The sequence below is a fragment of the Trichosurus vulpecula genome, chromosome 1 (assembly GCF_011100635.1).
Source record: "Trichosurus vulpecula isolate mTriVul1 chromosome 1, mTriVul1.pri, whole genome shotgun sequence".
NCBI classification, from domain to species: Eukaryota; Metazoa; Chordata; class Mammalia; order Diprotodontia; family Phalangeridae; genus Trichosurus; species Trichosurus vulpecula.
Genome location: NC_050573.1, coordinates 565,163,036 through 565,235,124, shown reverse-complemented (window position 1 = coordinate 565,235,124; position 72,089 = coordinate 565,163,036). Strand labels below are relative to the sequence as shown.

Genomic DNA, 72,089 nt, shown 5'->3' with positions numbered 1-72,089 from the left:
AACCTAAAATTAGCTACTGGTTCTGCTAAACCACTGTGAACCAGCTGAATCCCCCCACTGCACAGGAGTCACTATATCCTGATAACTTAGTGACCATTCACCTTTCCAGATGAAAATGAAGGGATGCACTTCAGAGAAGCTGTGTCACTAAATTTTTGTTGCATAATTTTGCTGCATTAAGGTTGAGTAAATCTCTTTTGTTAAATATTCAATTACTCATGAGTACTTCATTTTGTCTCAGCATTGAACCTGAACCTGAAATATGGGCATTAGAACTGAGCCTTCAAAACCCTCTTTTCCCCCTACCTATTATTTTTGAGAGGCTAGAAGGTAAATGGGCCAGGAAGACCCTAGAAACATGGCCACAATAGGAAAATCATGTCAGAAAACAACACAACAGAAATGCAGTCCATAGCCAAAATAGAAATAAAATAGAATATCAAAGTAATGGACTTGAAATTACAACACAAAGAATTTAAATTCTGACTATGATACAGAATTTCTTTGTCATGATTATTGTTCATCACTGTCAGGTTATCAAAGGAGGTGGTGGATTGTCCTGTGGAAAATGAATGTTCCAAACTTTCTCTTCTTTTCTCGAGACCCTACAGAACTCAGTTCCCCAAGTCTCTCAGATGGCCTTACACTTTACTCAACGTGGAAGCCATTCCCTGAGAGCCCATTCATCTCCATTTCTTCATCATTTCACAGCCTCTTAATATAGTACCCCACTATTTTCTTCTTTATTCTAGTCTCTGAAGAGGACGCTGCCTTTTTCCTGGTCCAGGGGTGGAAAATCTGTGGACCTTGAAGTCCTCAAGTGCAGCTTTTTCACTGAATCCAAACTTCACAGAACAACTCTCCATAATAAAAGGATTTGTTCTGTAAAACTTGGACTCAGTCAAAAGGTTGCACCCAAGGACCTAGAGAGTCACATGTGGCCTCGAGGCCGTAGGTTCCCCACCCCTGTCCTGGTCAAGCCAACTTGTCAATGTGTACCCTTGATCCTATCTCTTCCTATATTTTCCAGAAGATTATCCTCACTTGTTATTCTCTGACCTCCATTTTCAGTCTCTGCCTACCTACTAGCTCCTCCCTTACTGTCTAAAAACACGTAGAAATCTCCCACATCCTTAAAAAAAAAAAACCAAGAAACAAAGTTCTTAGCAGCTCCTTTCCATCCGGTCTAGGTATCGTCCTTTACTCATATATTTCTTGCCTTTCTTAGCCAAATTACTTTAAAACAACAATGTATACTTGGTGCTTTCACTTCGTCCTCCTTCTATTTTTTAAAATTTATTTTATTTTTAATTTGTGGAATAAAATAAGAATTTCCATAACATAGTATAATAAAAATATGATTGCATATGAAACTGCAAACCTACTATGCACAACTTGCTATTCCTCTTAAATATATGACAGTTACCATGTAATTTTCTCTCCCCTCATGGCCACTATTAGACACAAATAAACAAACAAACAAATAAATAAACACACACACAAAATCATTCTACACATACTTCTATTTATAGGTTCTTCTTCTGGATGCAGATAACATCTTCGTAGATCCTTTGTAGTTAATTTGGGTATTTATGGTGGTCAAAATAACTTATTCATCCAAAGTCATTCTTAGATATGATTGCTGTTACCGTATCCAGCATTCACTTGGTTCTGCTCACTTCTCTCCTTCTAACTTTGTATAAAGTTTTTCACTCCTTTTAAACCCACTGCAAACTATTGCTCATAGTAGGCATTTAATAAATGCTTTTTGACTTGATACTACTCTCTCCAAAGTTATTAATCATCTTTTTTTAAAAAATTAAGAATTTAGCAAACATCAATAGCCATGAACATTTTTCCAGGAATATTTTATTTTTGTTTCTCAATTATATATAAAAAGCAATTTTTAACATTCATTTTTTAAAATTTTGAGTTCCAAATTCTCTCCCTTCTTCCCTCCCTTCCCCCTCCCCGAGACAGTGGACAATTTGATATAGGCTATACATATGCAATAATGCAAAATATATTTCCATATTAGTCATGATGTGAAAGAAAACACAAACCAAAAAGAAAAAAACAAAAAAAGTAAAAAAACAGTGTGCTTTGATCTTCATCAGTTCTTGAAGTACATTCCCTCAATTTCCAATTCTTTGTCACCACAAAAAGAACTACCATAAATATTTTTGTACAAATGGGAGCTTTTCTCTTTTTAAAAAAATCTTTTTTGCATAACAATCATGACTATTTAAATTTACAAAGATCAGAAAAAAAAGATTGTATATGTAACTGTGGAATTCTATCGTATACAAGGTTTTTTTTTTAAAAAAAATACTAAAATTAATATGATAGTAATAAAACTTCTCTGTTGTCTGTGCTTCCTCTTGAACTTCTGCTCTTTTCTGTGTATTTTTGTGATATTTTATTAATGCTCTTTTCTCCTTTTTACTTTTTGAAAGGGGAAGTAGTTTACTATCATTTCCTCCACCCTCTACCTCCTGTCTAAAAAGCATTCTCCCTTATCATTATGTGTGTGTGTGTTTATATATACATATATATATATTTTTTTCCATTACTCTTCTGGAATCGTGATTGCTCATTGCCTTGATCAGAATTCTTGAGTCTTTCAAATATACTTCTATGTCATTGTAGGCAATGTTTCTTCTTCTAGTTCTGCTAACTTCACTGGGCATCAGTTCACACAAATCATCCCAGGGTTCTTGGAATCCTTCCCAATTCATGGATCTATTCTTTCTCTCTTTTGTTGATTAAAGTATTTACAGACATCAATTTCCCCCTAACAACCGCTTTGGCTGCATCCCCAAAATTTTCTTTCATGAAATTATCTTATGTTTCCATGGTTTGTTCATTGACACACAAATTCTTTCAGATTAAATTATTTACTCTCTAAGTTTGAATCTTTTAAAAAATGTTCTTTGTTTTTTCTTAGAGTGTTCTGTGTATTTGTTGTTTTATAACAGAATTCCCAACACAGTGACTGCCAAATACTCCGCTTTGCAGTATGTGTGTGTATATGTATATACACACACTTATATATACATATACACATACATACATATATGTACATACACATACATACTTTATATATGTATAGTGCTTTAAATATGCTAAATTTTAAAAAAAAACACCCTAAAAACAAATTTTTTGGTCCTATAATAACAATTAATCTAAATGATGTGAGTTGATCTACTTCCTTGCATCCTGTTATTTTCCAGAATCAACTGCAGAATCATTAGTTCCATTGTGTGAATAATGGATCAAAATAAATGAATCCTCTTTTCTCAGAGCTTTTCCTGTTTCTTCTACAAATGTGATCTGGCCTGGATGAAAAAGGAAACAGGAATTTCTTGGACATCAGCGGGCCAAAGTGCTAAGGATGGTGGTATGGTGGTTTTTTTTTTTTACATGATCTTTATTCAATTTCTTTTTTCAGTTAGGATATATTTAGATAAATTTCCTTAATACATAGTACTAAACAAGCATGAAAACTTGACCCATGTTACTAACAGCATTGAACCAGGGACCCTGGAAGAAAGCTTTTCATCTTTGTATTTACCAGTCTTTCTCTAGGAGTCAAATGTCCCAGTGTACAGGACATCAGCCCGTTTTCACCCAGACTGTAAGATCATTCAGCACTTTCCTGTGTCAAAAGTATTTAGGTATTGAATAGGATACAGGGTCTGGAATCAGGAAGACCAATTTAAATCCAGGCTCGGACACTTACTAGCTATATGACCATGAGTAAGTCATTTTACCTGTATCTGCTTTAGTGTCCTCACCTGTAAGATAAGAATAAATAATACCTCCCAGGGTTGTCATGAGAATCAAATGATATACAATTGTTAAAGCACTTTGTCCAGTGCCTAGCAAACAGTTCAGTTTTCAGTCATGTCTGACTCTTTGTGACCCCATTTTGGATTATCTTGGCAGAGATACCAGAGTTGGTTGCTATTTCCTTTTTCAGCTCATTTTACAGATGAGGGAACTGAGTTAAAGTGATTTGTCAAGGGTCACATAGCTAGGAAATGTCTGAGGCAGGATTTGAACTCAGAAAGATGAGTCTTCCCGACTCCACGGCCTGTGCTCTATCCACGGTGGCATTTAGCTGTCCCTGGCAAATAGGAGGTTCTGGATAAATGCTAATGCCTTTCCCCCTTCCCCTTCAAAAGGACGGCCTACTACATCTGCTACGACAATCACTGATCGTACGATCATCCCACGTAATATATATGTGTTCTCAGAATAGGAGTGAATTATCTATTGCTGTGTCATAGATTCCAAATTGGGCTGCTCTATAGACAATAACATCCTGAACTGATGTATTCAAACCTTGAGAGACACCATGAATCCTGTCAGACTCAGTGATGTTTGCAAGGCAGCTTTTCAGGCCTTTGAATTTCCTCTTGGTACCATACAACATTAGCTGCCAAACAAGTTATCTCCAAATCCACAAAGCAGAAAGAAGTGAATCCAGCTGCATCACCAGAGGCCAATTGATCATCAAAATACCTCTAGTACCTGTGCCAGCCCACTCTTCCGCAAAATATCTGCTTTTACTCATCTTTAAAGGCAAAGTTAATGTCCAGGGGCAGCGAGGTGGTGCAGTGAGTGGAGCGCCAGCCCTGGAGTCAGGAGGACCTGAGTTCAAATCCGACCTCAGACACTTGCTATCTTGGGCAAGTCACTTAAACCCAATTGCCCTGCCTTCCCCCCCTCAAAAAATAAATCTTTAAAAAAAAGTTAATGTCCAGAGTGGGGAAATATCTGCTGACACCCCACCGGAAGGAAAGCACCCCTTGTTCCTTTGGAATTCGACTTCAGAATCCATCAAGGCCTTCTTTTGCTTCCCAGGCATATTTGATTGACTTGCAGCTGCACTTGCAGCAGTAGATTGTTTCAATGGAGGTCACCCAAGTCTTAGAGATTCCAATGATGATGCCACCTGCCAGGAAGAAGTTGGCAAAAGAGTTATTCCACAATATCTTTTTAAAGACTGCGCAGGTGGTCAAGCGGGAGGTAGAGAGCTGGAGTAGAAGATAAAACCTGGGGACATGTCGTGGGCTATACAATCCACTGTTGCAGCTCTGACCAAAAGGCAAATACCCTTTACTGATTATAACTTTATTTTGCAGTGGTCAGCGAAGGATGTGTTAGATATTTCTGCCTTTCTGTATTTGTTTATTAGGCTTTTTTATGCCCTAGTACCTGGTCTATTTTTGTAAACACGTCAGCAACATCTGTTAAATGTGTATATCTATTTCTATTCTCATTCAATAGTCAATGGAGAGCTATCATATCCAACTTTGTTAGGTTTGACTAGGTCTGAAAGGGGGCACGTTGGAGTCTCAAACTGTCATAGCAATGTTGTCTCCTTCTTCTTGGAATTCAAAGAATATTTCATTTAGGAACTTAGATGTTATTCCATTAAGTGTATATAGGTTAATTATTGATATTATTTCATGATTTATGTCTAAGAGTAATGCCATTTCCCTTTCTCTGAGTTTCTTTTTTAACCAAGTAGTTTTAATGTTGTCTTACTTGAGATCAGGATCATTACCCTTGCTTTTCTGAATTTGCCTAGCTAATAACTTGTGTATTGCCCTCTCATTTTAATTACATAGGAATCTTTAAGTGTTCTTCTTGTGAAGAATATATTATGGATTGTGCTTTCCAATTCATTCTACTATCTACAGAGACGGACATTTCCTTCCGACGACTGAGTGCCACAAGCTTTGGTACATTGTTTCAATATTATCATTATCTTTAATATACTTATTGCTTCCATGACTTTTTTTCTTTGATTCACTTTTTTGATTCACTATTCAGGGTATCATTATCTGGTTTCCATTTATTTCCTTACCCTTTTGGTTTATTTTCTTTCTTTGTTGCTGTTTTATTGAATTTTGGTCTTTAAAGGACATGTTAATGTCTCTGACCTTTTACACGTCTTGATGATTTCTTTTTTTCTTTTGAGTTTGCCAGAGCCTGAGCCTGAAGTCAGGAATACCTGAGTTCCAATTTTCTCTCAAACATTTACTATCTGTGTGCCCTTGGGCAAGTCATTTAACCTGCTACCTCTGTTTTTTCAACTATATAATGGAGATAATAAACAGCACTTCCCTTCCAGGATTGTCATGAGGACCAAATGAGATAATATTTGCATAGTGGCTGGCACACAATAAGTGCTTAGTAACTGCTTGCTCCTTTCCCCCTCATATTATTTTTTTTATAAAAGAGTAGCAGTTTTTAGTCCATCAAAGCTCTCTTTGCTTTTTCAATATCTCTTGATCAGTGGGTAAACTTTATTTTTAAGTAATTCAAACAATGAAGAAAAGGTCCCTCCCTCCTCCCATTTTTGGCATTTTCTGATCCTAGCCACATGTAAATAAGCATTTTATTTCAGTCTTTTTTATGTTACATGAAAATACTGAACTTTTTTTTTCTGTTTGGTCAGTTTGTGTATTAAATACCCTGTTCACCTCTGGGTTTTCCTGAGGGATTAATTAAAAGTGGTCCTTTTTTCTTTCTTCTTCTTTTTTTTTTTTACTGGAGTCCAATCTCTTCTTTGATACTTAGGATCAGCTTCAATTATTTTAGGGACCAAATGATCTTTGCTTTTCAGAATATCAGTTTGTTTTTCATTTTATTTCTTGTACACACAGAATATTCATATATTATTTTAATTGGTTATCTTTGGAATGTGAAGGGTTTTTTTTCCTCTCCTTATCTGGCTAATTTGTTCTTGTTTTTGTAGTTCTGAATATTACTTGTAATTTTTTTTTTTGGTAAACTGACCTGGGGTTTTCTTGCTTATTTGTTTTCAAACTAAAATGTTCTATTAATTTGCTTTTGCTTCTGCATCTTAACATCTTAATTCTATTTTTGTCTTTTGTAGAGACCCTACAATTATGGAGAGAGTCTCTGTCTTTTGTTCTAAATTCTTTAGTTCCTTGTCAGACTAGCTTATTTCTTCTGCAGGAACTCTAATTTGTCTTTTAAAAATACTTTATACTAAATCTCAGATTGCTTTTCCTAACCACTGAGGAGGTGGGCAGAAGGCTGGATCTGGGGTCCGGAAGACTAGAGTTAAACTCAGTCCCAGAAATTTGTTCTTTTTTTTGGGTGGGGCAATTGGGGTTAAGTGACTTGCCCAAGGTCACACAGCTAGTAAGTGTGTCAAGTGTCTGAGGCCGAATTTGAACTCAGGTCCTCCTGACTCCAGGGCTGGTGCTCTACTCACTGTGCCACCTAGCTGTCCCGATTTGTTTGCTTTGTGACCATGAGGAACTGACTTAACCTCTCTTGTCCTTAGTTCCCTCATCCATAAATGCCGAAAACAACAGCACCTAGCTCCTATGGCTGTTTGTGAGGATGAGATTAGATAATATTTGTGAAGTGCTTTGTAAACCTTAAAACGGTCTATACATGCTAGCTACTATTCACCATTTGTGATGGTCTTTTGTGTAAATAGCATTGGTAGAAAGTAAGCTTTCAGATATAAGCTGTGCTCTTTCCTGTTCAATGGACAATGACTAGGGAAGCAGCAAGAAAATATAAATTATTTCTCTGAGACAAGGAACATTTAGGGGGGCTGGATACACCCAATTCTATTCCTATACCCCCAATTTTAGAACAGCAGAGCATCAGCCTAGCATCCAGCTCCCCGTCAGGAAGGAATCCTAGTTTCCCCTAGGACGGGTGAAGAAAATTTCAGAGATATCTCTTCTTGCTTCCCTTTGAGCTGTATTTATGCAAAACCATGTGACTATACATACATACATCATAACCTAGATGGGTAATATATACCTTACATTATTTCTACCAATCACTTTGCTGATCTTTTTTTTTGGATTGTTCATTTCCTTATGAGGGCCCAGGATTGTTTTCTTTTCCCCGGCCAACCTGTACTATTTATTCTTTGTTTTCTCAGACTACAAAGAGATTAATTTTAAGAGTATTCATTTTACCCACAATTTAATTTTTACCAAGAGACTTTTTAAAAAATCAAACAAATAAACAAATAACCTCTACAATGTAATACAAGTCTTGCAAAAGCTCCACTTTGTACACAATGGGCTTTTTTTTTGACTGGTTTCTTTAGCTGATAGTGTTGCTGAAGGAGCTGGAAAGCTAGAGAGGAAAACTTATTAAACACCTGCTGAAGTACAGCTTTGTACAATTAGAGCACCTGCTGAGCCAGCTGTCTCTCTCCCTGTGTGCAAAGCAACAAAAAACAGGTATTATCAAGTTCCCTCTTTTGCTTTGGGTGAAAAAAAGAAAAAGTTATTTACTTGGCCTTGGAAGAGAATATCGAAGGAAAATTGTATAGTCTGTTGCTTTTTTTATGAGAATATCCTAATGGAATTTTCACAAGTTTTGTTCATAATGGATTATACATATCACGGCTGCTTTATGGCCTTGGAAGGTGGGTGCCACTGAATACTACCAGAGACAATTTTTGGCTTTCTACTTCACAGATATTTTGTCTCCTGTTAGGTAGCTGGTATTTGCCAGGCAGTGTGATGTTGTGAAATGGCTGAAGTTGTAGAAGGATCTGGATTTGAGTTCTTGACTTTACTGTTTGCTAGCTGTGTGCCAGCGATTTAGTCACCCAACTTTTCTGAGCTCCATTCTCCTCATCTGTCATATAGGCCCAGTAATTATTGGCATTTACTGAGCACATCTGTCTTTGTGAAATATTTTATATATGGGAAAGGAAGATTTAGCTTTTTCACTTTTAAGAAGGTGGAGGGTGGTGTATACCTCACATGTATGGAAGAACAATGCCCCAAGGGCTACCCTACTCCTCATATTTGATTATGGGAATTATTTGAGGATAGATTTTAGGTAAACGGCTGCTGCTATAGCTCCAGTTAGTTTACCAAACAAATCATATTACAATAAAGATGTGATTTTTCCCATTTGAGCTCACATAAATCCCGAAATCTATCTGTAGACTTCTCTAAAATCCCCTGGTTTAGAGTTTAAAAAGGGGAAAAAATTCATCATCATATATTTCATATATTCAACACAATTTTGGCTCATTACTTTGTTCCCCACCCAGAAAAAGGAAAATCTTGAAAAATAGAGCTCTCATTCGTTTTCCACTTAGATTTTCATTTCCTTACACACTTTACATGATCCAAAAGGAAACACATTCCTATTAAAAGTTAAAATATCTTTACTGTAGGAAATCTCAATTTAAAAGGATACAGTAGCAAAACTTCCAGTGGTAGCTGCTCAAGTAAAGATTGTGTTCTCAACTTTACTTTTGCCAAAGGAACTCCCAAGGTGGTGTAATCTAGACTCTCCTTGATCCCAATCCATGTTGCCGACAGCCATAATCAGGCAACTCCTAATGCTTTTTTATTAGAGACATACCCCCATGCTCTACATTCAAAGTCTTTGGCAGAAAGGAAGGGGGGTGTCTTATCAATACCCCCTTTAGTTCCTTCACTCAGGATATCAGGAACTCTCACAATCCCTGTTGGGCCTCAAAAAGAGTTAGAAAAAGGCAAGGGTTAGTTGGAGAAAGATGGAAAGCTTTGTCCTCAGCCCCAGCATTCCATTCAGTTCCCATGCCAAAAAGCTAATTTCTTTTTTTTTGGAGGGGGGGGTAGGCAAGGCAATTGGGGTTAAGTGTGACTTGCCCAAGGTCACACAGCAAGTGTGTCAAGTGTCTGAGGCTGGATTTGAACTCAGGTCCTCCTGACCCCAGGGCCAGTAGTCTACTGTACCACCTAGTTGCCCTCCAAAGCTGTATTCTTAAGACCTGACTAGGGTTTTAGTGATCGTCTGATGCCCATATAGCGAAGGTCAGGATTCACTGGAGCTCTGGTGAATTGCCCACAGCTTTGGCAGCTAGGTGGTACAGTTTGTAGAGTGTTGGACTTGGAGTCAGGAAATTCTGAGTTCAAATCCTGCCTCAGAGATTTCCTAGCTGCGTGGCCTTGAGCAAGTCACTTACCTTCTTTTAATCTCAATTTCCCCATCTGTAAAGTGAAAAAAAAACAATAGTACCAATCTCACAGATTATAAGGAATAAACGTGATAACATACATGCTTGCAGACTTCAAAGTCCTATGTGAGTTCTAGGCATTATTATCGGTTGTGATAGTAGCTAGTGTTACATAATGCTTTAAAGTCCGCAAAGCGCTTTACAAATATCTCCTCAAACTCACAGCTATCCTGGGACAAAACGGCTCTCATAATAACCCCCATTTCACAGACTGAGGTTGAGTGTCACGCTCAGGATCACGCAGCCAGCCAGTGTCTGCGGCTGGACTGGAGATCAGCTCTTCCTGAATCCAGAACCAGTGTCCTATCTGCTGTGCCACGTAGCTGCATTAGTGATAATAAAGAGAAAAGAAGAGACGGATGTTCATAAAGGGATACAGGATATTAGAATAGTACTGGACCACCGTGGTCAATCTGAGATCTACCAAAGAAAGCTGCAGGTGTTTCACATGAAGCCCCCTTTTCTCTTCCTGTTTGTGTAGGGAAATGGTCGTGCTTCCTGATGTTTGTAAGTTACACAATAATCTAGGGTTTGTGGGTTACCCTTGTAGATTATTATTATCTTTTTTTAGACTTTAGAGTTTTAGTTTCAAGCCACTTTCTGGTTCTTGATTCCCTTCCCATGTGTTACTGGTCATATGAAAACCATCACTGTAACGAATATCCGATAAGCTCATTTAACTGAGCTAAAAGAGAACAGAATCATTGAAGTTATACAGATTAGGATATACCGGATAATAAACAGAGTGAATGAGCTCTCCCAAGAGTTTAGCTCAACCAAGAGAGTCCCCAGTTGTATCCAAGAAGGAAATTCCCTAAAGTCTTTATTGCAGCAAGCTGGAAGTTAAGATCATGTTGAAGTACAAGGTCCTCTACATGCTGACATTTTCCCAAAGTCTTTCTTTTTAAAATTTTTTTTAATTTTCTTTTTTTTGGCTGGGCAATTGGGGTTAAGTGACTTGCCCAAGGTCACACAGCTAGTACATGTGTCAAGTGTCTGAGGCTGGATTTGAACTCAGGTCCTCCTGACTCTAGGGCCAGTGCTCTACTCACTGCACCACCTAGCTGCCCCTTCCCAAAGTCTTTCTTTCCATCCAGAGGTATCTCACCAAAGAGACTCTGGAACAGCATCCTCTCTCAAAGTAGAAGAAAAAGAACTCTTTTTTTTCAAGTACTCATCAATTTCTCTCATAAAGGCAAAAGGCATTAGGCAATCTTCTCCATCAATGAGGAGAGAATTATGCAAATACCTAAGGTTGAACCCCAAGTTACAATAATTTATAAAAGGAAACTTCAAAAAATAATTTAATAATTTAATTTATTATTTTAAATTTAATTTTAATTTAAATTATTGAGGCTTGATAAACCCAATTTGGATATTACGAATTGCAAACTGGAGGTGCGGTTCAGAATCACACATTTAATAGAGATGCTGTTTCATTAATTTGTCTTAATAGTGGTCCAGAAAGAGAGAAAACAATCCTCCTGAGGGCATCTCTAGTAGATTTGATTTGGCATAGCCCCCTTATTGTGTATTGGTGAGTTAAAATGGTCAGGCATCTCCCTGGCCCTGCTCCCTAGAAAGCAGCCCACGCTGGGTTAGAAAGGAAAGTCATGTCCTCATGCCTGGGATACCCTGCCCATAAGAAGGGCGGACAGTGTATTCCTCAGGTAAGAGCAGACAGAATCCCAGGCTGTTCGATTAAGCTAAATTCGGTTCGGATTTGCACTGGCAATAAGACACGCTCCCAACAGAACAAAGTTTTTATTGAAAGACAGGGAAGATACTCTATCAAACCCACAACCACATTAATCACAACAATTCCTAACAAACACAGTTAACACAACGACCAAAGCAGAGACACAGACACACAGAGGCATCTACAAAGGCAGAGATACCGACAAAAAGACACACATATAACATACAGCACACATACGTTCACCACCTACACCAAAGCTTTTCTTAAGCTGGAGAACCCCGTCTTTTACGGCCACTTTGGTGGGTTTCTCCTGGATGTAGCCCCGGGCAAAGCGTCCTCCCCATGGGTGAGGTTCCAAAGTGCCTGTCCCAGGTGGTGACTTTTATAGGGTCCTGAACAAAGAAAGTTCTTCCTGCCCCAGAGAGGGGAGACTCACTGCTAACAGTCCCAGATGTTCTCTGCCAGAGAGGGTAGCCACTCCCCTCGGGAGGGGAAGGTCCTGTCAGTCATTTTGTTTTTGAGAACTGGCTAGGTCCTCAAATAGCAGCTTCAGAAATATTTCCCCTTCTTTGTTCAGGACCTATCTGTCTCCTAGTGGAAGTGTATTCTATCCTTTGTTTGGGCCTATCAGTCAGAGAGGCATGTCTGAGAGGTGCATTCTTTATTCTAAGCTGGAGAGTCAGGAGCTGGGGGGTGAGGGGAAGGGAGAGCCGGGCTAACACTATAATATGGAGGATCTTCTCTAATGATTTATCATTCACAGGCTCATGTGATTGACAGTGCAGCTTGACAGAGCCACCTGCTCTCTCTCTTTCAATTTCTCTCTTTCTATAATTCTATATTGATAGAGATATAGAACTATATATAGATATAAATATATTTTAGATTAAAATATCAATAAAATATGACTATATTTAGAAAGACATCTATGTATACTATATTATTTTCCATATATACAAATATAATTTTCTTTTTCTCGCTTTAAGATTCTTTTAAAAAAAACTTTCCCAACATCAACAAACACATTTCAATAGACAAAGAACGGTAAGAGAGAATTGCACATGAAATCACAAGCCTGTATTATCTTTATATAATTCATTTAAATGTGTATTAAATTTAACATGATAGCACCAACGTCGCTTTGCTTATCTCTGTCCCCATCTGAACTTTTCTCTGTGTGTAATATGCCCCATGTCATATACGATCTGTAATAGTCATCATTATCATTGCAGTAGGTTAGGCTTGACTCAGGTTGGTTCTATGATTCAGATTTCAGACTGGAATGAGGTGAGCCCCTAGTAAACCATCTCTGGTTAACAACAGGATGCTTGCTTAGCCAGGGAATGGAAAGAAGAGTCTACAGCAATGCCAAACTAGCTCAGGCAGACGCAGTTCCCCTATACTACAGAGGAATGCCTGACCATTTAATTCTATAGGGAAATGCCTTAGCTCCTTGGAACAGTTGAAGATAGCTTCCCTTCCTTTTAGGGAAACACACATGCACATGCACACCCGCACCCCCATACACCAGAAAACAAAAACAAATTTAAAAAGCTGACGTAGCTTACATGTCATATATTGCTCCTACCACCATCATTATTATTTACATAAACTGACACCGTGTCATGATTTCAAAATGTTTTGTTTATTCCTCCCCCTCCCCCACCAACATCACTAGAGCCTTCACCCCAACTACAGAACCACTTTTTTGTAATTAAAAAAGACAGTTAAAGTGACATAGCATCTATAACTGTAAGCAAATGTAACATTTGATATCTCTTGTCCTCCCTACCTCCCATCAACATTACCACTAAAAAAAAGGGCATCATGTTTTGTTTCCTGTCATTTGGAGCCAAGATTGAGTTCACTCGACTTTTTAGTGTCATTTTCAGTTACATTATTACATTCATTGTGTACATTGTTATCCTATTTTCGTTCTCTTTTCTCTACATCAATACATACCAGTCTCCCTTGTTTTTTTAATTCTTCATATCTGTAGTTTCTTATGGTCCAATAATATTCTATTACATTCATATACCACAATTAAAAAGCAAAACAAAACAGAACAAACTATTCCCCAATTGATAGGCTCATGTTGTATGTCTCTGTGTGTGTATTACGAAACATTCTGCTGTGACTATTTTGATAAATGAGCCAGGGAAACATGGGATTCTAGGTCAAGTTGATTAATGATTTAGTAAATTTACCTGCATAATTCCAAATATTTTTTTTCAGAAGGAATATTCCAATCCAGTGTTCTAACGGTGCATCATGTGCCTGTCTTCCCACAACTCCCCCGGTGTTGACTATTTCAGTTTTTTTTAAAATTATCTTTGCTGTCGTGATGGGCATTAATTAGTACATGATTCATTTCATTCAGTTTGAACATACTATTTTTCATGTACCCTTCTCCCTTGTGCACACATAGGGGAACTACAAATTCCTCTCTATTTCATCTTCTATACACATAACTCTCATCCCCTCATCTTGGATTTGAATCTCAGAAAGTTTATTTTTTCACCCTTAAGACTTAAACAAAAGGTACAAACTTTTAAATTTGCTTTGATTGGTTGAGGGTTTTAAGGGAAATTTAGCAAATTTCTCAGGCTCAGTGAGCTATTTATTATCTGTCTTTAATGCTTGTACCTAACGCGGAGTCTCAGTTGTTTTTTTTATTTCTATTAAGACTTTATCGACAGCCTGTCATGCTGTAGTCCACTATACGTTGGTTTATATTGGCAAGTAACAAGGAATAGCATGAAGTAATTAGGAATAATTTTTAGACTGCAGATTGGGTGATTGAGTAAAGCTGCTCTCCAAGCTAGGAAATAGTTGACAGCAGAGAGAAAGTGAAGAGGTTTTTACACAATCCCCTTTGTAATGTGGGTGGATGGGAATGCCCTACCTTGCCCCATCCGTTGGTCAGGACACTTCCCACAGAGCTAAGAAGTGAGCCACACATTCTGTCATATTGCTAAATTATCTGCATAAACAATCTGTTCACGTCCCCCAAATTGGTGAAAGAATAAACCATGAAGAGCTACCCCATCGTCCTACCCCCAATACCTTGGCAGGCAATAAGAGTTATAGAAAAGCCCTATCTTCCTTTCTTTTTTTGGGTTCTGCCTCATTTGGATTGCAAGTCTCCCTTAGATTCCCAATGAAGATTTTACATGTATACGACAATGAGAACATATGAGTGTTTAGGTCAGAGGTGTCAAACATGAGGCCTACATGGAGCCAAATTAAAATGTAATTGGGAAATATTTGACAAAATACATTTTAAAAAATACAATAGAACAAAGATAATGTTAATATGTGGTTTTCTAATCAATATTTGACCCCCATAGAAAACCTTCTATACACAATTTAGTGGCTCCCATTTCTATCTGAGTTTGACACCTGTGGTGCAGGCGATCTTGAGACTAGACCTTAAATCCCTGGCTCTTGTATGTCTGTTTCTTTATCTGAACCTGGGTCATCAGAGATCCTGAGAGATAGGATGGTTCCAGCCCTGTAAGCAACCTCATCAATTTGAAAAGTCAAGGGTTTCTGAGTTAGGTGCTGATGTCTAGCAGGTGATTTCTGCTGCAATATGACCAATACCCAGAGGATACTATAGGCAAACGGACCAAACTGTGTCCTGGTTAGCCAGAAGATCTGGGTTTGTGAATCATTCGTACCATAGGGATCTGAGATAAATGAGAAAAAACTGTGGAGCCATCCTACAAAGATGTTTATATTTCTCATCTGCCTCTCAGCAGTGCTCTTTGGTGATCTCAGCTCAGAGAGAGATACACACACAAAAAGAAGGGATATCTAGGGACTTGTGATATGGCTGTAAGCTCACACAGGCAGGCAAATGTTCTTGGAATCATGTATATAGCCACAGGGTCGGGGCAGGGTGGGGGGAAGGAGGAGGGGACAGGGCTCATAGGAGAAACCCTTTCATTGAAAATCTAAGGGAGAATTATATACCAGAATAGTCAGCATACCAAAAGAGAGGGGGGCAGAGCTTTATATCCCTCACAGCCTCCTGAGGGAGTGAATCAGCCACCTATCATCTTTGCCGCAACTCTACATTGCAGGGACAAATGAAGTGACCAACCAGAAGCTGCTGTTTGGACATGTCCTTTAGTAAGAGGCCAGAGCATGCCCAGAGCACATGTATAACTCTATGGGAAATGTCCTACTCAGAGGCTCAGGGAGGGCTTCCTTGTTTACCACTATACCACTGATCACCCTGACTCTTGCTGTCTGAAGGCCAGGAATGTTCCATTTCACCCCCTCCTCCAGGATTTTCTGATACCCCTAAGGTTATTTAAGGTGTCTAGGCACTCTTCCAGTAGATACGGGTTCCATTGACTATATTCATTTAAGTGTAGAAGATGGACCCCTACACCTCAGATCCATTTAACCACTAATTTACAATTCACAAATATATAAACTTAGTGCCCCCAACATGAGGGTCTTAATCCCTTTCCTAACTTGTATCACCTCAATTTCTGGGTGAGGCAGAGATGAAGTTCATAGTTTACTTCTTTTCCTGTGGAGCACAGTCTCAAGTTCCAAGTCCAAAACCTACCTTGTGCTCAGGTCTCAGGCACCCTGGCTTCTCCAGGCTTCCCTGCCAGGCCAGCTGTTTGCAGCAACATACCTGTGTATCTGGCTTCAAGGTCATAGAGGCTTGAAAGGATCCAAGCCAACATGTAATATGATATAACATGACATAACATGATATAACGTAATATAATATAGATATAAATATGATATGACATAATATGGTATAATGTAATACAATTACATATGTACGTATATAATACAATATATTCAACCAAGAATGGTTCCAGTGAGGATCACTCCAGCAAGCGAAGGGACAAACAAAATAGAAGAGAAACAGAAATATCCCAATCCGCAGGATCTGAAATGAGAGAGAGGGGAAGCCATCACCCTCCTCCTGTCAGTTCGTAGCACCTATGATATTGGTGAACTTTGTGTGATTTTTCACCCAACGGATACTTCAGAAAAGAGCTCAAAGAAGAGAGACTCTGTCCTGTCTGAACATCCTACTCACTTGATAGGGGAATAGGGCACCTCCATGTCAGTCAATCTGGGTGTGCACAAACAAGCCTCTTTGGCCTCCATTATGCTCTTTGTCATGAGGCTGACTGTCCCCTTACATGTGCCATGGCAGTGTCATTGTGTGGCTCACAAGGATGCGGAATAGACATCTCTAGCCTCTTCTCCCTTACCCTTTTCCAAGGAAGGATTTAATTCCTACCAGGAGGGGAAGCAGGAAGTTGAGGCTTTTCAAAAGCTTGCCCATTAGACCCTACTCAGAGAGAGGTGGGACTGGGCTAGAATTATATTTATCTGCTTCTTAAATATTATTGGTCTAGGGGATGTGGTTTTCCGATTCAGGCTAAACCCCTAATTGCTATTCATTAATGGAGGAAGAAAGACCCAGAATGAAGGACCTTACAGAGTGAAAGAACTCTCACACTGGGAATGAGGTAACTCAGCTAAACCTAGAGAGTGTCCCAGATCTCACTCAGAGGGAAATTCCTGGAAGTCTCTAGTATAGCAAACTAGGGATGGGGCATAAAGGAGATTGCCAGCTCCTCTCATGTTGACTTCTTCCCAGAGTCTTATTTTCCCTTCAGCAACCTGAAGTGGGGTTAGTGTTGTCCATCTTCTCTCTTGAAGTTGGAAGCCAGAAGTTCCTGAATCCCAGAGAGACTGAAGAGACTCAAAGAGCCTGGTGCTGTCTTTGCTGCTCTCACCAACTCTGCCCTGCCTCTTATGCAGGTGCAGGGCATTGAATTCCACCAACGAGGAAAGAGTTCTATACCAATGGGCTCTAGGACAGGGGTTACATCTACTTTTTAGGAACAAAAGGGGGAAAAAAGGAAATAAATCCTGTTTTCAAAGTACAGTAGAACCTCAGTTTACAAGTAATCTGGTTTACATATGCTTCACTGTACGAAGAAAAATTCTTTGCAAAATTTGTCTTGCAGGACGAACAAAAATTTGCAGTACGAGCATCACATGTGGACTTGAATGGCTTGTGAAGGGGTGACACTCAACTAGGGCAATGCTTTTTATTTTTGCTTTAATATGTCAAACAAAGGAATTTCAGGTCACCCAAATAAGGCTGTAGCAATGAGAACTACGAATATTTTTTAATGATAATACAATGTCACATTTCCATGACATTCTGAAAAAACATCAAAAACAGGTATTGTTAGATTCCTAATCAGAAGCTAACGTAAAGAAAAAAAAGTCAGTGAGTCAAAACATGAAAGTGATTCTAAAACATGAAAAAATAAGTGAAGGCAGTAGAGTTAGTCTTACTTTTAGTGAGAGTAGCATGAGAGAACACTCCTGACGTTGAAATCCCCCATATGCTCATGGAAAGAGCTTCTCCTTCCAAGCAATAACCCTTCCTCCTCCTCGTCCTTCTCATCTCCCTCGCGCCAGCCACGACTCTTCTCAAAGGTAAAGCGCGGGTTAATCTGTTTTATTTTCGGTTTATATTGTGTACTAATCATTGCTATTGTATTTCAGGTGCATTAGGGACAAAAAACCTTAAGATTAGAAATGATTATTTTTATATGAATATTTTTGGGGATGTAAAGTCATCCGACTTTATATTTCCTATGGGAAAATTTGCTTTGTAATACGAACAAATCACGCGACGAACAGAATCTCAGAACGAATTAAATTCGTAAACCGAGGTTCCACTGAACTTTAATCCTGAGATCTTTGAATGAATTGGCGTCACATTTCTATGCCAAATTGTTTGTCTGAAAGGGGAGGAATCAAAAGGGGGCAACCCGGCTATATTATTCTTTAGCATATAATTTAAAGCATACCAGCCACTGTGTTCAATTATTCCTTGAAAAGGCATGGAGAAATATTTATCGTTTTAAAACTTCTGTGAAATTTCTGAGAACTCTATCTCTGGAGCACCCTTCCTCCACCTAGGTTCATTGACAACGATGAACACTGACAGCGTTCCAATTGGGTCCCACTCTGTGTGACCCCTTCGGAGATTTCTTGGCAAAGATAATAGAGTGGTTTGCTATTTTCTTCTCCAGCTCTTTTACAGATGAGGAAACTGAGGCAAACAGGGTGAAGTGACTTGCCCAGGGTGACACAGGTAGCAAGCGTCTGAAGCTAGTTTAACTCAGGTCTTCCTGACTCCAGGCCCAGCGCTCTATTCGCTCTGTCACCTGGTTGCCTTTTTAGGTTCACTATGCTTAAAACACGTAAATCACCCCTGGAGATCCCATCCAGTACAAAGTTCTCTTACTAGACCATAAAAGAGACACATATTGAGTATTAAAGCTATGTAAATTATAAGGCTGGAGTCATTTCCAGACCCACACATAAGCGTGTCATGATTAAGTCATGTTTATGATTGGGCCTCAAGAGGCAAAGCACTCTATCTTTGTATGTCTGGATCTTTGTATCTTTGTGCTTCTGTAGCTGTCTGTCTTTCCTTCCTTCTCTCTCTCTGTCTCTTTCTCTCTTTCTCCTTTATTTCTCCCTCCCCTATCTCTGTACCTGCCTCTGTCTTTTTCTGTTTCTGTCTTTAATATCTCTGTCTATCTGTATCTTGCTGTCTTTCTCTGTCTCTGTCTCTCTGTCTCTGTCTTTTTCTTAGCCCTTTCTGGAGGTGGAAGTAGGACTCATACTATCATAAATTCTCTTATGCTCCAGACAATATCTGGTGTGACACTTGGAAAACCTTTGAGGCCACGAGAAAAATTTCAATGAGTTCCTCATCACTCCTTAGCTACTCTTTCTCACTTAGAGACCTATGGAACCTCATATGGGCTCCTGGATCATCAAGATTCTGATGGTCATCTTGGGTTCAGGGCATACCACATCTCCAAGTACTCCCTCTTCTCTCCATTAGGATCACAGATTGCAGCTTCCCTCTACTTCCAACTCACAGCACCTCTATAACACTCCAGAATACCCCAGACCCTAAGTAGAATTGTCTCTTCGTATTGCTCCACCTGTATTTTCTTACTTTCTCCTGATCATATCCCTCATTCTGGTATGTTCTCTGATATCCTGGACTTTTTCCAATGAACAGCATATCCACTGACTTTTTAGTTATAGATCCGAAGTTCTGGAGATTTTCCAATAACAGTAGGGTAATCTCTGTCTACACATCATAGATGTATCACAATTTAAGTAAAATTTCCATATTAAAATACAGATTCATAAAGTGCATTATTTACAGGGTGACTATTTTACTAAAGCATTCAACACAAGATTCTATTGAATGTAAAGCTCCCTTGGTGTATTTGGAAGAATCTATAGAAATTCAGCTTATGTGAAAATTACCTAGAATAGTCAGATTGTAAACTCTTCTAAGTCAAGAATCTACAGAATTTAATTCAGGGTTGAGGATACAGTAGATACTTAAAAAAGACTTGTTGGATTAAACATATTTATTCTATAAAGAGTAAGATGACAACTTCTAGGTCTAGCCTTGCTGTTTCCTGATCTGTGACCGTAAGCAAGTCATTTGCCTCTCTACTGTCCTCAGTTTTCTTCTCTCTAAAGTAAACACGTTGGACTAAATGATTTCCAAGGTCCTTTCCAACTCTTAGTCCATCATAATTCAATTTCTTCTCTGGCAACATTGTCATTGAATCTTAGGACTCAAGGAGTGGCTATGAGCATCTGAGCAGACCTTTTCACCTAGAGTTCCCAAATGTCTATGTCACTGAACTCAGCATCAGAGGAGGATGCTGGAAGATAGGGTTATGGGATGTGGGTGAGGGGCAATGTGTTAAAGAAGAAGCTGCAGCAGCTATTCAGGTAGTCTGGTTGGAACCAGAGCTATATGCTAGGCTCTTTGAGCAGACAGTTGGAAATGTTGGCTGGGTCAGCATCTCACCTATTAATGTGAGGAGATCATTGCACCTGAGGAACATTGTGAGTAGAACTAGGGGTGATGTGAGCAGAGTTGATCAAACGCCATTGGAAATTGCAGATAATGGAGTGGAAAGGTGAACCATCTACATTAGGTCTCCTTTCCCTCTTCCATCCATAGCACCCTTAATTAACTCTCCAAATATCTGTTTCTTGGTTCCCTTCCCACCCGTGGAGATGGGAGGAATTAGAGGTCAAAGAGAGAAAGCTAGTCTGTTCTCTATTGCTGGTAGTCTAGGTAGCCAGCATTCTTAATGATTTATTCCTCAATTAATTTGTTCCCTTGCTTATAAATTGATTCCAATGGATACAAAATGCTCATGTATAACAACTTTGACTGGCGTGGTTAATGATAAGAGTGGAGAAATTTGAAGAGGGACAAGATTTTTTCTCTCTTAAAAAACCAGGAACTGTCTTCCCCAACCCCCACCTCCCAACATCTCAGTAGAAGCCAGGGTTGAAGGGTAGATTCTAGGACTAACAGGACACAGAGAGAAAGTATATGGAGCTGCTTTATATTTTAGACCCTTTGATATAATTATAGAGCTCCAAAAGGAAAAGCAAGCTAAGGAGAAATCCTAAGAGTGAAGGAACTGGCCCCGAGGTTACTTGGCTTTGAGGCTATGCCTATCATTGCCTGTTTTTTGAGGGGAATTTTAGAATCAAACCCAGACTGCATAAAACTCCAGAAATGAGACTAACCCATGGGATGGAGATGGCATAGGTACCCTGTGTATTGTGTTAGACATGTGGTACTCTTACTACACACTGGAATTCTGTTATATGACAATTTTTTTTTGTTGCTAGAAGAGTTTCAGTTCATTTCAAGAAAGATTAAACTATGGCTTCATCTATAAACAGCATACCTTTCTTCCACAAAACTATTTTGCTAATCCAAACATTGACTCATTCATGCATTCCACAAATAATAATGATGAGATGACTATATCCATTCCATCTAGTCTGGATATACCTTACATGTAGCTATGTCTGGTTGACCATAAGTAATAACTCAGTTATCATCTGGGAACTTTGTAGATAACTACTTGGCTGATTTTAGCTTTCCATGTTACCTCTTGGCCACTTTGGATATGATAAAATAATCCTTTTATTGGCTTCTGAGAGTGAAGGGCTAAAGACTCCAAGGACCTTTAAAAAGGGACTGATTCTGTCCCTCTCTCTCTTGTATTTTAAGCCACCAGAAAGCATTCTGAAAAACTAGGACTTCCTGTGAATGGGTGGGGAATATACAGTTAACCTTTTCTCCCACCCTGGCTGCCATGTGGATGTGAACGCATGGTAACTGAAGGATGGGAGCCGCCTGAGTGCTACAGAGACTGGGTCAAAGAGGTCCAACAGCCAGGTGTTACAGTGGATAGAGCACCTGGCCCGGAGTCAGGAAGACCCAAGTTCACATTTAACTTCACTAGCTGTGTGATCCTGTGCAAGTCAATTAACTTTTGTCTGTCTCAGTTTCCTCAACTGCAAAGTGGTTATAATGATAGCACCTATCTCCCAGGGTTGTTGTGAGGATTAAATGACATAATATTTTTGAAATGTTGAGCATAAAGCCTGGCACATAGTAGGTGCTTATTCCATTCCTTTGTTCCCTCATCTGCTTTGTGCTTCCTCATCATAGGTGACCAAATACTGACATTGAGATGGACGTGTCCCAGCTTAGAGGCAACCTTGTGAGTCCATGAGATCTGGATGTCCTGGGTCTTTTTGTTAGGAACTGACTGGTGATAGGACTGAAGGAATTTTTGCATCGGACAAGATGATCACCAGCAAGTAGAGGAGCCCAACTCGTGGCTTGGCTGGCCAGGAGGCAAGGACTCCAGGGAACAGTGCAAAACTAAGGCTATGTATAACTAGGCTGGTTCAGCAGTCCTACAGAATGTTCCATTTTCTGAGGAGTCTCAAATTCCTAGGAACACGCAATAGTCAATATAAACTAAGTTATTGAATCCTATTTTAAGCCTTTCTGTCAATACCTTCTTGTTAGCATTTTGCATTTCTTTTGTGTATAGGAAATGAATACCTGTCAGCACTCTTTGGACTTCTCCATCATGCTGACAGGAACCTCATTATCCCATGAGGTCACATCAGTCTTGGTTGGTCATCATACCTCCTCAGGATCCTCTGGCCTGGGACCTCTTTGACTGGAAAGAAGAGTAGAAAGCTTCTCCTCAAATTTCCATTTAACAAGGGCCCCTAGGCCAGCCATCACTTAATTTCTCACCCGGGGCACCCCTTTAGACTTTTCCATTATGCCCCCTTTCCCATGCCTGCCCTAACCCCCCTTTTTCTTTTTTGTATTTGTATCCACTGAGGTCAGTTAGCACAGTGCCTGACACAGAAGAGGTGTTTAATAGATGTTTATTGACTGACTGATTCATTTTTATATTGAATACCTTTATATTTCTCCCTTTGGGAGGATTTCGGACATGAGCCAAAGCCTAGACATTAAGCATTTCACCCCCAGGACTCTAGAGTGGAAGTTTAATGAACTTGAAAAGAGTTAGAAAAGGGAGCCCAACTGCTCCTAAAGAGGCCAGGTTCCCCCGGCTGAACCCTTTATGGGTCCAAAAGAAATAGTCCCTCAGTGGAGATGGCAAGGATGCAGCACTGACAGCCCCTGGGCCCAGCAGTGGTTTTAATTGTTAGAAGAGTATTGTAAAATATGAATTATCTAGAAACCTGACTTTTTGGAATATCTTTGGCCTTGTAAGCAGTGCGCGGTAGATTTGCAGTCTTTTTTTAATTGTACTATGTTATGGAAATGTTTGTTTTATTCCATAAATTAAAAATAAAAAAAAGTAGCTAGAAAAGCAAAAGAAAGAAATATTCTCATTCTCTCTTTCTCTTTCTCAAACACACACATGCACACACTCACAACACCTTTGGAAGCAAAGTTGCATAATCCCATGGTTCACCAGGCAAGATTGAGCCAAGAGGAGACATTGGCATGGGCTGGAAGGGTTGCAAATAAGGACAATGACCATAATAGGATTGAGATTTTGGAAAAGGATGTATGGAAAGAGCCATAAAAATCACTAGAAAGCATTTTTTGTTTCACCTCCTGATTTACCTGTCTAGCCTGAATCACTGTTCGGATAATCATTTTTTTTTCTATTTATATCAAAAACTTGGATGTTTTCTGTCCTCAGACTCCCTGGTACCAATGTGGTCTGGTTTTTCAGTTTATGCTTGCACTCTTCCTGATTGAGACTCTGTACCCTTTACTCCCAGAGAGGCATTGCCCTTCCGCACTCAGATGTTTGCCTAGTCACCCTCATATAACACCCTAGCCTCTAGTGGTTTAATGAAAAAGCAACATGTAAGTAGACACACATGTATGCATTAATGCGCGTATGCGTACATATATACACATTTACACGTATGTATTCAAAATGATTCAGACACTTGAAGATTACATTCACTGTAAAGCAATTGCTCAATTTCCCTCACAGAAGGAAAGTAGCTCTCTGATGAACTGGAACCATCCACAAAATAACTTTTCCTCAAAAAACCCCAAAGTCCTAGAATGACAGGAGAATCAAGAAAGAAGAAAAGTAGAGAGAAAATGGAAGACAGAGGTGAAAAGCAGGGTAGGTGGCAGCTATGGAAACTGGGAGCACAAAGGATTCTGGGCAGCAGGCATTGATGGCAGAATGAAAAGGTTAACTATGAGAAGGCGGGAATTAGAACAGAGGCATCACAGCACTGCTCTTAAGTGCAGCAAGAACCAGACTAAAATATACTTGAGAAATGTTTAACAAAATAAATAAAAATACAATAAAACTAAAATCATGTTAATTTGGAGTTTCTAAATCAATATGCAGCTGCAAGGACCCAGTTCTACTTGAGTTTTACGCTGCTGATCTAGAACAACTCTATAGTAGCAGGTGAAGATGAAAAATAAATGGATAATTGAGTCTGTAGGAATATTTTCTATGTGCAATAATATAGTTGGGGTGGGGGGAGAAACACCCTACCCAAAGTAAACAGAAAAATTGAAAATATAGTACGGTAACAAGATAACCCATAATTTAATATTTTAATGGACATATGATTTCATCAGTGTAGGATATTGCATTCTCCATAAAGCTGACTATGGGTGTGGATGCTGGAGAGTCGCCTGACACTGAGCTAAAATAGGGGAGCTCAGTACTGTTAGGCCAACCCTCCTTCCATACCCACCCTCCACTTGTGTCCTTGCTAACTTTTTCTCCATGTTCCAAAGCATTTTGGTGAGTATACTTTGGAATATGTTCAGTAATTACCACCCCACCCTATCCCACCAAATACAAAACTTTCTCTTACTGACTTGAATATCCATTTCCCTTGATGTACTCTGTTCTCAATCTCAAACCTGTGAATTCATAGGATTAGATCTATTCCTCTATGAATGGCCATGCAATTTATTAGTAGCATTGAGTAGCATAGAAATGCAAATAAATATTAAGCCAATGCACAGCATGCATCAGTAGGAATTGTACAAACGTTTTAGCCAGTCTGGGTGGGTACGGAAGAAAAATGATAGATATATAAACACTTTTCCAAGTCTATATACCAGATAAAAAAATAATTACAAGAAGGAAGGCAATAGAATTAAGAGGCTTGAGATGGACTTCCACCAAGATCTGAGGAGTCATGTGGCAATGTAAAAATGTAACAGAAAAGAGAAAGAAAGAGAGGCTTTTCCAGAATCTGGTTCTCTAGCTCTGTGGTAATGCATGGAGGAGGGGCAGCGTCCATCTGGTGGGTATAAGCTGTAGAAAGAGGGAATGAGCTCTACCAAGCTCATACCAAAAGGGGATGAGATAGAGCATCCCCTTAATAAAGGGGATGGAGATCCCTTAATAAAAGGATTTGTTCTGTAATACTTGGACTGAACTTCAAAATAAAATTAAAATTTCACATTTCTATGTAAAATGTCTCTTCTTGACTCAGAAATGCTTTCTAGTTACTTTTATGGCTCTCCCCATCTTTCCAAAACCTCAATCCTGTTATGGTAATTGTCTTTATTTACAACCCTTCCTTCCCATGCCAATGGACTTGACTCAATCATGCCTGATTATACATATAGAGATTTAAATATTTAATTTGGAAATTTCCCCATGGCTGTGTTCTGGTGAAGAAAGAAGGGAAAAGAGCAGTGGATTTGGTTTTGTTCAGTCTCACCAATCGCGTCCTGTCATCTGGAGCTGGACTTAGGCTGATCGCCTCCTCTGGCTACCTCCAGCTTTCTGTCTATCCCAGGGGTGGGGAATCTGTGGCCTTGTAGGTCCTTGGGTGTGGCTTTTGGACTGAGTCCCAGTTTTACAGAACAAATCCTTTTATTAAGGGATCTCTATCCCCTTTATTAAGGGATTGCTCTATCCCTTCCCCATTTGGTATGAGCTTGGTAGAGCCCATTTCTTCTTTCTGTTGCTTGTACCCACCAGATGCATCAGTGTTGTCACTCTTCCATGCATTACCACAGAACTAGAGAACCAGATTCTGGAAAAGCCTCTCTTTCTTTCTCTTTTCTGTTTCATTTTTACATTGCCACATGACTCCTCAGATCCTGGCGGAAGCCCATCTCAAGCCTCTTAATTCTGTTGTCTTCCTTCTCTTAATTGTTTTCCTTTTTGTCTTGTATATAGCTTGTTTGCACACATTTGTGTGTTGTCTGCCCCTTTAGATTGTGAGATCTTTGGGGGCAGAGCCTGGTTTTTGCCTCTTTTTGTATGCCTGGTGCTTAGCATAGTGCCTGACAAATAATAAGCACTTAGTAAATGTTCATTGACTGACTTACTGACTTTGGAAACAGAAAACCAGGGTATTCCTGTACACTTGTACATCTTCAACCCAAAAGTTAATTCTCTATCCCCTGTGGACTTCCATTTATTATATGATAATCTGTCTGGGAAGGAATGTGATCTTAATACCTAGATTTAGAGTCAGAATACCTGGGTTCATATCCTAGTTTTGCCAATGACCACTTTTATGACCTTAGGCAAGTCACTTAACCTCTGTAGTCCTCAGGGTCTTCATTTATAAAATTTTACTCCTGGACAGCATAAGATCTTTAAGGCCCTCTTGTTCTAATATTTTTGTCAATCGACAGATAATGTTTTTTTTCAACAAAATAATTTTATAATACTGGTCTATCTTTGTGATATGACAAAGAATCAAATACCCTCTTCAAAATAAAATTAAAATTTTACATTTCTAGAATTTTCAAGTGACAGATTTATCATCTCTTGCTTATGCTACATGTTAAAATTAGAGTAAAAATAATTTTTTACTAGTTTTATAATTTTTAACTATTATTGAAAGAATTTCAGAGCTATAAGTTTAACTGAACATATTAAAACTTTTTAACTAGATTATGGACCCAATTCTGAGGAAGAAGAGAGAGGGTATATGGAAGTATTTTTTTCTGTCCCAATATTTTCTCAGTGATTCAATCTACAGATGTGGATTTAAGATATAAAGTGTTACTTCACAAATAATTTTATGACAAAGTTAACTGATTCTATAGTCTTCTGTATCTAAGGGAGCTGGTGGCATAGTGCATAGAGCACCGGACCTAGGGTCAGGAAGATTTGAGTTTAAATCCAACCTCAGATATTTTCTTAGCTATGTGTGTGACTCTGGCCAAGTCACTTAATGTCTGTTTGCCTTAGTTTCCTCATGTGTAAAATAATAGCTCTTACTTTAGTGGGTCATTGAGAGAGATCAAATGAGATAGTATTTAGCACAGTGGCTGGCACATAATAGGCACTATATACATGTTAGCTATTATTGGAATTATCCAGCAGGTCAATATAAAATATCAAATGTCAAAGGTGCTTTGATTTTTAGACAAATCTATTTTTATGCTGCATTGCAAGTTTGTGTTAATATTCTAATATTTAATTCAATAAGCTTGTATTAGCAATTAACAGGTGCAAAACACTTAGTCACTGTCATTGGACAATTTGAATTATTGCCCTTACGTCTAACGCTTGACTCCATAGTCTTGTGGTAGAAGCCTCCTCTATCCCCTCTAAGACGGGGGACAATAAAATTTTCACCATGACCTCAATGGGTTATTGTGGGAAAAAAATCTTTGGAAACCTCAAAGTTCTACATATACAGCCCGACATCTGTTCTGTATGTGTCACAGTCACAGTTATGGAAGACCCACAAAAAAAAGTTCTTGCCACCAAAATTCGTGATATTGTCCAATGTTTCAGCGTCAGAAACTTCCATTTTATCAGTGGAGATGACGTTAAGGAAGACCATATATAAACCACATAGTTATTACTACCTCTAATTGCTCAGTAAGCTCCATCTGCTTTCCTGTTGTATCCTAGGGACTTTTCACCTGACTTACAGCTGAGCCTTCCTTATGTGTCGTCTCTCCCTTTGGAAAGTGAGCTCCTTGAGAGTAGGGGCTACTTTACAATTTCATTTGTATCCCCAGTACTTAGCACAGCGCTTTGCACATAGTAAACATTTAGTATATGCTTTATTATTATTATTGCTATTATTATTCACATTAGGGAGAGAACTCTTGGAGAAAGCAAGGAGGTGGGAGCACTGAAATCATAACCATGATCAAATTTTATGGGTTTTTTTTCTATCATTTAAAAAAACTTGTCTGTTCCTAAGAAAAACAAAACAATTCCTCCTCCCACTCCCAGCAAAATTTTGTTGTCTAGGTCTGTGAGTTATTTGAAGTGTGCATCTTGAATTCTTGTTTTCAGTTCACAATGAGATCTTTCCAATGACTAAGTCCCAGAAAAATGCCAGTTGAAAAACTGGTCTAAATATCCCAGGGCAACAAAACAATGTGAGTGACTTGGGGAATCAGTACCTGAGACAGTTCCGATGGCCCACACAACTCAAATAACTATCGATCCTATGATAGTTCCATACTGTGAAAGTCACCAACCCAATGACAAAGCCATAAACTTGCTGGGATAAGGATACAGGTCAGTGATTCAGGAAATTAATTGTGCACTTAGCTTGATATTTGGCATGAGCTCCTGCTGTGTGGCTCAGGCATAGAACTGACCCTTCCCTTTTCATTCCCTCGCTATAACTATGCTCTTTTCAAACCTATCTATTTACCTACGTGAACACACTACCATGCCCTACTGCCCTAAAACATTCCAGGATCCTTATCAGACATGGCTAAAGTTCCACAATTCTATCTTAAAAACTGGATGGTAGGCTATAATATTTAAAAAAAGAAAAAAAGGAAAATAAAAACTTGGCACTTGAATTAAGATGATCTAGAGTCCAGCACAGAGCACTGGTTGTTCAAATGAATTTACAATCACACAATGGCATAAAATACGTGGAGAATATAAGATTCCACCATGCTTACCGTTTGCTGATGCCCAGTGTGATATATTGCAAAGGGTTCTGCGTTTGGAATTAGATTGTATTCCAACAATACCACTTACTAACTTGATTTGGAGCAATGATTTAACCTCTCTGGGTTAAAAACCCCCAGTTTTTTCATCTAGAAAATGAATGGATTGGACTCTAGGCTTCCTTTCAGCTCTGAATCTACCATCTTATTATCCATTCTCTTGTTAGTGACTGTGAAAAGGATAAAAAAAAAAAAGCAGAGGCTGGAGTTATAGACCCTGTTTCCCTAGAACATGGTGACCAGTTTTTTTTTTTACTTATTCTAAAGTCAATATCATTTCCTTCTCTTTTGGTTTTTAGTTTTGAAAAGCAGATGCTGCTCCAAAATTACCAGTGACTTTTGTATTACAATACCATCATGAGTTACTTGAAGAGACAGCAAGAGGCATTACTACAGGTGTAAAATCCTGAAATGGCCAATGAAATCAGACCAGAAGATTGGAGTAGCTGCCAGGTGGGAGGTTGTCTCAAAAGATTTAGAAAATTATAGTAAATTGCTCAAGCCGATAATTTTGAAACATGTGCCCTCAAACTTTAGAGAAGATAAAATCTTTTTTTGTAAGCACTTTTCTTGCAGGGAATTGTTGAAGACAGTCTCCGTATAGCTCTCATTAATTCTAATTCCACTTGTGATCTACAGGCTAGTGGCCTATATTATCATCACTCTTTTCTCCTTGGGGAAAGGAGAAATGGTATCCTCATTCTCATTCTGACAAGGATTTGTTTGGATTTGTTTTTAGACTGCTTATCAGTGTATTTGCCTTCCTGAAATGGTACAAAGATTGAGCAGGGACTGCTCTATTTCTTTGTCTTAGTTGCTCTGTTACTCAGAGCAATGCCTTGTATATAATACTTGATAAATGTTCATTATATTAAATTTCCTAGCCATTGTGCTAAAGACACATATGTCCTTGTTTGTCTGGAGACCAACTGAATCCAGGGCCATTTGTGCCTGCCTGCCCATTGGTGTCAGCTGGTCACTGATTAGTGTTAGCGGCAGTAAGACGAGCCTTTTCTCTACAAGGATTGCTCCTCCCAGTGAAGGCTGTGGGGGCCAGGCTTGAAACATGACTGATAGTCAGCTGTTCTCAGGGGCTTGGGGTTCAATGTCCTGGGCTGTTTCCATCAGAGTCTTAGGAGAAGTGATGGTTGAAGTATTGGTAGTAGTTTGACTCACTTGCACACATTTGCCTCCTGCCTCTCCATCAAGGTTCTCTGCCCTGGCCTTTGCTGTGCCCTTCAGACAACTATAGAATTTATTTTAAAAATTCCTCCTAACTTCTGTTTAGCCCCGAGTTTGGATGAAATTATGTTGGGTATCTGTAACGACAATGTTGCTAGCAGCTCCTGTGCAGGTGAAAGACCAACAGCAGGAGCACGCAGGAGGGGCTGCTAGCACAGTTTGATCTGCTTTTCTAAGGAAAGCAACTTTAAGGGGTTAACAATCTTACTTTAATTAAACATACATATTCCATTCACTTAGCTCAGGGGGAAAAGCCAGCACCCTGAACTTCAGAGCAAATACAAACAGAAATTACAAAGAGATCAGCAGACATTTATCTGTCTGACCAAATCACAATATATACATAGTTACCAGAGAGAAGGACCAACATCTGGGTTTTCAAAGCCGGGGGTGGGGGAGCTGCTTCAACGACTACCCAGAGTCTTGTCACCAACAGTCTTTCAGTGAACGTGCCCCCCAAACAAAATGCCAGCCTCAAATCTTATATGTGTCTCAGGGCCCTGGGGCACTCGATTACCTCAGTGCTGAGAGGCACTCAAACAAGAAACAGAAAAAAGTCCTACTTTGCTCGCCATTACATTTGAAAGGCAAGACTCATCAAAGGTACTTGATTACCTCAGCACTGCAAAAGAGAAAACAGTAAAAAAGTCTCACCCTAATTTCCCCTAAAGCCCCCACAGAAGTTGTATGGAGGTTGGGTTGCAAAGCCCACTTCCTCTGCCAAATCCTTTTTTATTGGTACATAGATATAACTGAGCAAGAATAAAAGCTAAGTGAATAAAAAACAAGGCCATCAGCCTCCACCTTTCCTACCTCCCTTCGCCCTTTTACTATTTCTAACTATCACTAACAAAACTCCCTGTCTTTTCATCTTACTGTGGTCAGAGCAAATCCTCAATGTCTCCTTAGACACAGATGAGGAAACTGAGACCCAGAAAGATTAAATGGCCTGCCTGGGATTACAAAGCATGATGCAGAAGAAAGAATACTGGTTTTAGATTAAGAGGACATACGTTCCAATCCTGGTTTTACTATTTTTTTTTAATGAAAGTCACTTAACCTTTCTTGGGTTTATTTTCTTAATTTGCAAAATAAAAAAGTTTGTATTAGAACACCAATTCTCTAAGTGTGGTCTGAGATTCCTGAGACTGGCCAAGGAATCTACATGGTCAAAACTATTTTCTTAGTAATACTAAACTATTAAAAAATTAATACGGCAAATATTAGTAAATATAATCATAGAAGTCTCTTTGGGGGTTTTAAAATAAATGTTAAGAATGTAAAGACATCTTGCAACCAGAAAATTTGAGGACCACTGGATCAGATGAGCTCTTAGGTCCCTTCTAGCTCTAAACCTGTTATTCTTAATAGCAAAACCGAGATCTGAGCTCAAGTCCTCCAGGCCTAAATCTAAAGCTCTTTCCATTATACTGTTTAGAACATGTAACCTGGCTATGCTGATTCTAAGCCTGCCATTCTTTTCATTAATCCGCACTATTTCTTTCATCCTGGCTCAGTCATTAACTAGCTGTATGACTTTGAACAAGATGTTTCAACTCTTTGTGTTCAAGGTGAACCTCAGAATCAGGTGATTGGATTAGATTTTCTTTAAAGTCCATTCTTGTTCCCAAATTGCATATTGAGAAGTGCATTAGCTAACTGCATTCAATATCATTTACTAAAATAGGCTTATTGCAATAAAGCTTATCCTATCAGAGTTCGTTTTTGACAAAGACAGATTCGGAGACAATTTCCAATACCATTAGTCCACTTAGATCTTGTTAAAATTTGAACTAGATGTAAATCTCATCAAAATGAACTATATGGAACATCTATATTTCTTTCTTATGATGTCATTTTGTTATGATTTCTACATTAGTAGGCGTATATTTCAAGTTTGTGGGAGCTAGTGATGAATTAGATCCTTTATAAACTGGAAAGTGAAAAAAAAATGACGGGGACTAAGGAAAAATTACTGTACAATTGGTTGACAAAGTGATTTCCATTTTCCTGCCTAGGGCTGACAGTCTTTCCCATGAGAACACATTTCTTCATAGTTTATTCATGTTAGTAATGGCTAGTTTACCCGTGGACCTTCTCAGTGATGTCGATATCTCTATAGGCACAACTAATTGGACAGGCCTAGAGTCCTACTTCCGCATTCCCCATCCTGAGTGAGGAAACAAGAGAAACTATTCTGGATATCAAGGCCTTCTTTATAGTACAGAGGCGTGAGATAGTTAATAGCTATAGCTATAGACAAGTGATTCTTACAAAGGACGAATATCATGAGATGAACTTCCTTTTGCTGTGGAGGGAATAAAGAGGTGGTTACTTGGTGGAGGAGATTGGAGAGATAGCAATAAAAAGTGTAACACCAAGAACTAGGACAATGGCACAGGCAGGGGACATAGAGACGCCCCAGGGCTCATCATCCAAGTTTACTGAGGCCTATTTAATTAACCACTGGACAGATCCTCTCCATTTTTGGTGTTGCCATACAACCTATTAATCATGTTTGTATACAACTAACAGCTGTCAAGGTAGAAGGGGAGTTGGGAGATGATAAATAGATAAATGATAGGTAAAATTTAAATAAAAAGCTTTCCTATTAAGGTATAAAATTCCCTTGATGACTAATAAATAATCTTTCTGATTTGTGTGGTGTTCAGGACTATGGAACTACATGAGTTTCTCCCTCACACCTTCCCTAGGCAAGAGTCCATGTTTAATAGACCCTGTAGTTGGTCGTATTAACTTTTTGTCAACTTGTCCAGTGTAAAAGATGTTATCAATCCAAGGTCCCAAAGTTCTTTCCATGCTGGACTAGTCTTTTGGTGCTTTGGATCTGAGGAGTCAATAGACACAAGTGGGGGGTAGGGTAAGGCTGTTATATCCCCAGGAATGTGACAAGATTGCAGTGTGATATGCGAATTCAAGACCTTGGAACTTCATTCTGTAGCTGATGAGAAGGAGAATCTGGTATAGGCCCTTACAGCATGATTGTACTTAAGTCTTATGTTGACAGCCTTTAACTTGGACCCAATCACTGGTTTAGATAGGTTGGTAGGGTCCTCGGATTCTTTGTACCAGACATTATGAAAACTTCTGTGAAGTCTTGGTCTGAAAGTCATAGACTGACTTTTCTGAGGCATATAATGACAAGACTCCTTCAAATCTGTTTGATTCTGGGTAAAGGTCAGAAATATTTTTTTTGAGAATATTCACCATGAATTGGTTGAGGGATATGCCATTTGGCATTTCCTAGGATTTTTATCCTTGCTTGGTGAATTGATGATTTGATAACAGATCCTTTTAACAGGATTAAAAGATATGTCAAGTTTTTGATCCAAGAGATTCCACTTGATCCATTAAGTTCTAGTGCTTATAATTAAAGCCAGATGTAATTATCTTTTACAGTTAATATTAATATCACAAGATGCTGTGACTTGTTTACAATTGTACCCTGTGGTCCTCAGGAATTATGCTTGGTCTTGAATTGATCAGAGTTTTTAAGTCTCTAAAAGTTGTTTCTTTTTGCAAAATTGTTTTACTATGTAAATTGTTCTCTTGGTTCTGCTAAAATTATACTACATCAGTTTATAGCAATCTTCCCAGGTTTCTCTGAAGTTGTCCCTTTCATTATTTGTTATGGCACAATATTATTCCATTACATATGCCATAATTTGTTAAGCCATACCTCAATTGGTGGGCACCTGTTTTGTCTCTGATTCTTTGCCATCGCAAAAGGTGCTATCATAAAGATTTTTGTGCAAATGGGTGCTTTTCACCTTTCTTTGTTTTCATTTGGGGTATAAGCTTAGTAATAGTATCGCTGAATCAAAGGGTATGTACATTTTAGTAACTTTTGGGGCAAAGTTCCAAATTGCTTTCCACAATAAAACAATTTACAACTCTACCCACAGTGCATTAATGTGTCTACAATGATCTCTTCCACATTGTGGGGATTAAGGGCACAATGCCCCACATGATCTGGAAAATCACTCTAAAATTTTTTTGCCCTCCCTTTGAAGCAGAGAAAAAGTCTGAATTAGTATGCTATTAAAAGATAAAAATATGTCAATGTTATACAGTACTATACATACATTTTATGCATTTCTGAGTTTCTAAACTTTTTCTGTTTGCTGCTGGTCTTTGTGTGTCATTTGCAGCTTCTGCAAAACTCCCCCCCCATTCCCATTTAATTTCTTATGCTGACCCATGATATATCAAAATCATGATGGGGACAGTCACACTGGGGAAGTGATAACTGTATTTTCCCCTAATGTTTCTTTGTCATCCTTTTTGTCAACTATTCTAATTTTATGGGATATGAGGTAGAACCTTGGAGTAGCTTTAATTTGCATTTCTTCATATTGCTAGTGTTTGGAACATTTTTTGTCTGGCTATTGTTAGCTTGGATTTCGTCCCTTGAGAACTGCCTGTTCATATCCTTTGACCATTTATCAATTAGGGAATGGCTCCTATTCTTATAATTCCGAATCAGGAATTTTGGAAAGGAGACTTGTTAGGGAAATTTGCTGCAAAGATTTTCCCCAGAGTTAACTATTTCCCTTCTGATCTTAGTTGCATTTGTTGTGTTTGCATAAAACCTTTTTAATTTTATGTAATCAAAATGGCACATTTTGTCTTCTATGATCCTTTCTATCCCTTGTTTGGTCATGAAATCTTCCTCTATAGATTTGAAAACTAATTTCTTTTTTTGCTTCTTTGTTTGTGATGTGGCCTTTTATATCTGTCACGTATTCATTTTGAAATTTATTTTGCTGTTATAATATAAAGTGGTCTGAATCAAATTTCTTCCAGGCTCCTTTCAGGCTTTCCCAGCAGTTTTTGTTGAATAGTGAGTCCCTACCGCAGTAGCTAGGTTTGTTTGTTTCTCTATTCTTTGCTTTCTTAAAAGAGCATTTCCTATTCACAATATCAAACTCCTTAATAAATTGCATTTAAAAGTATCACCTTTTAGTATGATAGGAAGTGAGGGAGAGGAATCATTTCTCTCTCTCTCTCTCTCTGTATTTTGCATGGATAAGTTAATGTCTAGATACAGAAATTTTATAAAACATACATAATCATTTTTCCTATAGTTAGTCTGAATTTTTAAAGTCCAAATTAAATTCTTTAATTGTCCTGTTCCGAGGACCTCCAAATGTCCATTCGTTTCTGATTTCAATTATAGGTAGGTTTAAAATTCATGATTTAAATTTATTTTTATGTGAAAATTCATGAAAGTGTCTCAGCTACCTGAGTTGTCTTTTAACTAGTTTATACGCAATAAACTATCAAATTTGTTCTTTTTACTCTTAAGAGACTGAAGCCACTAATTTGAGATCATAGTTAATGCCTTTTGAAACTTAATTACATCTTTATTTATTTTTATGATCTCTTGATGTTTGCCAAGATAAAATTAACTATTGATATATCAGAATATAGTCATTTTAAGTATATGGTCAATCATTAGCACTATGTCCCAAATGTTTTGATTACGTGAGCATATAGCTCAAAGAGAATCCAACCCCTTCAAGTTATGTTCTTATTCTACCCTAAGTATCATTCTTAAGTATTAATTGTACCACTTTATAATACTTTTCATAATTTTATCTAAAACTCTAAACATAGCATTGACAATAAAATAATTTTATGAACCACTAAAACTTAAAACATAACTTTTCCCATCAACCTAATAAAATTAATCCAGTTGGCTATAGCCCTATATTATTATGGACACAGAAGAACAAAACGAGACAAAACAAAACAAAAAGTTCCATAGCCATGTCTCCAAATTTGGTCATTCCATGCTACCTGCTTTAAAAAACCCAGCACAGAGGATTTCATACCTGAATTATTCACTATCGTTTATCACTTACTATCTATAGCCTAGGTCACCATGAAATAAATAATAATTAATCCCAACTAAACTATCAAATCCACTGCAAAGCTTGACTTAAGTTGTTCCATCTTAATTCCATGATTCCTTCTCCCTTTTCCAACTCTGCAGTAGAAGTATAATATCTGTGAAATTAAACTTGATAACCATTTGAAATTTTACATTGCCACCTTCCCCCACCCCAACTCACTGGAGAGAAAATGAGTGTTCTTCTCCCCACACCCCCTGCTTTGGATTACTGAATGCGTTTAATAGTTTGCAAATGTCTTGCAAATCAGAAATCTCTCTTGTAAGTTACTGCATTTCTCATGTCCTGCCAATAGTATTTCCTTTTATCACAGTACTATTAATTTTTCAACCTTAAACTTTTCTGCTTCCAAATCTTTTATATTTCAATTGTAATGTTAATCATTCTTTTCCTACTGTTTTTCTCTCCAATTAGGAAGTTCCTATGTAGTGGACTATTTTGGTTATTGCATTCCTCCCATCCCCTTGACTTAATTCTCTTTAGGTGCTAATACAAATACCTTTAAATCTATAAAACACTTACTCAATTTATCAAAGAATTGAATTCAACCAAATCATTTATTCATACTGTCTCCTATGGAGAAAAGGAAAATTTTTCTTTGGTATATTTTTCAGGAAGTAATTGATAGATTCTTTCTATCTTTATTCTGCTCCCTTAACTCCCCCCTTAAATTGAAGCATTAATTTAAAAAAAATCCTCTTTCGCTAGAAATGTCTACTAAGAAATCACTTAAAATTCTGAACTTAATAAACACAAAATAAAATGAACATTTTATATATAAAATAGAGTAGTAGTTATACATGAAACCATGAATCTTTGTTAAGTATAGCTTTTTATTTTATGTATATAATAAATTCAACATGTAGCTTTCAAAGCTATCTTCCTTGCCTGTGTTTCTTTCTGGCTTTCTTTCTCTTTTCTTCTGTTCATTTAAAAGATGCTACAATGACCCTCTTTTCTTTCCCAATTTTTCTACTAGTTCCCTTCTTCTCTCACCCTAAAATCCTTTCCCCATTAGAAAAAAATAAAAAAATTGTAACAAATATGCCTGGTCAAGTAAAACGTATTCATCTGTTGGTTATGTCCAAAAATATGGTCACGTTCTTCATCTTGTATCCATCACTTGTTTCTTGGAACTTGGATAACATGCTTTGATATTTGTTCTTTAGAATTATGGTTGATCGTCACAATGATCAGAGTTACTAATTCTTTCAAAGGTGTTTTCCTTTACAATGTCTCTGTTATTGTATGGGTTGTTCTCCAGGTTCTGCTCACTTAATTCTTCATTAGTTCAAACAAGTCTTCCTGGGATTCTCTGAGGCCATCTTTTTCATTTCTTATGACACAATGATATTCCATTAGAGTCATACTTTATTTAGCCATTCCCCAATTGACGAGCTGAATTTCCATTTCTTCACCACTGCTAAACAGAGCTGCTATGTAGAACAGCTCAATCACTTTATAGCTTCATCCATTGTCATTAGTATGTTTGTTCTTTCTTACCCTCTCTAAAAATGGTCATTTTCCTTTTTGATCGTCTTGGCAATTTCAAGGCTGTGAAGTAGAATGTTAGAATTGTTTGGATTTGCCTAAGTGTTAGGAATTTTTGGAGCATTTTTTCATACTGCTGTTGATAGTTTGGATTTTTTCCTTTGAGAGCTGTTTACCTGTTTAAATGTTTAAGACTCCACTAAGATTTTTGGGACATATATGTGTCTCTGCATATGTATATACGGGTATGTATACATATATTTGTACATATAAGGTGTTCCTAAAGTCTGGACACATGGACAAAAATGCATATTTTCAAGAAATGAAATGAATGAAATTTTCAACAATATTTTATTTAATTGGAATATTAACAAATAACCTCTTCAATATGATTTCCATCATTTGTGATGCAAAGGTCGATGCGCTTTGCAAGATTCACGTGAACTCACTGGGAAAACTCCATATTGCCGTCAATTTTAGCACATTCACTCTTTCTGCGTTTATGCGTTCAATCAAGTGTGTTGCAGCTGTGATTTTCCTTGAGTACACCTTCTCCTTTAGCACACCCCAGAAAAAGAAGTCGCTGAACAACACAGAGTCTTTGGTGAAATGGTTAAGGAGATGTTAATGAGATTTCCTATGTGTCCAGACTTTAGGGACACCCTGTATATTCATTTAGGAAAGAAATTTTTATTTTCAATCTTTTAAGAAGGAATTACAAATGTCAAGAGAAACCCAGACAAGACTCTGAAATCAAAAGGAGAAGCACACCCTTGGGCAACCAAGGGAAGTCTAGCCTATTGGAGGCAGAGAGTGAAAGTGGAACACTGGACTGAGATAGACATTTTACCCAGGAGACTGAGTCTATGCATTGGTGTATCTGTATTACACACTTGTCAGCTGGGTATCAAGATGAGGCTCCCCTCTTCTGTGGTGATGAGGCAGTGGGGGACATGGACCTGCCTATTACAAGCATTCCCCTGGCTGCACCTGTCAGGCCATTTTCAGATCACTGAGACCCAAAGGGCCTAGGGGCTGGTGCTACTCCAGAAACAAGGCAATCAGAAGTGGCTGGCTAGCTAGTACAGTGGCTAGGGTACTGTGCTTGGAGTCAGGAAGGTCTGAGTTCAATTCTGGCTTTAGATATTGTTCTTCTTTTATTTTTAAAGAGGACCAATGACATCACAGGTGAGGCCTTGACTTGCACATGAACTGGATTTAAGTGAGGCAGAACGAAGAGGAAGCAGTTCTGTGGGAGGAGGGGAGAGGGCGAATGAGGGGGGAATGAGTGAACATTGCTCTCATCAGATTTGGCCTAAGGAGGGAATACCATACATACCCAATTGGGAATCTTACCCCACAGGAAAGAAGAGGGAAGACGATAAAAAAAAATGGGGGGGATGATGGAGGGGAGGGCAGATGAGGGTGGAGGTAGTCAAAAACAAACACTTTCGAAAGGGGACAGGATCAAGGGAGAAAATTCAATAAAGGGGGATGGGTTGGGAAGGAGCAAAATATAGTTAGTCTTTCACAACATGAGTATTGTGGAAGGGTTATACATAATGATACCCATGTGGCCTATGTTGAATTGCTTGACTTCTTAGGGAGGGTGGGTGAGAAGGGAAGAGGGGAGAGAATTTGGAACTCAAAGTTTTAAAAACAGATGTTCAAAAACAAACAAAAATGTTTTTGCATGCAACAAGAAAATAAGATACACAGGCAATGGGGCATAAAAATTTATCTTGCCCTACAAGAAAGGCAGGGAAAAGGGGATGGGAGGGGAGTGGGGTGACAGAGGGGAGCGCTGACTGGGGAACAGGGCAACCAGAATATATGCCATATTGAAGTGGGGGGCAGGGTAGAAATGGGGAGAAAATTTATAATCCAAACTCTTGTGAAAATCAATGCTGAAAACTAAATATGTTAAATAAATTAAAAAAAAACATAAACTACACGATTAAAAGTACTACCATAAAGTGTCAGATATGAAATAAAGCAAATATAACATTAAAACAAATATTTGCAGCTTAAGTGAGGCAGGATGGCACAAAGTCATTAGCTTCACTCTCTCTTCCAGGGTCATCCAAGTCCAGTGACAAGATAAATGTCAGGGTGACTGATGATGGCCTGGGTTGCAGTGGCTGACTGTGTGTTTGATGTCTGTCCAAGCACTCCACAGTGCCTGCTTCAGCTGCCTTCACGGCCATTGAAACAAATTGTTCTTGTCTGGAGATTCTGCCGGGGACATCTTCACTTGCTGGGGGTAGGTACCCCCTAGCTTATTGATGGATTTGAGGCCTGTCAGTTGCCTTCAACCTGGTTTAGTCCATCTGCCAACATGGTTTTACTGGGGTGTGGCTGCTGTGAATGCTACATCTACTTGGAGCCACAGATGAGAGATAGGAGACAGGCGGACGCCCAAGGTAGATGAGCAGTCCTGAAAAGGGCTTTGTGAGCCTTTGAAACAGAAGTGCTAGTTCTCCCCGAATACCCCATATACCCTTAGGTAGTTACTGGCTGTTAAGTCACTTAACCTCAGTTTTCTCATCTGTAAAATGGAAATAAAAATTAACATGATACTTTTGTGGTATATTTGAAAAGAATAGCAAGATTTGTAATTTCATGTTCAGTTATCTCTTACTCTACTGTTATGAAAATGTTTGATTTATTACATAAATTAAAAATAAAATTTAATAATGATTTAAAAAGTGGAAATCATAATTGTACCTCTCTCAGGGTTGTTGTGAGGATCCAATGAGATGATATTTATAAAGTGTTTTGCAAACCTTAAAGTACTACATATACAAATATTATCATTATCATCATCATCATGTGGTCCTGATCCACTTGTTACTCTGTCACCTAGGAGATAGTGTCACTTCCTGCCCTTCCTTGCCTAGAGAATGGCTTGAGTGAAAGTCAGAGTCACAGACATAGCTATGTCCATTCACAGTGTGCAGATGTTCCCCAAACCACTTGCTGTTCTTGCAGAAGGCCCTCATGGGTGACTAGCGGGCATATGAATTCTGTGATTGCTCATAGGGCTAAAGTGTTTGTTTCTTAAGAAGACACAGAGTTCTCCCTCCTTGGCAATAGCTGTGAACTCGTATTGCTCGTGGTGGGTTGACTGTGCTGACATCACCTTTAGGAGCTGGTCTGTTTTTAAGCCTTCTGTCAATAGGATGGTATCATTCAAATGCTTGTATACGATGAACTCAGTGCCTCTGCGTTTGCTAACTATCACAGTAGAGTGGAATTTCAAGTGGGTCAAAGACATTGCACTTGGGTGTATGTTCAAAATCAGAGATTCCTATGAATTTCACTTTGACATCCAGACCCATGGACAGTGTCGGTAGTACTATTACAGGATTATCTACATTCTGGGGCAAGTTTAGGGCAGGGAGCTGTTCATATGCTTTGACCATTTATTAATTGGGGGATGGCTCTTATTATTATAAATTTGAGTCAATTACATATACTTGGAAATGAGACCTTTATCCAAGAAATGATGCAAAAGATTTTTTCTCCAGTAAACTCTTTTCCTCCTAATTTTTATTGCATTATTTTATTTGTGAAAAAGCATTTTAATTTTATGTAATAAAAATTGACTATCTTATTCTCTAGGATCTTTTCCAGACCTTATTTGGTTATAAATTCTTTCCCTATCCATAGATTCAGAAGGCATGGATTTCTTTATTCTTCTAATTTATTTATGATGTGATCTTTCATATCTAGGTAATGCATCCACAAAACTAGGATTAAGTATGAAATTCTGAATTTCCATTTCACATTGCTTTTTAAAAGTAAAAAAAAATAAACTCCACATATAAAACAATAAAATAAAAACAAAAACCCCCACATTTTACTTTATATGTGAAATGTATTATTTTTCTTTTTAATTTTTTAAAAATGAAGATCTGCTTTTTCTACCTCCCACCTACCCCACTCAAGTTTTTTCTTGACTCTTGCCCTTGTATTTCAATGTTCCTACTCAGGTCCAGTCTTTTCATCAGAAATGCTTAAAAGTCTTCTATTTTCACTAAAGGTCATTCCCCCCACCCCCACCCCATAAAACTGAATTCAGCTTTGCAAGATAAGTTATTGTTGGTTGTAAGCCTATATGTGTGTGTGTGTGTGTGTGTGTGTGTGTGTGTGTGTGTTGTGTGTATACACACATATATTTTCCTTTTGTAATATTGTATTCCAAAATCTCCCCTCATTTTGAATACATACTCTCAGGTCTTGTTAGATCCTGATTATGGTCCTTGATACTTGAGTTGTTTCTTTTTGGATGCTGTGGCATTAATTCTTTGATGTGGGAATTTTAAATTTTAGGCTATGGCATTTCCAGGAGTTTTCTATTTTGGAATTTTTTTCCTCAGGAGGTAATTGGTTCCTATCTTTATTTTACCCCTTTCCTCTAGCTAGTAAGATGTTTTCATATACAATTTTTTGAAATACAGGCTTCAGCCTTTTACCCCCCCTTTGATTGTAGTTTTCAGGATGTCTAGTGACTCTTAAATTATTTCTCCTTGACCTCTTTTCCAGGTCAGTTTTTTAAATATGAAATTTCTTACATTTTCTATTTTTTTCAATCTTTGGACAGTATTCTAATGAATCTGGCTATCTCATGGAGTCGTTGATTTCTGTTTTGTCTATTGTGGTTCTTAGGGAGTCTGGTTCTTAGGCAATTTTTTCACTTTTCTTCTAAACTATATATTCTTCTAATTCCTTCCTCAAGAGCTTTTATTTCCTTTTTCATCTTTTGCTTCATTTCTTATAGGTATTCACGTGGTTCTTGGGGAAAATCTATTTTTTTCCTTTGCTTGCACTTTATGGTGGAGTTACTCTCTCCTTTTTGTGTGAGGGGAGAGGTTCTAGACATGTAATAATTTTTTATTCTGGCTGATATTTTTTATTGATTTACTTATCTTCCTAGCTTTAATTCCTGCATTTGGACTCTGTGTCATGGCGGTTCCTCTTCCTCACTATGCTTTTGGGTGAGGTAGTCAACCCTGCTTGCTCTCAATCTGGGTACCCTGGATTCTTATGATAACTTTCTCTTCCTGATTTTAGGACCTGGATCTTTCAGAGCTCTGTATCTTCAGAGTCCTTTACGGCATCTCAGAACCTGGTAGAAGGGACCTTGGAGACTTGGGAGAAAGGATTGCTCTGCCAGAACATTGCCACAGCCACTCTAGCGGCTCTTCCACTAAGGGTGTTTTTCAGTGGATTCTCCACTCTTGATGCATTTAGCAGAGTGCATTTTAGGCTTCTCGTAAATCTTGCCTTTCTCTGGTCTTGCTAGGAAGCCATCACCTTACTTACTGCACTGGCAATGATTTTCCTTGTGGTCCCCTCTCCTATTTCCTGCGGCTAACTTTCTGTGTAATTCTGCAATGAAGAAAGTCGCTTACTGTAGTATCTCATCTGATTTATTGATCCTTCTTCATTATGGTAGACCTTTCTCTTGCTATGGCTCAGGTGTGGGTTGTGTGGTTACCTTGTCAGAATCCAGCTGGTCCAGGGCTGGCCTGACCCCGTCTCCAGCTGCGGTCCTGGCAATCCGTTGGGCCTTCAGCCTACCCAGGCTTGTCTCCTCTCAGAGCCTCTTTGAAATTCTGACAGTCTTCTTATGCAACTTTGGGCTGGATTGAGGGGTTTATAGCCATTTTTCTTTGGTTTCCCTTATCATTGGCTGCGGATTGTTTCTGGGTTCCTCTAAGTTCTAACATGATGCCATCCAGCAGTTGGGTAGCACAGTGGATAGACTGCTAGGCCTGGTTTCAGGAAGAGTTGAGTTTAAATCTGGCCTTAGATGCTTAACAACTGTGTGACTCTGGGCAAGTCACTTAACCTCTGTTTACCTCAGCATCATCTGTAACATGGGACAAATAATGGCCCCTACCTTCCAGGGTTGTTGCATGCACGAAATGAGGTATTTCTAAAGTGCATAGAAAGGGCTATATGAATGTGCTTATCATCTTTATTGTCATCATCATCACCATCATCATCATCATCATCTTAGCCAGAAGTCTTCAAGCCACTTTTAATAATAAATGAATATAGTAACTAATGAAATCAGTTCAGTCTTGGAGGGAACTGTTGTTGTATCACAAAATTTCAGAGGTGGGGGGAGACAGAGTGAGTGGGAGGGAGAGAGAGAGAGAGAGAGAGAGAGAGAGACAAAGAGAGAGGAAGAGAGAGAGAGAGGGAGAGAGACAAAGAGAGAGGAAGAGAGAGAGAGAGAGAGAGAGAGGAAGAGAGAGACAGTGAGAGAGAGAGAGAGACAGTGAGAGACAGTGAGAGAGAGAGTGAGAGAGAAAGAGAGAGCGAGAGAGAGAGAGAAAGAGAGAGAGAGAGAGTGAGAGACAGTGAGAGACAGTGGGAGAGACCAAGAGCGAGAAAGAGAGAGAGAGGAAAATATTTAAATATCTTTATTTCTCATTTAATAATTTCCAGTAAATTCAAAGATAACCTCAGTTTCTCTCCCATTGTAATTAGTATGTTCTGTTCTCCTTTGGTTGGATCAGGTGAAAAGGATCTTTGCTCAAATTGTAACAAGTCCTACTTTCTTTTAAAACTCACTTCAGTTTTTTACATGTTCTCACTTGAGGGTTAATTATATTGGCCTGAAAGAGAAAACAAACAAACAAGCTCCTGTCACAATTGTACACTAGGTGGCCAAACATTCCTGGGACCATAATTTTAACTTTGATAGGCTTCTCGTTACTAGTTGATTGAATTCAACTTTTTTTTTAAACAGAGGCTTAACTTTTCTCTTAATCCCTCTCCCTTGCTCAAGTTCCCAATAGATGAAACCTCCCTCACTCATTTTCTGTTCCCATTTTTATAGCTATCTCCCTAGAAAAGGCAGTCGAGAGTCACACAACTGCTTGGAATAGCTTCTTGTTACAAATCATTTTAAATATGCTTACTTCTCTAGGAACAGGCAAGCTGAGAAAACATCCTTCTGGAACGTAGTTCTCACCAAAGACAAGGTTTGGGATGTGCCTTTATATAGGATGTGCCTTTATCATAAAGGACTATATATGTACAACGTACAGAAAAAAGACACGGCTGATTTTTTGAAAACCAAGGTGAACCAGTATTATATGTGACAAATAAAGAAACAGAAATGCAGACAAACACACTGGCTACTAGGACCAGAAAAGAAGAGACAAAAAATAATTTCAGATGAAATTACCAGAAACCAGAACCTTCCTGAGCAGCCAGGGGATGTTAGAGAACACTGCCCCACAGCTGGAAGATTACTAGAGAAAAAACTTCTCTCACAGCTGGGACATCATTAGAGAGACATTCTTCCTCTCTGAGGCAAATCTTCCCCTTCTGCCCTTTGTAAAATTCTATTTTATCTATCCTGCCTGATTTAATTAAATTATATATAAGGTTGCCGGAAAAGTTGCTCAGGATCCACTTATATTTTTTTGTACCGTGGGTCTATGCCCAGCATATAATAAATCATATATTAAAATGTCTCTACATGTTGATAAATATGATTGGCAGCAGCACCCATAAACAAATTCTTGAATAATTTGTACGTCAGAGACAGCATTCTTTCCCATGGGAATGCATTTCCCCGCAGGTGCTTCATACTGAAACACTATGGCCTAGGTAGCATGGTAGATGGAGAGCTGGTTATCGAGAGAGGAAGGCCTGGGATAATGGCCCACCTCCAATACACGTCGGCTGGGTGACCTCGAGTTATCTTGCCGAAGATGCTGAGGAACTGATTGACCCTGGCAAATAACTTAATCTGTGTCTGCCTCAGGTTCCTCATTTATAAAATTGAGATAATAACTCCTATCTCCCAGGAATTATGTGAGGATAAAATGAGGTATTTGTAAAGTACTTTACAAACTCTAAAAGCACTGTATAAATGCTAGTTATAATAATGTTTATTATTACTCAACCTCCAAATACTGTGGGCAACTCCTTAAGCAATAAATTCCAGAGAAAGTGTCAACCTGCTTTGGCAGAGGGAGGGTTTGATTTTGTTTTCTATTCCCCAGGTATAGAATAGCCTGTTTTATTCCTACATGAAAAGAAGAATTCTAATCAATAAGGTAGGGCAGCTAGGTGGCACAGTTGATAGTGTGCATGGCCTGGAGTCAGAAAGACTCCAGTTCAAATCCAGCCTCAGACACTTACTAGCTGTGTGACCCAGGACAAGTCACTTAACCTTGTTTGCCTCAGTTTCCTTTATTCCAGTCTCTGAAGAAGATGTAGGCCTTTTCCTGGTCATTGCCAGCTTGTCTATATGTACCTTTGATCCCATATCTTCCTGTATTTTCCATTATTCTCTGATCTTCATCTTTAGTCTCTGTCTATCTCCGACAGAGACCTGTTAAAGACCTTAGCTTAAAAAGGCCAGGGTCTCCCACTGCATCCTGGGCCATCTCCAGTTGTCTTGATCTATATCTTGCCATTGGATCCAGATGGCTCCTGAGGAGACAGTGAGGCTGGTGACTTTGCACAGTTCTCCCTCACTTAAATCCAATTCACTTGCATGTCATGGCATCACCTCCCTATCCCCCCTAGATGGGACAAGCAAGGGACAGCAACAAGGGACAGCAACAACAAAATGAGCTGGAGAAGGAAATGGCAAACCTCTCTGGTATCCTTGACAAGAAAAACCAAAAAGGGTCACAAAGAGTCGGACACCACTGAACAACAACTACCACCAATAAGCATTATACTGATTGCAAATAGTTAAGAGGCTAGTAATCAAATGTCCTTGGGACATTTTCACCAGGGCTGCTCATCAGCTTATTTGACATTTTGCTTCCATTGAGTACAGCTTTATTAATACCAAGTAGGCTCTTTTCTTTCTAACAGTTTGTCTCTCTGTGGACTACGCTACCTTCTTGGCCATCTACCTTTGCCTCTGCCCGTTTGGCTATTGCCACTGTAGCTGCTCCAGTAGCTGATAGCTCATAACTTAGAAGCCCAAGAAGGGCATGCTAGTAGCTCAGATGCTGGCTGCCTTTCCATATCTCACAAGGTTCTATGCCAAAGGAAAAAAAAGACACAAAGAGGAGTTGGCCCTGTCTCAGGCACAGGCTTATTTAGGAAACCATGTGTTTAGAGGGTGTGACTGATGGGAGTCTGGAGGATGAGTTTTCTCAACAGAGTTCCTTATACTCATAAAATTCCAGCACCAGTCCCTCGTTTCTTTGTGTTAGCAATACCTAGCCCTAGTCTATCCCCAGGCCTTTGCGGCAAAGTTAATTTCTCAACAGGCCTAGAGTCTTGCTTGTATGACCTTTATGGTATATGTCTATATTAATGGATAACAAGGAAAGAGAACAGAGTCAGCTATTCCAAAGCTAAAGGCTGGGGTCAAAATATAATTTAAGCACTTTTATAGCTTAACAGTTTATCTATTTTTCATATTGAAAAATGCTGCTTGGAGAAGGTCCATGTTGCGTGTTGTGGCCTCTGGCTTGCTGGGGCCAAGAGACTTTCCAGAGGGAGTGACGCGAGGTCTAAAGAGCGTGAGAAGCGACTCATGAGAGTGCCACCTTGTGGCTAACTCAGATATTGCATTATGAGTTAATTCAAGCCCCAAAATGACCCCAAACACCAGCATCCCCAAGTGTATGCTATATATATTTTGATTTCCAAAACAACACACGAAGGCTGGAGGTTGGATTTGAACCCAGTTCTCTCCTCACCCAAAGTCTAGTGCTCTTCCTACTATTTTACCTTCTCTCTTATAGAAGGCCGTGTATGGGGACTAAGATGACAAAATTCAGTAAAGCGTGGTCTCTCTCCTCATAGAGAGGATAAAACAGAAACAAACGACCACACTATGCGTCCGGGACGGTCATTTTTCATCGTTACATTCTCAGCACACGGTAGTCACCCAATAGCTTCCTAATAAACGCATGTTAAACTGTTTGCTGATGTGATATATTTGGGAATGGTACAGAGCACTACAGGAAGTAGTCTGCAGCAGAGAGAGAACAGAATTGTTGTAGAAAAGAAAGAAAGGGACTCGACGTAAGCTGGAAGACGGTGCTTGTCCTCCTGAGGTACGTTTGGAAAGCTGTCGATGCCCCTCGGTTTTCACTTCAGATGAGTTGGGGCATCATCCTACGGAGCCACTTCCTAAGCAGACCTTACTGTTGATTAACTTGAGAGCTTTGAATGGTTCTAAAATCGTTAAATGTGAAGTAAATGGAGAAGACAGCGATGGAAAATCCTTTCTGCAGTTTCTATATTTAGAAATTGAATGCACTTTGTTAGTGAGAACATTGCCTAAACACCCTAGAATGTCTTGGAGTGCTTTCAAATATGTCTTACTCTTTGGTAGATGGACTGCTTCATGCTCTGGAAGAGGCAGTAAAGACCACATCTTCTGCGCATTGTTTTATATGTTCATTTTCCTCATGCCAATTTGCAGATTAGAAAAAATATGTGATAACCATTCTGAGCCTTAGCAAGAGCAAGAGAATGGTTACTCCTGCTTAACAAGGAATTTATGCTATTCATTTAAGGATCTCACATTTGTGTAGCAATTAGCCATTATCAAGCGAATTGACTAGTGAACAACAGCAGATTAGTGGTTTTCAGAGACGACTATCACTGAAGGCTATGCGTGCATTCGTATTCCTTAGGCCGGAGATTCTCAAACTTTTTGACATCAGGATCCCTTTAAACTCTTAAAAATAATCGAAGATTATCCAAAGAGGTTTTGTTTATATTGATACTTATCATGTCAGAAATTAAAGCATCTCAGCGTTGTGACGAAAATAGTTTTGACTTCTTGGACCCCTGAGGGCCTCTTGGGGTCCCTGGACCACACTATGAGAACTGTCACCTTAGACTTTCCCAAATGAATATCTTTCAATTCTACAATTGCAAAGCTATATACGTGATAAAACTACAGTGAGCTGGATCCCAAGAATAACATTTCTGGAGACTTTTGTTTAGGGAGTGACTTCTATGAAATGGAATCATATGAAAAAGATCACAGATTTAGAACTAGAACGGAGGTTGGAGGTCAGCTACACCAAAATCCTTCATTTTACAGAGGCAGAAATGGAAGCCCGGAGAAGGAAAGACTTACCAAATGTAAGACAGGTGATAAGTAGTAGAAGCAGGCTTCAAACTCAGGTCCTGTGATGCCAGGATGATGCCAAACCCAGCGCTTTCCCCTCCTCTGCACCACACAATGCAGAGGAATGAATGAAGAAGCGGCTAAAGATGAAGGAGGGGGAAGGACAAATGACAACCAAGCAAGGACTTGAACGATTTCACAAACTGAGTGAATAGGGATTTTAAAAATGCTCTATGGTCGATGATATTCTGACTCTGAAATTTTCCCTTTCAGCTCAACATTATTTTCAGTTTCCCTTTTGGTTGATTCCTCTTCTTTTCCCTCCCTCGTTCGCTCATATCTCTACTTCTCACCCATTTTCAGTTCCCCCTTTCTCTAAGGAACCAGTATACTTTGTAATAGAAACCCTTATTACTGTTATTACAGAAAAATCATTCTATTTATCAGTTTGATGGAATTCATACAGCAATCATCATGGGGTAAGTTATAATCCTTGCCATTATTCTTTTATATTTAATGTTCTGCAGAAAACTGCATGAGGTGATAAAATAACTGGCTTTTGCAGTTGAAGAAAAGTGAAAGAACGCAAGCCTACATTTTGTTATACTCACTAAAAGCATCCTTGGTAGACCTCTAATATTAGGCAGTGCCAGGGGGACATCTTCCTATTCCCACATGATTTTAATTTCTTCTGCTAGGATGCTCTCTCTCTCTCTCTCTCTCTCGCTCCCCCCCTCTCTCTCTGTCTGTCCCCCCCCCACCTCTGTCCTTTTCTTCTGCTAGGATGTGCTTTCTCTCTCTCTCTCTCTCTCTCTCTCTCTCTCTCTCTCTCTCTCTAGTGTAGGGGTTTACCTGTTATTTGAAGAAAGATAGTGAGCTACTGATGAAAAATTTTAACCACAAGAACATGCCTTGCTAGATATACAGTAGGTGCTAGATTTTCACCACTTTTAGAGATGTATAGTTTTTACTGTTTTGTGCATAATTTGCACTGACCACCAACTACAGGTTCCTTTAGGAAAACTCTTCTGTAATTTATGATGGTCTTGAATTGCCATCATAAATCCTACTAATTCCATAAGCAAATCCACATGATTCAGATCTTTGTTTAATGTTCCTTCGTTGACATTTTGTTGGGTGAGATCATGTCATCTATAATGTCACCTTCAGAGGGCCTCTCAATTCCAGTCTTGAATTTGAGTTGTTTCACAGGGTCCTCTTTCTAGAGATAAACTATGTTTGGTTATATTTAGGGGTATGCTAGTAAAAGTTTAACAACTGACTCTCAAAAAGGTAGGGAATACTTTCATGCTTAAAGGAATCAATCAGGCAATTCCTTATTTGTAGCATTTGCCAATTCCTGAGTTATAAATGTTGGTACTGAGAATTTAAAAATGGTTTCATAGGAGCTGGTTCAAGTTTGCTTTAGCATACCCTTGGTTTACATTTAACAAATCTAATGGCGGGTACACATTACCAGCCTTTATACTTTTCGAACTGTTGTTTGCATATTCAAAAAAGTATTTCTGTAGATTTTTAAGGACATACTTATCATGTGTCCTGAGAATTCCTCTTTTTGAGGAAGTGTTAATCTTTCTATATCCACTTTAGTACGATGAGCTCTGTGGTTCGTTAATGTTGTACAAACTTTCTTAGGAAACATTTCCAGTCTGTTAGGGTCTATTTTATACTTCAAAAGTATACATTAAAACTGATTTTACTTAGGTGTTAATTGCACAAAAGGTGTTATTCTCATTGAGCTTTGACTTTAAGATGTCAGCTTGTCTTTTAATATATTCCACCATAGCTTTCTCCTTGATGGCTTTATGCTCAATGAATGTATCTTTCCTGAAGGAGACCAAGGTAGCATTAACCTCAACATTCAAGATAAAAGCTTTTAGTCGCTATCTTTTCTTGGTATGCATTAAAAATTTTACACTTATTGAGTCCAAATGACATTTTGAGATAACTGGAGAATGATTCCATGGAGCCATATAGCCTGGTCTCATCCAGGTATATCAAGTGATTAGTAAAATAGTTGGGTTCAAATTTCCTTTAAATCTGGAATCCATGTTTAATTCAATATAGAACAGAGGATTATACATTTAAGTCTAGGCAGAACCATAATACGATTAAATTTCCTACTTGAAAAAATGCTATATTTTGTCTAAATTGTTCTTGACATGAATTTGTGGCAAGTTTTAAAAAGAAGGCTGTTTTCTGATGGATACCAACAACATGCTCAGAGCAGCTCTGCTTGCTTCCAGCTGATCCTATATGGCATCTCATTGCACAGGTGCTTTGGAGATGATGAAGCCACTGCTTCCAGTCAGCCACAGGTGATTCAGTACTAAAGGGTTTGGGCACCTTGATGATAATCCCCTTATTGGCCAAAGACCTGCTGACTCAGTGGAAGGTAATGACTTGCCCTGGGTAGCTTCCTCACCTCAGAGTTGTGGGTCATTTCAGGACCATCTAAGCCTCCCGCATGAGAAGTAGGAAGGAGAGAGAGGTTGTCCTACCCTTACCGTGCCCCCCCCCCCATAATTGCTTCCACATGACAGCTAGAGCAAGTTCTCAGCTAGGTGAGGCCAGCCTGGACCCTGTGGCCCTCTGGCTGTCTTAATTCCAGTGTGTTTCCTTTCCAGATCATAGGTGACCAATCAGCAGTCCTGAGAGGATTATGTCTATCTCGAAGGCAGTCTTGTAAGTTTAAAGGGTTGGAAACGCAAGGTTGCTTGATCAGAGTTGACTGGTGGCATTAGAGAGGATTTCACTGACTTACCAAAAGACATGGACCTGGAGGGAACTGTTCTGGCAGTACAGAGCTGAGGTGAAATATAGCAATTCCTATTCAGCAGTCCCCCAAACTGCTTCATGGGCTAATGTTTAAGTCTCATCTTCTGGGGAGAAGATAACAGTAGTTTTTATTGTGCTTATTTAAGTTTCTGTCATCAATGCGTGATGGTAGGAGCCTTTTGGGCTTAGCAATTCTTTTGTGTGGAAAAAAATAAATATTTCTCTCATGCTTGATTCATATATACATCGAGTACATTTCTACTCTCTCCTCTGGGAAGAAACTAGACATGAGTTAAACCTAAACTTTAAGAAAATTTTTCCCAAGAGGTGGGATATAATGAGCCAACAAATACAATAAAATTCTGATCCTTCTCCTAGGTGCTCAAGCTCCCTCAGAGCTCACCCACCTGTATGGAAGAAATCACAGTGACCCAACCCCTTGAACTCTTCTACCATAAAGCTTTCCCTGATCATCCTAGTGGTAACAACCTTTGCCTTCTCTAGTGCACTTATTGAAGCTAGGTGGCACCGTAGTGCATAGAGTGCCAGGCCTGGAATCAGTCGAACTCAATCTTCCTGAATTCAAATGTGACCTCAGACACTTACTAGATGTGTGGCCCTGGGTAAGTCACTTAACGCTGTTTGCCTCAGTTTCCTCATCTGTAAAATGAGCTGGAGAAGGAAATTGCTAACCATTCCAGTATCTGTGCCAAGAAAACCCCAAATGGGTCACAAAGAATCAGATACAACTGGAAAACATTGAACAATGAAAATGCACTTATTTATTATTTTGTGTTGTAGCTATCTGTGCGTGCATCCTAACCTTCTACTGAACTGTAAACTTCATGAGATCAGGGACTTTGCCTTGTCTGAAATTTGAATTTTGCCTTGCACCTAGCACCCCTTCTCTGTTATCACTCCCTCCACCACAGCCTCAACACTCATCAGCCACCTGGTCCACACCAGACACCATGTGCTTAAGGAATCTCAGCTCTGGGGCCTGGGTCTCCTGATTGGTGACTACTTCTTCTGGAGCATTGTTTCTGGAAAACTTTGCCCTTTGCCTCATTCCCTCCTCTTTGGCCACCTTTTCTATATAACCTTTTTGCCAACTGCTTTGTCATAGCATGTACACCTTGTCACTTTACCCACTCTAGTTGTGAAAACATGGACAAAAATCACATCGACCCAATAATTGTTCTTGCATGGGGGGCATCAATACACTCCCCATGACCTCATTCATTGTCCCTCTAAATTTCTAGAACAAAATTCCCCTCCCTGGCCACCACTCTTCTGTGTTTATCATTTCCCTCAGTAGAATGTGAACTCCTAGAGGGCAGTTATTTTCTTTGCTTTTGTATACCCAGTGCTTAGAATAGTGCTTTCCACATAGTAAGTGCTTAAAACATTTGTTTTATTCATTCATTCATTCATTCATTCATAGTGCTCTGCATACTAGTCACTTAATCCACCCATAATTAGATGGGTAGGTGGTGGCAAAAGACATGGGTTTGAGTCTACGGCATGACAGATACTTGCACACTTTACATTTCTGAGTCTACGGCATGACAGATACTTGCACACTTTACATTTCTGAGTCTACGGCATGACAAATACTTGCACACTTCACATTTCTGAGTCTACGGCATGACAGATACTTGCACACTTCACATTTCTGAGTCTACGGCATGACAGATGCTTGCACACTTCACATTTCTGAGTCTCAGTTTTTTTATCTGTCATATAAAGGCAATAATATTTGTTCTATGTCTCTTAGAAAGCACTTTCTAAACTGAGAGTTGCTGTCTAAATTTTAGTAGTATTATTACCTTACAGCTTTAAGCCTCGCCTTTTGATCAGCTTAGAAACTTAGAGCTATATTCCCATGTGAGTGTATGTTATTGTCTTCCTTGGAGACAAGGCCATGGTTGTTATGATATGTTGATTTCCAGTAACCAATATGAATGACAACATTTATCTTGGTCCTTCTCAGAGCGGGGCACACCCTTTGTTGAACTCATTGTATTCTAGATCCATGGTCTCCAAAGTGAGGACTGTGCACTCCTAGGCACCTGCGATGGTAGAAAGATGGGCCACAACTCACCCTTCCTGTATGGCCAGGGGTGGGCTTGCTTTCAATGGCTAAACCACCCCCGTGTTCCATTATCTTTCATCACTCTATTGGTTCCTTCCATCAGTGACTTTCCGTGCCTGTTTACCTCAGTGTGGATATAACCTAACCATGATATAGAGAACCACAGCCACTGGACAGACAAAATTGTCTGCCCTTACCCCTCCCCCACCATGTGCCAACATTCCACAAGATTACTTCTTGGCTGGAGTAGGCATGCCTTAGCAGAGGAGAGGCTAGTGAATAAGAGCCCACCTCACTTTTTAAATTTTTGTTGAGATAAAATAATTCACTCGAATGAGAAGGCATAAAAGGGTTGCAATCTGCATCTCAGAGCTTGTTATCTTTTCCTCAAAACCCACCCCTGCTCCTGTGTTGTCGTGAGCACCACCACTTCTCTTCCTGTTAAACCAGTTCTAAATTGTGCTGTCTCTCACCCCAGATAGCCTTTCAGTTGTCAAATCTTATCATTTCTCCCTCCACACCTTTCTTGTATTTACCCTTCTGTCTACTCACAGGGAGGCCACCTTGGGTTGCTCCCTCATCGACTATCCTTTGGATTATTGCAATAGCATCCAAATTAATCTTCCTGTCTCAAGTTTCTTCCCTCTCCGACGCATCCTTCGCACAACTGCCAAACTGCTTTTTGTAAAGTACAGGTCTGACCTCTACTCAGTAAATGCCACTGGTTCCCTATGGTTTCAACACCAATGATTTCATTTTTATTTCAGCCTTTTAAAGTTCATTTAAGTCTATTTTATAATTCATACAATTATTAATATAGCAGTATATATGTATATATATATATATCACTTGTAACTAAGTGAATATACACATATTGGAGATGTATTTAAATATTTTTATTGATAGGGGTTGAGGAACAAAAAAGTTATCAGCTCACTGCTCTGGATACTTCAACTCAGATGGATTAAATGAGTTGGCTTTCATTTAAGTCAATTCAATAAATATTTATTAAGTGTCTGTAAAAGATGTCAAGATCTAGCCTTGGGACTCAGGCTTCTTTAATCCATCATCATATTTCACCGGACCAGCTCTTCCCCTTGGAACTTGTCACTGCCTTCCATTCCAATGTTCCTTCACCTTGTCCTTCTTATGTAGTTTTCCTAATCCTTGCTTCTAGATGCACCACTTCTGTACCATCCTGGTTTTTGAATTCTGGGTAATCTATCGGTTTCATTCTTTGGACACTGCTAAAGTCTCTGGCTGTTCTTCTTTAGAAAGAAAATGGTTCTCTATAAACCACTTCCCCGTTTTCCTTTTACCCCTGTCTCCATATACTCCAGATCACAACATTGAGTTTTCTCAGGTTTATTTATAAAGGAAAAGAAGATTTTATTAATTCAGAATAATTGTAATAGGTGTTTATGAGTCAGCTTAGTGTCAGTGTCCTAATGGACAGTGACCTGGGCTTGCAGTTAGAAAGATCTGTCAAGAAGTCCTGCTTCTGACACATTCAAGTTGTCACTAAGGGCAAGTAACTTAACCTTTCAGTTCCCTAGATGACTCTTAAAGAATATAAATTATAGGTGACTTGATCTGCATGAGGGCAAGAATTTTCTACGTGGGGAGTTCCTTACATGGATGAATCATCAATCCAGTTCTTTTTAACAGTGCTTATGAGACATCTATAGAGAATTAGCTGGTCCCAAACTTCTTCAATTTTATATGATAAGATTTGCTCTGGTTTAGGTTAGCCATCTGGATTGTCCCTCAGCCAGGAGCAGAATACCATGTCATCTATTTCTCCTTTGTGGTCCCAGATAATGATGACATATTTTGATAATGCCTGAAACAAATTAAGGGTTCACTGTCCATTCTTCAATTCTGGGCCAAGTAAGAGAGTCCCCTGCTGGATTTGTGGTACTCTATCAGAGTACCGAGCAATCATTTAATTAACTAGCTAACTTCCCTTCCCTTCACCAAGGGACAGGTGAGGAAACATGAAGAAGTATATTGTATCAGTTCTCATTAACTCAAAATCAGACCCAAGCTTAAACTCAGGTAAATTTTGAGGTTTATGACAGGGAACCTTGTTCTTTACAGCACTCAAAAGGGATGGGGTGGGAAGAACACCGTTCTAGGTGTTGGGAGAACACTGTTCTAGGTCTTGGGAGAGTGTGTTGGTAAGCAAAATGGCCTTTGTTTTCTTTGAGTAACTCAGTTTATTTCATTAAGCCTTACTAGGTAATGGGCCCTTGGGGCCCAAGGTAGGGCTAACTCCAGGGAGGGCCTAGTTTACATGTCTGGGACAGCAGAGGATTTTAGACCACGTGGGTTTAAGTCCGCCTCTTTGTGACAATTCATGGGGCTGGCTGAGGGGAGGTGTTGACTCCAGAGCCATGCCCTTTTGGGTGTTAACCTAGTCTACATGGATGTGAACCTCCCAGGGTCCTAAGGGGAGGGGCCAACTCAAGAACCAATTGGCTCTGGTCATTCAGATGACGCTTGATGATGTCAAAAACCCTATAAGAGGAGAGAAGACAGCTTGAAGATCCCTTTTCGGTTGGAGCAGTAGTGGTGGCGAGCGTGACTCTGGGCCAGCCCTTGTTCTGAGCTCTCGGGCTGAACCTAGAAGTTGGTAACTATGAATTGTATTGGGTCTGTCTGTTGATGTTTGTAATTTGTTTGTATTTTATTCTAAAGTTCAGGGTGCTGGTTTTTCCCCCTGAACTAACTGGATGCTGTCTGTATCCTGGATTAAAGTAAGCTTGTCAACCCCTTCACCTTGCTTTCCTTGGTTAAGCAGATCAAAAGAACCTGTGCTTTCCCAGCATGCCAGCAGCTTTCTGGGTGCTGGCTGTGGGTGGATCTTATACCCCCACAGAAGCTGCTAGACAGATTGTTAAAACAGAGAGATGCAAAGTTTCTACATGACATGAGACCTGCATGAAGGGAACTTATGGTCTATTCATGGAATAATACATATAATAGTAATGATAATATGAAATAATGAGTAAATGAGAAGATACTATGAATACTATGAAGAAAATACTATGTGAGGTTTGAGGGGAGGGGGAAACTGATTCCTAACAAGGGGATAAAGGCAGGTTTCATCTATTGTCATTATCAATTATTATTGTAATCATCATCACACCACCATCAAATACTATTCAAGTGCCCACTTGTACAAGGACATATGGGACAATGTAAAGATTGTCTCTGAAGCAGTGGTGGTGGTAGCTTAAATTATATCAGGTATAAGCATATATATGATACCTTTGTTATGATTAGCTTTTAATTTTTATTATATTTTTTGAAAGGGGGATTTGCTTTTTTTTTTAAAACAGTTTTATTTATGGGTTTGTTTTTATATTACAAATATTTACAGATTGCTGTTGCTTTAGGAGAGGACACAGGTAAATAAAATTAATACTACCATGACTTCAACTGAAAGTTCATGCAACATTTCACACCTATAACACCTTGCCCCCTTCTATATTAAAAAAGAATAACAGACACCTATTTTCTCTCCATTCTACATGCCATTACATTGGGGGGAAAGTAAATTTCTCATAATAAGTAAACATAGGCAAGCAAAACAGATTCCCCAATGACTATGCAAAAATTGGTTTGTCTCATTCTGAACTCTATCGATCACCTCTTCCTAATACATTGGATGTTTCATCATCGGTCCTCTGGAATCATGAACGATCATTGTATTGACCATAGCTCTCATAGCTTTTAAAGGTGCTTGCTTTAACAGTGTTGTTATATAAACTGTTCTCTTGGTTCTGTCAATTTTATTCTTAATTTTGTTAATAATGAATAAGAATTGTCTTCCACATTTTTATTTTACGATATTGATGTTATAAATTGTTCTGTTTCTCACATCACCCTTACTTTTACAATACGTAGCCACAAAATCTTCGTGAGAATAATCCACACACATATCAAGGGTATCCTTGATGAAGACATGAAAAGGGAACAAGTATGTAGTCACCAGTGAAATTCTACAAAAGACAGCATTTACGACAGATAGCATCTTCATAGACACATAATTGACTGAAAGGCTCAAAGAATACAAGATCCCACTGGGACTACTGTTTGCTGACTATAACAGAGTATTTCATTTGATAGGTAAAAATATGGCCTTAAAGGCTCTTCTATGCATATGTTAAAATTATAAATGATTCATTGAAAGATAATAACGGTATAGATAATTTTGATGATTCTCTTCTTTTTAATATCAAGAGAAGCTCCTACAGAAAGAAACATGTCTGCCGATAGTATTTGCCATTAATCAGGAAGTTGGTTGGTTGGTTGCTGTCCTCTGTTCTCCAAGACGACCAAAAGGACATCACTATGCTAGAGTCAAGTTTCAATGTGTCCCACTATGACTGATTAGACCATTATGAGCTCAGAATGCTCTGTCATAGGTCGGGCACAAATAGTCTGTGTGCACATTTGGGGTGGATACTCTAAATTTGTGCATCTTGCATTTCCTTTGAGTTGTTTCAATTCTGCTTTGCTAATAGAGAACAGCACCTTCTCTGATGTGGGCATGCCATACTGAACAGTCCTGTGCCAGTGTCTCCCGTGTCACACAATCAGTTCCAAAGTTCTTGAGAGTATCCTTGTATCACTTCTTCTGACCACCATGTGAATGCTTGCCCTGTGTGAGTTCCCCATAAAACAGTCTTTTTGGCAAGCATATGTTTAGCATTTGAACAACGTGGCCAGCCCATCAGAGTTGTGCTCTCTGAAGCAGAGTTTGAATGCTTGGCAGTTTAGTTCGAGTAAGTGCCTCAGTGTCTGGTACCTTATCCTGCCAGGTGGTCTTCAGAATCTTCCTAAGACAAATTGGAATGGAAGTGATTCAGTTTCCTGGCATGGCACTGATAGACTGTCCAGGTTTCACAGGCATACAATAACAGGTCAGAACCATAGCCCTGTAGACCTTCAATTTGGTTGTCAGTCTAATACCTCTTCTCTCCCATATTTTCCTTAGGAGCCTCCCAAACACTGAGCTAGCTCTGGTAATGCATGCGTCAACCTCATTATCAATGTGTACATCCCTGGAAAGTACACCACCAAGGCAAGCGAACTTATCCACAGCATTCAAAACTTCTCCATTTGCTGTAACCGATGGTTCCATGTGTGGATGGTGTGGTGGTGGCTGATGGAGCACCTGTGTTTTCTTGGTGTTAATTGTTAGGCCAAAATTAGCACAAGCACAGAGAACTGACCCATACTTCGTTGCATCTCAGCTTCAGAGGCTGCGTTGAGTGCACAATCATCTGCAAACAGAAAATCATGCCCCAACACTCCCCCCACTTTGGTCTTGGCTTGTAGCCTTTTCAAGTTGAAGAATTTACCATCAGTGCGATAGCTGACCTTGATGCCACGTTCATCCTCATTGAAAGCATTTGACAACATGATTTAAAACATCATGCTAAAAAGCATGGGAGCAAGATAGCTGCCAAGCCTTTTTCAGGTATGCTTTTCCACCTTAATCAGGGAGTACATATATTCAATAGTGTCCAAACGGGAGAGAGATTGCCTATAGATCTTTAAGTCCACCAGATGCTCCTGTTTTCAGATAACATCATTCCAATCGTACTCCCTCCAAGAGGTGCAGATGACAGCCTCTCTGCACCTCTTCATTCTGTGCAACTTCTCTTTATGTCCTGCGTAACACGGTATCTACTCAGTATTCTAGGTTGCTTCCTCTAGATATCTTGGCCTTGTCTGTATAGCTAAAAACTATTGCAAAAGCTCTCCATCGGTTATCCCTTATTCTTGCTAAATGATCAATCTACCTCCTTTATGGTCATAAATTGCTTTATGGCCATACAAAGCTTGGATGGTATCCTTTTTGTCACTTCTCTGGTGGCAGATGTTGCAGCCTACTCATTGCTGACAATTTACTGCAGCCTACTTGTGCCTACCGTGTACCTTTCCATTGCCCTTTGGATGAGCTATAACTTAATTTTCTATCAATCGGGTGTTATATGACTCATAGCAATATAGTATCAACAGAAGACCCCGAGCTTTATACCCGAGGCTTAACCATTCTCCCACCTGTATCGCCAACGCAATGTTCACAGCGCCAATGGTGACTACGAATATGCTGGCATAGTTCTGAATTGCAAAATATAACAGACTCTCCATAGAACCAAAACGCTTATCCAAATGCCAGAAGGCCAAATCCATCACAGCAACAAAGAAATCCATACACAATAACAATGCAGGGGGCAGTGTCATTCTCAAGCCCCCCCCCCCCCCCTGCAAGGGCCTTCCCACAAACAAATATTCACAGCTAACCGCTTCCTCTCGCTCCCTCAGCTCCAACTGCTCTGACCAGCTTCCTCTGTTCTGCTCCGTCCGCTCAGCTTCTCCCACCACAAGCTTCATGTAACTCAGGCTTCTGTGTGATGTAAGTAGGTCACGTAGGCCTGTTAATGGGTGGGAAGATCTTCAAATTTACATCACCATTACGCCACCAATACCAGTTCCACAATGAATACACGTAGTGAAGAGCAAAGAAACCCATTTATTCAAATTGTTGCAAAACAGAAATCAGAGAAGATATACATAAAATAATACACACCACACAATACATAGTGAAGGAACTCTCTCACCTATTGGGAGTAAGGAAACTCAGCTCAACCAACAAAGAATCCTGAATCTTACCCAAAAGGGCAAATTCCCCATAGTTTCTAGTGTAGCTAGCTGGAAATAGGGACATGATAGAGACTGCCGACTCTTCTGTGCCTTCCCAGAGTCATCTTTTCTTTCAGCAACCTTAGGTGGGGCTGACCTCTTTCATCTTGCCTCTTCAAGTTGGAAGCCAGAAACGCCTGAAACAGCTCAAAGCTTGAAAAGCACTGAAGAAGGCTGGAACTCTCTCGCCTGCTGCCAACTCTACCCTTACCTTCATGCAGGGCAGGGCATTCTTCTCCACCAGTTATGAGAGTGATCCATACCAACAGGCTTTCAAAGAGGGGTTTATAAGGAAAAATAAGGATAAAAACCTCCTTAATTTTAGTTATTCAAAAGTGGAATTGGTTGTTTTGGAATGTAGTGGGTTCCACCTCTCTGAGATTTTCAAGCAGATACCAGATGAACACATGCCAGGGATGTTCTAGAAGTGCTATTTATTTAGATATGCATTATATTCAATGCACCTTGAGGTTCTTTCTGATTTTGAGATTCTGTTATTTCTAGCAGCCCTAGAGAGAATTGAGTGAATCCAATTTTAGAAGCCTTCAAAATTGAAGATTTTGTGCAAAGAAGATCTGGGCAGCCAATTCCTGGAACTAGAACCAAGTTCCTGGGAAAGCAAAAACAGAAGAATTTCACAGAAAGAGAAAGGTAAAAAGAATGAGATATCCTGCCCCTAGAGCCACATTTCTCTGTCTGCACATGCGGTACATGTCATGGGGGTGTCTTCTGGAGCTCTAATCAAGGGTATATTACATGCCTGATAAAAAGGTTATAATCGCTTATATAGCAGAGCCCAAAATGGTAGCCATAGTTTATGTGGAACTGCAGCAGAGTGTGATGGAGGCATTGAGTGAATGTCTGTTGAACTGCGGCTCTGCAATTCTGTGATCCAGTGTGGATCCAGCCTGCTTCAACTTACAACTTGAAATTCAGAATACATTCATAACCTGTATGTCTGACCAGCATATATATTTTCCACCCCCGCCCCCCACTTCTTTCACTTATTGCCAAGAAAAGCCATTTTGACATTTACTAAAGGTAGGGTATATTTGTTGGAGTTTTCAACATTCCTATTGCTAAACGGGCATGACAAATGCCAGGAGTGATAGGATGATTAATTTCTGAAATGTTTAGTACCCATTAGTATGGGTTTCTTTCAATCACTACCCCCTCCCCTAGATTATTTTAAAGGGCATTTGATCTGAGTGTCATTTAAAGAAAGCCATTAGGTGTCTTCAGAGGGTTTATACTTTCTTCTATTTAATTCATCATCCTAGGTGATGAACTACATTGTGACCAGCTTTAATTACCTCTCGTAATTAGAGCTATCCCCTGGCAATGTTTGTCTGATGAAATCAAAGTTGATCTATTTAACTTTGGGACCCGACTTTTAATTCTTCCCTGGTAATGCCGATCCAACAATGCCCAGTGTTTCAGCATGTAGGGAAGTATATTCTTTGGGGGTCAGTTACAGAAGAGGCTTATGTTCTGTCCTTTTCAATCAGTCAATCAGAAAACATTTATCTAGTTCTTACCATGTGCCAGGCACTGGGGATACTGGGGACGAGGTCCCTGACCTCAAGTCACTTACATTCTAAAAAGAGAAATAACATTCATATATACTATATAGCCTAACGATGATAACCCCCGCTGGACCTAGAAGTCTATGGCACTATATTTTCTGTCTTTCTGTTTAGGGACCCCTCTTAGATCTGAACCAAAGTATGGAAGGACCAAGTTCAGGAGCCTAAAGACTGGTTTTTAACCTCATACAAATCCTTCGGATTTTTACCCAATTTTCCCTTCCCCTCACTGCCTAATAGATTTTGATTCATGTCTAGGGTGTCCCTGAGGCAGGAGAAGAAAAGTCTTCAGTGCACACTAGATAACGAAAAAAGAATAGGTATTTATTTCCACTACACAAAGGAAATGCTAAACACAAAAGTCTCACAGGCATGTATTGATAGAAACCTAAAATATATAGTAACTTATAATTAGTATTTATGCTCCTAAGAAGTTGACATGTAACTTTCACAACATAAGCTAGTTTCTAGGATTGCTGAACAGGCATTTTACATTTGAACTCCATGCTGCATTATCCAAATAATTTTCTCAAATTAATCAGCAAGCATTTATTAGATACTTAATACATGCTAAGGGTATACAGAAAAGCAAAAAAGTCACTGTGCTTAAGGAACAGTCTGACAGTCTAGTGGGCAACACAACATGTACATAATTCGGCAATATACTTATGGAGAAGATAACCACAGAGAGGAAGGCAATGGTAGCTGGGGTGGCGGAGGTGGGAACATGAGCTGTCTTAAAGGAAGCCAGGGATTCTAAGAGGCAGAAGTGAGGAAGAAGAACTTTTTGTTCTAGGCATGGGGAGCAGTTAATGCAAAGGCATAGAGAGGAGAGAATGGGTTGTTGGGTGTGAGGAACAGCCGTAGGCTGGGTGTCTAGGCTGTAGAGTTTGTGGGAGAGAATAATTTTTAACAATTTTGGAAAGATAGGAAAGGTCCACTATGTGAGGATTTTAAATGCCAAACAGGTTAGTTTATATTTCATCTTAGAGGTATTCGAGAGCCACTGGAGTTTGTTGGGGAAGGGTGTGATGTCTTCAAATCTGTATTTTAGGCAAATCAGGTTGGAAGCTTTGTATTTGGTGGACTGGACAGAGGAGGTATTTGGAGCAAGGAGTCCAATTAGATTTCTATCTAAATAGTTCACATTAGACCTGGGAGGAATGTTGGTGAGCAAGAAATGATGGCAGGTGAGCCAGAGTGATGAGTCAGCTTCACAGTGAGGTGTGAACATGGGTGACTGGGAGGATATTGGTGCCTTAGGGACTGGACAGCAATAAAGAAGGTGTGTGTGTGTGTGTGTGTGTGTGTGTGTGTGTGTGTGTGTGTGATTCGGGTGGGTGGGAAAGATAATGAGATCTGTTTTGAATTTGTTGAGCTTAAGATGTGTATAGAGCATCCAATTAGAAACGCCCAATAGGCAGTTTTAGAGAGAGCTGAGACTCAGGAGGAAGATGACTGATGGATACAAACAGGAGAGTGCCTTAAATGTTTAACAACCGGCTGTCCATAAAAAAGTATGTATGGTAAACTTTTTAAGTTTAATCTGAATTATTAACATTTTCTCTATTGAAAATCTAGACAATCAACAAAACAATAAATCAAGTCCTGATTTGTACCATTTGCCAATTTGTGAAACGTAAATGCTTCCATTGAAAATTTAACAATCAGCTCTCATGAGTCAGTGTGAGCTGGCTCCAGCATACCCCTGATATAAAGATTTGAGTCAACTGCATCTAGATGATCATTGAATCCACAGCAGCATCAAGGAAGAGAATAAAGAGGAGAGAAGAGCTAGGCTGTCTTGGTTGAGGGACACACAAAGTTAATGGATATGCTATAAACGAAGATACAGCGAATGAGACTGAGGAGCTACCAGAGAGGTAGGAGGATCACCAAGCTGGGGCAGTGTTATGAAAACGCAGAGAGGAGAGTGTGTTTAGGAGAAAGTGACTGAGAGGGTCAGATGCTGTGAAGAGGTCAAGAAGGATGAAGATTAAGAAAAGGCCAGGATTTAGAGGTGAGAGAAGAAGTGGAGGCAGAGTGTACATGACTTTTATGAAGAGTTTCACTAGGAAGGTGAGGAGAGATTTAGGACAATACATAATAAAGCATAGTAGGGTCTAGTGAGGCTTTTAAATTTTTATTTAATTTTTTAGCACGGAAGAGACGTGTTCATTTGTAGGAAGCAGGGAAGGAAATTATAGGTAGGGAAAGATTGAAAATTAGAGTGAAAATGGGGATGAGAGTAGGAGCAATTGACTGGAGAAGTCAAGTCAAATTAAGGCAAATAAGCATTTATTACATATTTATTGTGTGCCAGACACTATGCTATGCAATGGGAATACAAATCCAAGCGGAAAGATAGCTTCTGTTCTCAAGGAGTTTATGTCCTAATGAGGAAGACAACACAGGAATGGAAGCTGAAAAGAGGTTGGGGTAGGGGAAAATACCTGTGTAGAGGAATGGTAGAGAATGTCTAGATAGTCAGAGGCAGTTTCTGGAATGGAATGAAGACATGGCTGGCCTGGGAATTTGCCTTAGAATGGAGGTCCTGGGAAAAACCAGCCAATCAGAAGAAGGGGCGACTTAGGCTCAGCATATTTCCAGTGTGAGAAATGCAGAGGTGGAATGAACTTCTAGAGTGGGAAGACACGTAGGGATTGGGATTAAGAGTAAAGGGTTGGGCAGCTAGGTGGAACAGCGAGTAGAGCACCGGCCCTGGAGTCAGGAGGACCTGAGTTCAAATCCGGCCTCAGATACTTGACACACTTACTAGCTATGTGACCTTGGGTAAGTCACTTAACCCCACTTGCTCTGCCTTCCCCCCTCAAAAAAAAAAGAGTAGAGGGGTTGGCTTTGGTAAGGAGAAATGCCATCTCTTCATGACAGACTTGAGTGAGAGGAGATAGTGGAGGTGGTAGGACAATGTCAGAAGGGTATGTCATGGTGATGATGATGATGATAGCTCACATTTATATAGTGTCTACTAAATATCTGGCACCCCGCTAAGTGCTTTACAGTTACTGTCGCATTAGGGATGTGAGAAAATTGGGACACTAATTCACCGTTGGTGGAGTTGTAAACTGATCTAACCATTTTGGAGAGCAACTTGGAACTATGCCCAAAGGACTATAAAACTGCATGCCCTTTGCCCCATCAATACCACTCCTGGGTCTGTATCCTAAAGAGATTAAAAAAAGCAAAAGAACCTCCATGTATAAAAATATTTATAGCAGGTTTTTTTTTGTGGTGGCAAAGAATTGGAAATTGAGGGGACACCCATCAATTAAGGAATGGCCAAACAAGTTACGAGAAGAGAAAAACGTAAAGAATGAATAAATACCTCTTTGTATTAAATAGTCAGTGGTTGTTTCATCATCTCAAAGTACATGGCAGTTCGTCACTGAGTAACATGTTTCCTTGGAGTTCCTAGAAATTCCTAGGGGAGCTCTGATGCATGCTTCCTGGGATGCTGCCTAAAGACCCATTCCCATGCAAGATCCATGAATTATAGCCTAATCTATACACACATATACAAATCACATGTGAAAATTATGATGTAATCTGCAGGGGATGAGTGCAGGGGGAAAAGCTTCTGGGGGTGGGGGATGGGAGTCAGTGACCAGGAAAAGTATCACGTAGGAAGTGGTACTTTAGCTAAATCTTGAAGGAAACCAGGGAATGTAAGACATGGCAGAGAGGAAGAAGTGCATTCCAGTTATGGGGGAAAGCCAGTGTGAAGACAACGAGACGGAAGATGGAATGCTGTGTGTGAGGAACAGCAAAGGGGCCACTTTGGCCTATAGGGTGCTTGAAAAGGGGTAATGTTTTATAAGGCTGGAATAAATTAAATTAAATTAAACAAAATTAAATTCAACAAACATTTGTTAAGTGCTAATGTGCACAGGGCATTTTCCTAAGTGCTAAGGACTCAAAGACACAGACTCTTTCAAGAATCTTACACTCTAACAGTGGGGGCAACATGCATACTGTAGGATGCAAGAGATTACTGAGTCATGGTGCTCTAGAAAACTTTGAGGAGGCAGAAATCCTTCGCATCTAGATGGACTAGGAAAGGTTTCATGAAGGCCTGAAGCTAGGCCTTAAAGTATGAGGATTTTATTAGGTGGAAGTAAGGGAGTACATCTAGGTTTGAGAGATGGTTTTTTGGTAAATACATGGAGGAGGGAAGATGAATTCATGGGACTCCATTTCCATTTCGAGATAAATGACTCCAGTCACAATCTGAAAATGACAAAAGGCCTAAAAATATTTTCCCAGTAGTTCAAGTGACTTACATACCACAAGTTATGTTTTTACCAAGGACTTTCTTTTCTCTTTATTTTTCAGCTGGTGCTTTTATTTGCATACTTTGCACATATTTCCCTCTTCCTCATCATGGTGCCATTTTCCAAAAGTTCTTTGATGTACCATATGCTGCAGGAAGCCTTTTGGAGAAAAAAAAATCTAATTGAAAACTGTAAACTTTAGAAGAGTAAATCACATTTTCACAAAGATCAAAACTTCATCTGCTTTGAAATAGAAAATCCCTAAGCCATGGAATCCCACCACAGCTCTACTGGACATGGAAAAACAAACTTCACACAGATTTGCCCACATGTAGGTTTGCGTACTTGTACCTTGGGCTCTTTACTTTCAAATACTCACCTGGATAAAGCAACAAAATATATCATGCCTTAAGCAGCCTGAGAGGGAAAGAGAGTTGGTGTTGAAGAGATCCTGTAAATGGATAGTTGGCTCTAGGGAGAATGAATCCCCCTGCTTCTTTGGCCGCTGTAGGACATATTGCTATTGGAATTGGCACCAGTGGGTAGCAATTCCATTATGATCTGTGATTTGTGACTGTGTTAGCCACTTAATGAAGCCTTATTCACACTATTACTGCTTTGTTATCACGCATTGTCTTACATCCCAAAGAAAATCCAAGGTTCAATTTGTTATACACATGTAAAGGGTTGTGTTTGTCCTTCCTTCTCGAAGGATCACGACATCGGGGAGATGATGACATGACTTTCAGTTGAATTTGATTTGAGTAAGGGAGGGCTGTGCAAGGTCACCAGCCTCACTTTCTCCTCCAGAGCCATGTGGGTCCAGTGGCTAGATATCGATCAGGATGACTGGAGATGGCCCAGGATGCAGTGGGAGACCTTGGCCTTTTTAAGCTAAGGCCTTTTCAGGTTCTCATGTTGAGTGAGGCAATACCCATTCAGTGAATAGGCCTCTTTAAGAAGTGAGTCAAAGGATGCCCCATGTAAAGGGGCACTGGCCAAGGAGAGTCCAGTCCTTAGAGCATATACTGATTTGCCCTTCCTGGTGGATTATACAGAGAATACACAAGATTTTCTGCCTGTTGCCACTCCGACATGTGGAATTTGGGGGAACCAGTTTCTAGTCACGAGTCTGTATCTATGTAATGATGAAAAATCTTTTGTTTGGTTGAAGAGTCAGAAGGACTAAAGTAGGATCTTGAGCTGGAACTCTTGCCAATGATTCCAGCAAAAGACTTCTCAATCTCTTTCCTGTCAGCTTTTGAATGAGGATTGTTTCGAACTTCCAGGCGGGGGAGGTCTCCCCCACACAGATCACACATGTCTATAAATACACTGTGCTCCTGTTTTGGGGGTTTTGTGTTTATTATTTCTTTATTATAAGTGAAGAAATATCCTGAAATGGGAGTGCCCCAGCTATCAGTGAGATGGAGGAATGGGAGGATCCATTGAAGCCATCTGGGATCCCACCAACAGTTGTAGTCTTAGAGCTGGTGACAACAATAGCTGAGGGTGGTAAAAAGATAGCTCTGAGGAAAGACCTATCTGCCAGGTGAGATTCCTCATTCTGCAGCTAGCTAGTTCAGCTGAGTAAGGGAATGACTCACACATTAACTATACCACACACAGTAGGTGGGAGATTTCTTGAAGAAAAAAGGACTCCCAGGGCCAGGAAAGTTGTGTGTCAGCAATATTTTGTGCTAACCACTCTCCCCAGGGACTCAGTGGGTGATGTGGGAAGAGTCTATGATTCAGGCTAGGGAAGGGAAGATGTTTTTGTAATTCCTATCATTTGCTATGCCTCCTCAGTAAATATTTTTTAATAAAAGATAATTGATTTAGCCCCTGGATTGTTATTGAGAAGCTATGAACTTGGGAATCAGAACTGGAGCTTCTAAACTATAGTAATAGAATCATTAACCCTTCAGGGTTATTCCAACTGTAAGGGGAGAAATAGTAAGCCATACCCTGAAGATTCAGTCTTCCAGAGTGAGAGGGGATTGGGAGAGTGAGTCCAGAGAGAGTTGGGATATTGTGCTCTATCCTTAGGTCCAACTTTACCTCCCTTTGAATATCTGAGCGCATAGGCTACAGTCTTATTGTTGAGTCACTAATTCTGTTTTGCAATGGCCATATATAAATTGGCCTTCTCACTAGCCTATTGATTAAGGAACAATCAAATCTACAATCAAATCTCCATCTCCTATTCCCTGGGCCCTAATTAACAGCTCCTAATGGGCAGTTAGATAGACAGATAAATAGATATTTATACCGGATCTCTGATTCCATCACTATAGGGAACTTCCTGTTCTTTCTACCAATATAGATCAGCATGTGCTTTGCAATTAATAATCTTAGAGAGATGCCTGGAGGCACTGAGATATTAAGTGACCAGATCACACAGCCGGTATGTGTCAGCGGTGGTACTTGACTCCAGGTTTTCCTAACTCCAAGGCTGGCTCTCTATTAACTATGCCAAGCTTCCTCTCCTTAAAGCACATACCTTTCAAACTGCTTAAGCCTGTTGTTTATATATTCACAAGAAATATGTTACAAATTCTTTTCTGTTTCTATTGGTTCTAAAGCTCATTTTTTTCTATCACAATTTTATGTATAAAGTTGAAAGCTTCTTAGAGACAAGGATTAGGTATGTGTAGGAAATCATAAAAGCTTTCATTTGAGTACCAAGTATTAATGTCCTACTAGCATTAGTTGCTATGTTAGTGCTCAATTGGAATTATAGGAAAGTCATCCTGGAATCAGATAATTTAGATCTAGAAAGGAGCTTAGAGATCATGTAGCATAATTCCCCTGTCACCCTTTTAAAAAAAAATTTTTTTACTAATGCCTTTTGTTTTACATAACCGTCATTTCTGAAGATATTATACCACCTCCCAAACAATTTCAAACTCCCTTTTAACAATGGAAAATGGCTGAGCAAAAATACTGCATCTGACAGTGTATGTAACACTTCCCTCTACTAATCTCCAGCCTCTTTGCTGAGAGGAGCAAGTTATTTTCGTTCTCTTTACTTGGTTATTGGTTTTTCAATTTCCTAGAGTTCTTTTCATTTACATTTTTGCAGTAATTGTCTATGTTGTTCTTTCGTTTCTGCTTATTTCACTCTGTAGCCCCCCATTTGTGTTTTCCAATGTTCTCTATATTCCTCACTTTTTTCATTTCCTATTTACTAATACTTCTCCATTGCATGAATTTATCACATTTTATTTCGTAAGTTCTCCTCCAGCTGATGGTCACTGACTTTGGCTCCAGTTCTTTGTTGTCATGAAAAGGCTAGGCCTCCCCCTCCCCCCACTTGTTTTTTTAAACAAATGAGGAACCTGAAGCTCAGAGTGGATTTCTCAGCACTACCCAGTTATTTATTGTTACAATCCATTAAATAAAACTCAGGTCACCTGACTCTCAGTCTGTTCTTTCTTTTTTCTTTTAAAATGCTTTATTTCTTTTCTTTTCTTTCTTTTGAAATATCAGGGTAATTTCCCAATGACTCTCTCATCCTCACACATCTTCCAACATTCCCTTAACACAAATAGAGTGAAAGAAAAAGAAATCAATACACTGGACATGTATAGAACTGTGTATATGTATATGTAAATGTGTATGTATACGCATGTGTATGTGTCTATGTATATGTATGTACACACATGTATCTATATATAATATCTATATATACAAAACGATAATTAGCCAGCTGTCTGCCAAGAGGCAGAAGACATACCCCACCACGAGTCTTTTGAAATGATAATTGTGGATCAGATATCTAGTTTTTTTAGTGTGTTTTTTTCTTTATATTAACATGATAGTTATGTAAATTGGTCTCTTGATTCTGCTCACTTCTTTCTGGATCCATTCATTTGAGTATTCCCAAGATTCTCTTATTTGTCATGTTTTCAGGCTTAATAATGTTCCTTTATATTTTTAGCCACTAGATGGCACTGATAACCATGCACTGAGGAGTCCCACACTCATCCTGGTCGTTTTTTATATAAGTAATGTACTGTACTCTTTGGTTACTGGCGTTCTCTACCTTCTGCTTCTCCTGATGGGGGGGGAAACACTTGTTATGCGGGGGGATTTGAATTCGTGGATCATCTCAATTATAATTTAGTTCTGGGCCCCTACCCACGGACTCATTTTTCTTCCTTTTGATCATGCTATCTATTTCAGTGAGTACAACTCACATCGCCTTGGCACAATGGGGCGTGTTCCCGTGAATGGAGACACACATTCAGGAATGCTGTATAACATACAGCTTTAGGAAGATGTCTGTGGCAGCTGAGTGAAAGAAGGACTGGAGTGGTGAGAGAATTGAGGCGGGGACTACAACCAGAATGCTATTTTATATAGTCCAGCCAGTATATAGAGACAACTGGGTGGCACAGTGGTATCCACTGTGCATGGACTCAGGAAGACCTGAGTTCAAATTTGGCTTTAGACACTTACTAGCTGTGTGACCCTGAGCAAGTCACTTATCCCTGTTTGCTTCAGTTTGCTCATTTGTAAAATGAGTTGGTGAAGGAAATGGCAAACTGCTCCAGAATCTTTGCCAAGAAAACCCCAAATGAGGTCACAGACTCAGATGTAACCAACTGACTAAACAACAGTCATTGATATATCGTGTACAAGGTGATTTTACTCAGCATTAAATTGAGAAGCAAATGATACTACTTATTAATGAGGTCGTATATAATAAGAAACACTAAACAGCAGGAAACACAACTTGGTACCATGGAAATAACACTGGTTTTGGAGTCAGAGAGTCTAGGTTCATATACTTCCTATCACTTACCACCCATGTATGTTACCTTGGCTAAGTCACCACTCTCTGGTGCTCAGTTTCCTCCTAGGTAAGATAAGAGATGATGCTGGAGACAAGTCCTCCTAGCTCTAAATATGTGGATCCTATGATCTTATCGAGAGTGTCTGTAAACCCACTGATGGCTTAAATCTCCTAAATCTCCTCAGACATGGACCTCACTTTGGACCCAAAAGTTCTACACAGTTTGAGTCCTCTCTTGAAAAGGCAAAGAAGTGGAACAAGTCACAGGATGTTCAGCTCACACTTTTCTTAGAGTTGGTCATCAGTTGGAGATGTAGAAACTCTGGGTTAGAATTTTAGCTCATTTATAGCACAGAAGTAGCAACATAGACTCCATGGAGAACTAAAACTCCGAAGGGTTGTCTCCACTTTTGGTTTGACCCCAGGGTCCTTTTGCCTTGTCTCAATGCTGCTAACACCTCACAGAGCCGTGTGAATCAGACTGATTGCCAGACCCAGCAAGAAGTGAGCCATCACCACATGTCCCTGGTTCCCTTTCACTTTGACCTTGACCATCATTCTCTGATGCCACCGGGTCATATCATTCACTCTCTCACTCCTTCAGGCCAAAGCCCTTGTTCCTTTTAGCCAGTAGAGCAGAGTGGTAGCTTTAGAGCAAGGAGCATCACAAATTCGTATACCACAATTTGCCCAACTGATTCCCAAACAATGATTAATCACTTCCTGTCCATTTTTTCTTACTACAAAAAAGTGTTACTATGAATATTACTTATATGTACAAATACATGCCAGTAATGGTAACCAGGGTGGGACTTTTTGCTGTTCTTCTCGTAAGTGCCTTTAATGATTCTAGTCTTTGTTTGAACGGGGCTGGTAAAGTGGGATCTTGTCTTGAAATGTTTCTCAGCACTAAGATAATTCTGAGTCATTGATTG

General features: G+C 39.4%; 1 pseudogene; it reads right to left on the bottom strand.

Annotated features, from left to right (window-relative positions):
* Positions 1-40,633: 40,633 nt before the first annotated feature.
* LOC118841933 lies at positions 40,634-41,200 on the bottom strand (annotated as a pseudogene).
* Between the last annotated feature and the right edge of the window lie 30,889 nt (positions 41,201-72,089).